The sequence below is a fragment of the Triturus cristatus genome, chromosome 2_2 (genome assembly GCF_964204655.1).
Source record: "Triturus cristatus chromosome 2_2, aTriCri1.1, whole genome shotgun sequence".
Lineage (NCBI taxonomy): Eukaryota > Metazoa > Chordata > Amphibia > Caudata > Salamandridae > Triturus > Triturus cristatus.
Window position 1 is genome coordinate 14,376,515 of NC_140582.1, and position 72,089 is coordinate 14,448,603.

Here is a 72,089-nt window from a genome sequence, read left to right on the forward strand (position 1 = left end):
ATCTTCCATGAGTAGAAGGACAGGCTGGCGTATGGAAGGTTTTAAAGCCATTAATGTGAATTTCGTTTTGAGACCATGTCTCTTGAAGACAAAAAATGTCCATATTCTTAATAAGATCAAGGAAGAGTTCGTTATGAAGTTTGGAATATAAACCCCATATGTTCCAAAATGTAATGTTGTAATACCCTTCCTCTTTCCAGGGTGTTATAGATGGCTGGGGGTCTGATCCTGGTACATCTAGGTTAGATGAATTAAAGATTATTAGTTCCTCTTCGATTGTAACAGGAACAAATATTTCCTCAGGCAATGAATTATTCTGTGCCTGACTGTAAATACTGTCATCTCGTGCTTCTAATTGTTTTTCTGGCTCAGATATACCCCGTTGGGAAAAACTAAGGGGGCCAATACCCAAATTTTCAAGTAGAGTCTCTGATTTGTTTATTAACTTCGGGGGTAGTCAGTCGGGATCCTCTAATGAGTTAAGTGCACTAAAACGATTATGGACTGGAACACTAAACTTATAATTGGACATGATCTGGAGATGTGCCAGTTTCGCTAAGTCCGTGGGAGGACGATAAAAGAAACCCAGGGGGAGAATATTAATCCCCGTTCCAAGAGTACTGCTACCCGCCCTCCCCAAGATTTTTTCGACTAGCCAAGGTGAGCGGAAGGTCAAAACCAGACAATCTCCGTTAAAGGGTTTCCTAGTTCCTCCTATCCATCCTATCCTACGTGCCATCTTGAACTCTTCAAACAAAATTCTAGTCTCACCCACTCTGTCCCCCAACCAATGTAGTGCTTTATTCCTTAGTGATTCGCAAGTCTCCTGATCATGTTGTCCTAATTGTGGTACATTTGCTAAAATCACTGTATAGGGAGTACAGGCTGGAGGAAGATCCAAGTGTGTGGGGGTGCTGACTTTAAGTATGTTGTTTTCGAGGCAGGAGGGATATGTTTATCAGCGATTGGATCACCAATGATGGTATGATTTTGTTGTGTCTTGGGTATCCTAGATTGATTGCTGTGTTCATCTGTAGTAGTGTTACCGGGTAAGTCAGTTTGAGGCAGGAGTCCTCGTGTTTTCCTGATATCGGTCACCTCACTTCTAATAGGCTTAGAACTAGGAGATAGAATAACCTTGATGTCGTTACCAGAAGGGAGCTCTGCCACAAGGGACTCGATCCGATCTAATCTAGCGCCAATGGACTCAACTGCTCCTCTCACAAAGGAGTCTAAGCTTTTTATGGATAAGAGAATACTCTCCAAATCAATCCCCATAGTATGTTTTTCTGAGGTGTTTACAGTTGTTAATGATAATAAAGGGGTTTGTGATATGCTGGATGGCTTGTCTTGGCCCTTATTCTTTGCTGTGTACTCTCTATCACTGAGTGCGCTTGGTTTACTCATAACCCTCGTACCCCTTCCTGATTTGCCAAACTGTTTCCTGACTATTTTTTTCTTATTCGTTTGTGGTGAAATTGTGTCGCCATGGTTGTTATGCACAATAATGTCACAGGCAGTTTGTTGGATACAGCCATTGGCTGGTGGACCGGTAACAAGCTCCACGTTAGGAATAGGGTCTTGGGTAGGAGTGACTTGCTCATCCGCCTCTCTAGCTTCTCCAGACGTCAGCGTCCCTGCTGCTAAAGTTTGTTCTACTGTAGAAATTTGTTTTTCGATTGCCCCCATGGCCCCAGTCAGATATGTTAGGAGAGTTTGCTTTTTGGGTTTTTTAGTGTCCAATCCCTCTGGAGGCTCACAGCTCAGTGCTTTCCTTTTCCCCATGATGAGAAGGACCTTATTAGTATGTCGAGACAATATACGATATCAGCTTGTTTGAGCTCTAGCTAGCAAATTACTATGATATGTGTCATTTGATTTCAACTCCGGAGCTGTTCCCACTATACCAGAAGATTACCTTCAGGATTACTGCGGTCCGTAGAAGAAAATCGGTTAAGGTGATGGGATGATGGAAGAGAAGGAGCAGGGCCACGAGGGAGGGCCCGGTCCGGGCTCACACGGGCTCAGACGGGCAAGGACGGGCCCGCCCTTGGCCCGGGCTTCGCCCGGGCGCCGCCCGCGCGCGTCCCGCGGTGCGGAGAGCGCTCCTCGATCTTATGCCCCTCGGTCTGGTCCTGATGATGTCAGTAGCGTGCACGGGGAATGAGCGGGGCTGCTGGGAGTTGTAGTGTAGACCAGTATGCCCACACACTCACCCCGGCCCGCCAATTCCGTCGTGCCTTCCCAAACGAGGTACACCAAGAGGGTCAGTTGCAGCGATTCCCTCACTCTGCTGGAAAACAGGGAAACAGGTAAGAGTGCTCCCGGTGTGCGCGTCCCGCGGTGCGGAGAGCGCTCCTCGATCTTATGCCCCTCGGTCTGGTCCTGATGATGTCAGTAGCGTGCGCGGGGAATGAGCGGGGCTTCTGGGAGTTGTAGTGTAGACCAGTATGCCCACACACTCACCCCGGCCCGCCAATTCCGTCGTGCCTTCCCAAACGAGGTACACCAAGAGGGTCAGTTGCAGCGATTCCCTCACTCTGCTGGAAAACAGGGAAACAGGTAAGAGTGCTCCCGGTGTGCGCGTCCCGCGGTGCGGAGAGCGCTCCTCGATCTTAAGGCCCTCGGTCTGGTCCTGATGATGTCAGTAGCGTGCGCGGGGAATGAGCGGGGCTGCTGGGAGTTGTAGTGTAGACCAGTATGCCCACACACTCACCCCGGCCCGCCAATTCCGTCGTGCCTTCCCAAACGAGGTACACCAAGAGGGTCAGTTGCAGCGATTCCCTCACTCTGCTGGAAAACAGGGAAACAGGTAAGAGTGCTCCCGGTGTGCGCGTCCCGCGGTGCGGAGAGCGCTCCTCGATCTTATGCCCCTCGGTCTGGTCCTGATGATGTCAGTAGCGTGCGCGGGGAATGAGCGGGGCTGCTGGGAGTTGTAGTGTAGACCAGTATGCCCACACACTCACCCCGGCCCGCCAATTCCGTCGTGCCTTCCCAAACGAGGTACACCAAGAGGGTCAGTTGCAGCGATTCCCTCACTCTGCTGGAAAACAGGGAAACAGGTAAGAGTGCTCCCGGTGTGCGCGTCCCGCGGTGCGGAGAGCGCTCCTCGATCTTATGCCCCTCAGTCTGGTCCTGATGATGTCAGTAGCGTGCGCGGGGAATGAGCGGGGCTGCTGGGAGTTGTAGTGTAGACCAGTATGCCCACACACTCACCCCGGCCCGCCAATTCCGTCGTGCCTTCCCAAACGAGGTACACCAAGAGGGTCAGTTGCAGCGATTCCCTCACTCTGCTGGAAAACAGGGAAACAGGTAAGAGTGCTCCTGGTGTGCGCGTCCCCTGAATCAGTTTACTTAAGTTCAGATACGCCGTGGGAGCTGCGGGCGCGGGTGGGCAACGCCCCAACGGATGCACTGCTACTGTCTGTTTCACCATGACTTTGCATGATGTCACCCCGCAGTTCACTCATCACGGCAAGAATAGGATTCGTTTTCTAGGCGGAGTGGCTCTGCCTTTTGTTTTTTGGGTCTTACAACTTTTCCTTGGTTTGACTTTATTGTTCACGTTGCACTATGGTGTTCCAGAGTCTTTTTTCTGTGTCCATTTGTTTTACCCCATTACTTCTGAGTATTTAACTATCGGCGCAGCGTCCTTCTGACGAGCCTGCTACGGATGATTCTCGTTGATACGCCGGCCTTTATTGTCGGACACGGTGAGTCGCTAGGTCTTCTGTACTTTAAATGGATTAATCTGCGTTGGATCTGTTTTATGCAGATCGAGCGCTGGGCACGACCTTGAGGATTATTTCTGCCTGATTAAGATGACCCCCATTCATTGTCTTGCCGTCTCAAGGTATCGACTATGCTTGGTTTGGGTTCTGGGTTCTCGTATACTAGCATGGCATGTTTTGGTGCACTCTAATCCTATTCATGATTCCGTCACTTCCATAACAGTAGCCGGCACACTTTGTTTGATGCATGTGGATTATCATTTGACCATCTGGGGTAGGTTGTGCTGATTCTCGCACCTCTTTCTTTCTTGACTTTCTTCTTTTCTTTTTCTTTCTTTTTTTAACACTGCTCCAGGTTTTTCTCACATGGCTCTTGGTTTCTGACTTGTTATAGAGCATCTCGTGAAGTTGGGTTCTTTTTACACATCTACCAAATGTCCAACTTATTTTGAGCCCACAATTTTGTATTTTGTATCTATATGTGTGTTTCATATACGACTGATTTTTGGCATTTGTGTTTGTAGATTCCAAATTCCCCTGACGAAGGGCAATTGTAATGGGAAACAGCCGTTTCACTGCAAGCGTTACAACGCATGCCATTACCCAGCATGCTGTTGCAACGCAAACGGTGTGTAGCAAGGGATAGAAGGTGTTGGATTTAACTCCAACACCTTCCTTACTGTTGCACACATTGGAGTTGGAATAGTACATTAAACTATTCCAACTTACAGCGCATCCCCGACAGCAAGTAGTGTAAAGATCTGCGTTTCAACAGCGTGCGCGGTAATGTCTACCATTGTAACACCCAAAATGCATTGGGATCAGCTATATTGTTGTACCACCACACGTTATCAATAATTGAGTACCTTGAAGAGTACCATTATTATTTCATCGCTTGAAAATTAAATCGACTAAGCAAGATTCAGCGTTGTAGTGATTATTTGGACTGTGGATACTATTACTGATCTATCACTCAAGCTCAGCGGTCGAATTATTGTCACACCTTGATGAACATTTTCACTTTGTGTTGTTCAAATTGTTCACACTTTTATAGTGATTTATAGTAGTGCACCCAGTGTCTAGGACAACCATTCCAGTTCTTTTTTACTTTTTGATAGTTGGCATTTTCTTGTCCCAAACATTTGATACCTGTACCCTAGGTGTACTTGACAGCTGGCTTTTGTGTATTCCTCCCAGACAGTACCACAAAGGGGGACTAGGTGTTGGCAGGATGGGCCATCCTAACAGGATGGTAGGGGTGGGGTGAAGCTGTGCCAAAAAGTGCTCTGAGAACTAAGAAGAGACCGGGATCTACCTGCTCACCGATTCGCCCAAGGTGCATCGCCGGTTGGCCTGACTTTGCAGTAGCTCTCACTGTGTTCTTCTGCACAGCAGCAAATCTTGTTCAACGGTTCCTCTCTGGAAGGATATCCAGCCTCCTAGAGCCCTTGTCAGATACAGCCCGCAGCTTCGTCCCGATGTAGATTTTCGACTCCTAAAAAAAGAAACTCCGAGCATAGAATTCTTTTTGTTCCCCAATATAATTTTATTGTTGACATCCGGTACAACACCGGGGTCTCAGGGAGCACCCTGTATACATATATATAATGGCAAGCATATGGAGCAACATTTTCAGCAATAATAACGGATTCAATACACAAGAGGGAAACTGCTAGAAAGATTAATAACCACATAAAAGAAAAACATAAGAAGAAAGAACAAAGAAAAGAAAAGAGAGAAGAAGAGGAAATGAGAAATAACAAAAGGACATCTGTGCCACATTGCCTACTCTTTAGGAATATAATGACCTCAAGTAAAGATAAAAGTTCTGCCATCTACATTGAAGGTAAATACAATTTCTACGTATATACCAATCGATGAGTATCATAGGAGAGGTTCTTCAGCATCGGATGGAGGGGAGGAGGCTCCAGATAAAGGCCTCTATAGTCAGCCCATCTTTTCCAGACTTTGTAATGTTTAGAGGGGCTGCCCCTCGCCTCGAAAAACGGAAGCTTCAATCCCATGCAAAAATCTAGACCATTCTTCCATACCCCAAGTGTCAGCGGGGATTCAGCTTTCCAGACTCGGGCAATATCCCGTTTGGCAAGTGTAAGGCCCAGGAATAAGAGTTGACGCTTATATCTGTTCCCACCTATGTCTTCCGTGATGTGTAGTAGAGTAAGTCTCGGTGAGGAGGCTATGGTCCATCCCAGGACCTCTGATAGGGATACAAACACCCCATTCCAGAATCTAGATAATACGGGGCATGACCACACGGTGTAAAGGAATGTATCCTCAAAGGATTTGAAGCTCAGGCAATGTGGGGATGTGATGTGTCCAGCACGCCATAGCCTGTGTCTGGTGTAATAGGCTCTATGCAGGTATTTGAACTGGATAAGGCGCAGATGAGCCGCAATTGCTGCACTGCGAGGGGACGCTAAAGCCTCAACCCAATCATCCTCGGCTAAGGGACCCAGATCTGCCTGCCATGTCTCCCTAGTTTTAGACAAAATGGTGGGGGTGGTATTAATAAGTGTGCAATATATTTATGTGATCTTGTGATCGCCTCGATGGGATTAAACTCAGGGATTTCCGTCAAGTGGGACAGGTACGGGGCAAATGCATGTCGGAATTGGAGATAGCGATAGAATTGTGTGCGGGCATAGCGTATTCTGTTTGTATATCTAAGAAGGACTTTAGGGTGCATCCACGTACTACTGCCCCCACCGTGTCAATCCCAATGGCCTCCCAGCCCCGGAACCCGGACAGGTGTGTTAGTTGTATTAATTGGCCATTATTCCAAAGTAGAGTCTCCCTAGTAATTTTCCCCCACCAGCTCATCTGGCGAAGCGCTGCCTTCCAAACCTTAAAAATCGTGGTTGTGGCGGGTGGTAGCTCACTAAGTAGTGTCACTGAATAGAGGACCATATGTAGGGCATTGTCCCCCAGCAGCCACCATTCAACTGCATATGCTGGGTCCCAACGGTCACCATACCACCATTCATTGAGGACGAGCAAGTGAGAGGCCATATAAAACGCCTGGATGTCCGGGGTGGCCACGCCACCGGTATAAGTAGACTGAAAGCAGGTCCTTAGGGCTACCCGTGATGCACCGCCCCACCAGAGAAAGCGAGCTAGAATCGCATTGAGTTGGCGGAACCATGTAGGTTTTATTGGATAGGGGTGATTTTGTAGCTGGTATAGGAGACGAGGGAGGGATATCATTTCAAAGCTGGGGGATCTACCGAACAAAGATAGAGGTAAGTGTGACCATACTTGTGTCTGATCCCCCACCTGTGCCAATGGAGGGGCAAGGTTCTTCTTCCATGCCAGGGTCTGAGACAAGGAGAGATGGACTCTCAGGTATTTAAAGCCATCGGAGGCCATCACCCCTTCTGTTCCATGGGCGTCATTAGTTCATTTACGGCCCGGTAAATAGAGGTGTCAATGGCCTTGTAGAAATTGTCATCCCACTGCAGGTAGGATAAAGAGTCCTCCTCCTCGTAATACTCCCGCTCCATCACTAAGACTCTAGGGTATCCAAATAGGCCCATGGGGTGAGGCGTCCCAATGGAAGCAGGCACACACAGCACATGCACATTTCTGGCTGAGAGGTCCCCCCAGGAATTAATGTGACCAAAGGAGCATAATTGTGACGAGGCCCAAGTCCTAGGACACCAAGCACCCACACACACTTCACTGGGTATATATATGCTGACTGGGAGAGGTGTCCTTGCTCAGACCAACAGGCCCAGCACTGCACTGACCCTGGGATGTCACCTCAGGGCGTAAGGGCACTGCTCTGGTGCACCGCACTGCTACCAACTCTAACCGGCGTTTTAAATATGCAAAAATCGGGGCGAAATACTGACCCAGTCACTCTGGGCATACCAGGCAGCAAGGGACGCGAGCACACGCAGGCAAAACGGAGCGTGACTGAATCCCCTCACTGGAAGCGTGCTACGCAGCCCGTGAGTCGCGGAATCCCCGCTGTGCCCTCTAGTGGGCGGAGGACCGCACCGTGGCCTCTGATTGGTAACTTCGTCGCGTAAGGAGTGCAGAGCGTTCCCGCGACTCGTCAGGGAATCTGGAAAGGAAGGCAAATAACCCCCAAGCGCAACTGCCACACAACGTAGCAACAATTCCCCACACAATGGAATCAAGTAAGTACATAGGCAAAAAGGTACTTAACTAGCTGCCTAGCAGCGAAGAAAGAGGGGTTGCAGGAAGTAACACGGACTGTTATGCAGACTGAGATGTGGACACTAACATAGGACTAATGGAATGACTTCTGATTTTTTTCCCTTGTTCATGGGAAATGTAGTTTTTCCTTAATAGCTGCTGTTTATGAATTCTATGTCAGGACCGGAGGCTCCGATTATGCTTCTCATTTTCTTTACTGAAAATCTCAGCAGCCAATCAGAAAGTAGAAAAAACACAATATGTACTACAATACCCATAAACCTTGTGGGTATCACGTAACAACCATAGAATAGTCCCCTATAAATGGAGCACAAGAAAATACTACATCCTCTTTCTTTGCTGCTCCGCAGCCAGTTAAGTACTTTCACCTTTCCTATTATGGATGTTTAAACTGGTTTGCTTACTTATTATTGCTTTGTAGATGCTGCGCACGCTGCTCGCATTGCCGTTTTCTCTGTATTTATTTCTTCGGCAGAGTCGCCTGTTTGACCCCGCGCTCTTCGCGCTTTCTGCCGGCAAGAGAGTCGGAGCTTTCCGCTTTGTTCATGGAGGCCGCTTTGTTGTCTGTTGCCTTGGGAGCGCGTTTCGCCTCCTGCTTACGGGCGCTTCATCGCCCGTTCAGCTTATAGTGGAGCGGGAGCAGGGGGGAGTGAGGACGCACGCGCTTAGAGAGTGCTGTCCCTTTTCTGGCTTGTTTTGGCCGTCCGCGCATGCGCGGCGGCTATTTTGTGCATACCGGCATTTCTCCTCAGCTGATACCGGTGTATTGAACGCAGGAGCAGCGTTTTCTTTTGCTCTATACCCACAAGCTTGCCAGTCTCCCCAGTGACGTCCAAGTCCACCAGAGGGCTTGGGCTGTATAATTTGCATAGGCTCTGCCTAGAGTGGCATTGTTGGGGCAAGCCCTCCCTCTACATTTAAATTTTTGAATATTTTACTTTTGGAATTACCACATTCCTGTGTTGTTTGGCTTGCCTGGGGTTTGGCCACTCCCCTTATTTGTCACTGTCATTATCCTTTCAGCTTGCTACATCTCAGACAGTGCATTATTACTCCGTTAATTTCCACCTGTGGGTAGATATTGTCACTTTAAGTGCCTACAATGTCTGAATTCTATTATGATGAGGCAGACTATTTTGAGGAGGAACCCTCTGGGTCTTTGCAGTATGAGCTTGTTGAAGCTCTTGATGTGGGAGTTCAGCACTCCGTTAACAAAGCTATGGTCAGGGCTATTCAACCCTTGAAGCGCCATTTATGTAATTATGCCTTACAGCAGGGATGGCTTCCAGCCTCAACGTCCCGGACTTCTTCTGGGGTTAAACGTAAAAACCCACATTCTGCAGATTTTGCGAAACTCGCAAAAACCATGGCTTCGGACCATTCTTATGGGTCTACGTCCAAGGATACTCCTTCTAGCTCTCCTCCCGGAAATGATGGTAATACCTCTGGTACTTCGTCGGAGTAGGAGCCTTCTCCTCCTCCTGCAAAGAAATCACATAAGGAGCGGTTTGTGGACGCCCCCTCACATCCCTCTTTATTGACCTTTGAGCCTTCTACAATTGTCCATCCTAATTCTTCTTCATGGCTCCCCTCAACTGAAGTTCCGACCTACGTCCATTCCCACTCACGTCAACCTTTTGACAAGGATGTTAGAGCGCGTTTGCGTTCTGAATGCCCACGCCCAAACCTAGCGAACAAGGTGGCGGATACTCCTGATGTGGATCCTTCCATGTTTACATATCTTAAAAAGTATACGAAGGATCCGAAGAAGGGTCTTGATCGTGCATGGAGATCCTGCCAGGATAAGTTGCTTGATTTGTCCGGCCCCCTAACAAAGATTTTGGATTTGGATTTGGGTTATATTGCTAAACCTTCAGGGCAGATTATCAATCCAGATGATTTAATTGGTTGGGCTCAATGTGCAAAATGTTTATTAGGCAATGCAAACTGTGCCATGTCCAGTGAGCGCCGCCGCTCTATCCTTTTAAAACTTGATCCAAAACTCGCTGAGTTGTCTTCTTCGGAGTCCGGCCCTTTGGCTCAGGATCTCCTCTTTGGTCAACCTTTTTTAAAAGAGTTAACTAAGTTTGTCGCAACCTTCAGTGGCCTTGATAAAGCACAAGGTTCCTTAAAGCGGGCTTTCCGCCCGGTTTTTGGACGGGCCGGACGATATAGGGGGCGGTCGTTCGGCCGAGGTTACCAAAGAGGCACCCAGCGAGGCTATGATTCTCACCGTGGAAAATATCAGGAGTCCACTTCCTCCGCCAATGTCTATCCCACACGTGGATCCCGTAATTCCAACAAGAAGGGGTGCTATGGAGGCAACCAAAGAGGTCAACGCGATGTCACTCCTTCAGGTGAGCTTAATCCCCTTTTCAGAGGTTCAGTTGGGGGGCCGTCTCCAGATTTTTCTCCACAAATGGCAAGAGATCTCGCAGGATGCGTGGATGCTGGATACGGTGCAGGGACACCGAATAGAGTTTCTTCATTCTCACTCTCAGAGTCTTGCCCCACGTCCGATGGTTTTTTCCCATCTGGATCAGGTTTTCCTTTCCAGCGAGATAGATTCGCTTCTCCAAAAAGGGGCCATAGAACGGACGGTTCATCATCCTCACGGCTTTGTAGCAACGTCTTCCTAGTTCAGAAGAAGGGGGGTGGATCCAGGCTTGTTTTAAATCTCAAGGAGTTCAATGGATGGGTCGTATATCGTCACTTCAAGATGGAGGGGATTCATCTTCTTCGCGATCTTCTTCAGGAAGGGGACTGGATGGTCCGCCTAGATCTGAAAGATGCTTATCTGTCAGTACCCATCTACGGACCTCATCGCCGTTTTCTCCAATTCCACTGGCAGGGAATATGGTACGAGTACAAAGTCCTTCCTTTCGGCCTCTCGTCAGCACCTTGGTGCTTCACGAAGCTTCTGAGGCCTGTGGTCGAGTTTCTTCGGGTCAGAGGCGTTCGCCTCATTATTTATCTGGACGACATTCTCATCATGGGTCAATGTCCTCGTCTTGTTTTACATCATCTTGCCTGGACCACGGATCTCTTTCAGAATCTAGGATTCTTGATCAACCCTCTAAAATCAATGTTGATTCCATCTCAGTCGGTGGAGTTTCTGGGCTTTCTTGTCAACTCCCTCTCTTGTCAACTTCTCTTACCCCAGCAGAAGATCAGATCGATCAAGAGAGAGTTGAGTTTGATTGCTTCTTCTATACAAGCGATCTTTCCGGGTCCTCTTCATTACCGAGCACTTCAACGCCTCAAAATCCGCCATCTCCAGAAAGGCCTCAGGTATTCCGATCAGATTCCTCTTTCAGAGGAGGCGAGGTGGGAGATGTTGTGGTGGCTGGAACACATGGAATCATGGAATGGTGGAGCCCTATTCGGCACCACTCCGGAGGTAGTGATCGAATCCGACGCCAGTCGGTGGGGTTGGGGAGCCCGATGCGGTCAAGTGTCGACTGGCAGCCGTTGGTCTCCAGAGGAGTTGAACCTTCACATCAATTGCCTGGAGCTCTTGGCAGGCTCCTTTGCGATTCGTTGCCTATCTCCCCCCCAGACAAATTGCTGCATCCTTCTCCGCATGTACAACGTGTCGGCGGTTCGGTATGTCAACAAGTTGGGGGGGACGCGGTCCCGTCTTCTAGCAGAAATTGCCAAGGACTTTTGGCACTTTTGCCTTCAGAACAGTCTCTTTGTAGTGACGGAGTATCTTCCAGGGTGCAGCAACCAAGTTGCGGATTGGAATTCCAGACATCTCCGGGATTTCAGCGATTGGCGGCTTCACCCCGAATGTTCCGATTGTTGAACAAGTTATGGGGCCCTTGTCGGATCAATCTGTTTGCCTCCCGACTCAACAAACAAATTCCGGAGTTCTTCAGCTGGCGTCCGGATCCGGAGGCTCTTGCCACGGATGCTTTTCTGCAAATATGGCCTCCAGTGATTTGTTATGCGTTCCCTCCGTTTGTAATGATTCCCAGGGTACTAGCCCGAACCAAATGTTATCGCTCGGAATTCATTCTGATCACTCCTCTTTGGAGGGCACAAGCGTGGTTCCCGGTAATTCTAGAAATGTTATGTGCGGTTCCGGTTCTTCTTCCCCTTCGATGGAATCTATTGTTAGACCCTCTCCAATCTCCACATCCGTTGATAACATCAGGTCAACTACGGCTGGTCACTTGGTGAATTTCGGGGATCGTTGGAAAGTCCCTGGCCTTTCGGGAGACGCTACCAGATTTATCAATGAGGCTTGGTCGCCCAACACACATAAACGTTATGCTACAGCATGGAAATGATGGTGTGATTGGTGCTCTTCACGGGATGTGGATCCCTCTGCAGCAGATGTCTCCTTGGTAGTCAACTTCTTAGCGTCCTTAGCCGCTTCAGGTCTTGCTTATCGTACTGTTATTAATTTTCGATCAGCCATCTCGGCAGGTCACGTGGCCCTTGAGGGCAATCCACTTGGTGACCATCCTTTAGTGCGTAAATTACTTAGGGGTATCCGGTTGGGAAAACCTCTGTGTCCTAATTATTCCGAGCTCTGGGATGTCTCCATTATCCTACGCTTCTTGGATTCCTGGCCGGTCAATCAGGGTTTGTCTCGCAAACAGCTTTCTGCCAAACTAGCGATGCTACTTTGTTTGGTATCATGTAAACGCGTATCTGATATTCGCGCCCTCGATCTAGTGGGTCGCAGATTTTCTCCTGAGGGTGTTACTTTTTTGGTGACCAGACGCACTAAAAGTAACACCACATCTGTCACATACTCTGCGTTTCCTGACAATCCAAAACTGTGTGTGGTACAATGTATCCGGGATTATGAGGTAAGTACTGCAGGTTTTCGTCAAGATATGGCAGGTCAATTGTTGATTGCTCTACAGAAACCTTTTCGTCCAGTGACCCCAGCTACACTGGCACGATTGGTGCGTTGGCTCATGAGCGAAGCTGGTATTGATGTTTCCAAATTTGGTGCTCATTCTGCTCGTGGTGCTATGGCATCCAAGGCTTTTTCTATGGGAGTCAGTTTATTCGACATTATGAAGGCAGCTGATTGGTCCTCTGAATCTACATTCAAACCTTTTTATTATAAACCTATTGTAAATGTTGCATCTGTTGTGGTGGCACAGCTTTGAACAAGCATAATCGGAGCCTCCGGTCCTGACATAGAATTAAAAATTTGCAAACATTCGTGACAAGAATTTTCAATTCTATTAAGGACACGGAGGCGAGGATTCTCCCACCCATAATCAGTACTGTACTGTCTGATTTGAAATGTTTATAATGAAATGTATATTTATGCTCATGTTTTTTCCCCTCCCTTTGCTTTATCTCTCCCTGGGAGTGTGGTATTACGGCTTTATATTTCTATTTCAGGTTCTGATCTCAAGTGAACTTTGCTGCCTTTTCACCTTTAAGGAAGGATCTTTCGTCGTCCTCCAGGACATGCTGTTCCTTTGAAGCTGACTTCAAGTTTTCTCGTTGCTGCCGTTGGCCTTTACATTCCTTTGGTTTGGACTCTTCCAGTTCTTCTCGGATTCCAGACTGTGACTATATTTTGACTTAACTTTTTTATACAAAGAAAGAGGATGTAGTATTCTCTTGTGCTCCATTTATAGAGGACTACTCTATGGTTGTTACGTGATACCCACGAGGTTTATGGGTATTGTAGTACATGTTGTGTTTTTTCTACTTTCTGATTGGCTGCTGAGATTTTCAGTAAAGAAAATGAGAAGCATAATCCTCGCCTCCGTGTCCTTAATAGAATTGAAAATTCTTGTCACGAATGTTTGCAAATTTTTAATTTTTTCAAATAAAGCGAAGAAGGAAAGCATGATCCTTGCCTCCGGTCCTAATATAGAATTGGAGCCGTGTTGCAGCGTGATTGATATCTTAGGAGGTATCAACAACATGGATAAGTGCCGGTCAACTTACCAAAAGTAAGAGACCAAGAGAAAAATCATCTTGTGTGTAATTTCAGGCTGCCATAGTAAACTGTAATCCTGTTCGCTGTCAGGAAACGATAACCACCAAATGCAAAGGACCGCATGAGTCAGCCTCCTTCTGTTGAGTCACAGATTGCAGCGTGAGGCTCCTGTAACTAATTGTAGAAGGGAGCGGGGCCTGCTGGGCCTCGTGTCAATTGACGTGGCAGACATTGCTACGGACAGGTGAAGAGCGCACGAGGATCGTGCCGCTCTGGGCTCGCACAAGGTCAGATACACACGGAGGTATCCCGCGGGCAATGTTTTCTGTTTCTATGCAAGGTTTCTAAATGGGGATCAAATTAGTAGTAGGTGGCAGTTACCACATATGTATGTGTTCTATGTCTACAAATAAATTAATAAGTGACAATAAGACGCAAAATATACAGTAGAATTATTATTAGGCGGCTGTAGCCACAAATGCGTATATTCTATGTCTACGAATAAATTAATAAGTGGCAAAAAGGGAAATATGCACCAATGTACAATACATAGACAATAAATAGACATATATACAACAGGGAGGAATGATACAGTTACATCTTCTAGTGTATAATCAGGGAGGAATGGAAAATTGTAACAATATATTGCAATAGCTCTCACAGGCTGGCATAACATTATATTACTTTATATTGATTCAGTTCAGAGGACTATCATGCAATCAGTTTAATAAAGTGGCTACAAAGCCACGCCATTCCTCAGCTGTATTCAGTCCATTGGTGATAGAGTTAGTATGTTCTATCCACCGACATTCCAGTCTTCGTAGGATCTGTTAAAGGTCTCCTCCTCTTTCGGGAATGGTAGCCATGTCGATTGTTTGCAATTTCAGATCGTCTGCTGTGTGGTCCTTGTAAAAAAAGTGTGTCACCAAGGGTACAGTCAGTATACCACATCTTATTCTGCTATGATGTTGGCAGATGCGTGTCTAGATTTGTTGTGAAGTATGTCCAATATAGGGTAATCGGCAAGGACACCATATGCAGTAAACTACAATTTGAAATATGGCATATACATGCCCTTCCCCTTTCATGCAGTGCAGCGAGGTGGTTTGCTGTGTAGTGTTGTGTGGATGTTTGTGAAATATAACCCCTAGAGCGCAATAAGGCACAATGGCATGCAAGACAGTACAGCAAGGCAGCTTGGTGTGTTGTGCTGTGTGAAAGGTAGAGTGCAGGAATGTGTGCTCATTATCAATATAAGGTGCATTACATCTCTTGGCTAGTGGTGGTGTGTAAACTGATGGCTAGAGCAAATGTGGGCACTCTTGCTGCATGGTGCAATTGTCCCTGCGGTGGTGCCAGGCAGCAATTTGCATTAGTGCAGGCAGAGAGTAGGAATGCACCATATCACGTTAAATGTGACCCATTCTTACCCTCATTCTTTCAGGCAGGGCAGCAAGCTGCGTTGCGGTGAGTGACAATACCTGAAAAAGGCCCTCTAGTGAAAATTGAGGTTGTGCATTCAATGTACACAATACAATCAATGTACAAGCATTGCCATTTCAAATCAACAATAGTACATCATGGGCATCTTCACTTGTAGAAATGTGTACCACATAGCTCTGTGAACAGTATTTCAGTCTCCAGATTAACCAGCCCAGACTGGACATGGAACATTAACTTATCATACAACAACTGCGGACTCTGAGGACCCCAAAGTTACATTTCAACTGTGAGTTGTAGGAGTCCAGCAGGGAATGGCTGATGAAGTTAGGTTGGGAAGGAGCCTATAGCGGGCACTCTTAAAAGAGTCCATAGGTGTTTTAGTCCCAGTAAGGGGTTGACAAACGAAATCACAGACACCTACTCATGGCTCCATGGGATTGATGACTCCCTAGCTGACATCACTGGTTTCATGATGCAGAAGGTAAACCAACACCATCCTTCTACATCTGATAACAGTGATGTTGTCAGGCAGCTGGGAGCCATCAATACATCCATCCAGTCCCTGGAGGCCTTAGGTCATCGTTTGGAGATGAAGATGGACTCCTTCATACCATCAACGAATGCCCTCAATAGCAACGTTGTTACTTTGTTGTCTAACCAGAAAACCCTTGCTTGGAGCTACCATGCTGCCTTACTGGCATTCCCAAATGGTACTGAGAGCATGGGAATTACATATTCTGCCTCTGTTTGTGTGTCTGAGCCTAGTAACATCACTCAGTTGCCTTCCATTCCAACACCATAACTTCCAGGGGAGGCAGAACACTGATCAGATGAGGAAGATGTACAGTTCCCCAGTTTCCGAAAAAGAACTTCCCAATAAGTCGGCCTGGGCAGATTTTCACGCCATGGAATTCCATTGACAAAAAACTGTTATCTCCTTGGCTGCTAAAAGTAATTGGGGGCCAAGAACCCCTATTGTTGCAACAAGTAAGGGGGATGAAGTCCCCTTGACTGCCAAGGGTCGTTGGCAGTGCTTAATTTGTAAAATATTAAGTGCAGGTGCTCACATTTTTTTAGGAGGCTGCACCCACTTTTGCGGCTCCGCCCACTTCCTCCAGAGGCTCCACCCACTTCCTTTCTTGCTTCCACCCACATCCACAAGCCTCAAAACATCAGAGCCACCTCCTCACATCTTGAGTTGCGCAAGAAGCTGAAGACCTAGCTCTTCACATAAGCACCTCCGGGACCTCACACCTACACAACTGCCCAAGTGCCTGAATACCCTCTCGGGTGATTAGTGTGATACACACATCAATATATCATAACATAATGTAACATATGGCCTAAGACAACAACTTAAAAGTGAACTCAAATTAGAGCATTTGTGTAATTCTTAAAGTGCAGCTTTAGAAAAGGTCATTATTGGACATGAGGCAGCTTTGCAAACTAAAGAGAATGTGCTTGTACTGTGCTGTTTGAAAGGAAGGGGTGTGAAGTACTCCAATTTTTAAGACCCCAGAGGTGCTAGGGGTAGCACCCTATGACTTCGAGTACTTCCTGATGTGGTATTATAAAATTCTGCATATCTTGATAATATAACAAAGAACTTGGCAACAGAAGCTGAAATATGAAAAGACATCTTTATTAAACTCAAATGAGTGAGACTACGTCGCACAGAAGCCTTAGCAACTGAATGAGGCAGTCTCCAGAACAGAAACCAGTCTCCTCTTTTATGGAGAATGTTACGCTCTGGGCAACACCGCCCTTCTCTTGCAGTTGGTCATTCACATGTATACATTGCAAACGAAAAGGCAGAGTCATGATGACCATCCCACATTCCAGTTAAGCCAGCCCGTAATTATTTACCCAGCAAGGCTCAGATCCCACATCAGATATCGATAGGCCCCAATAAACATGAGCATCTCCTGTTTTGGGAAACAAGCCATAAAGCAGGAACAGTCAGGTGTGAAAGAGATTAGCCGGAGGCTTGTGTAGGATGAAAAGACTTTATGGTGTGTCAAGCCCTGATGCTAATCACAGGTGGCCAGAGGACGGGGAACTCGTGAGACCAGTTTGACCTGGGGTGGCGGAGCCAAGCTGCCCAGGTCACAGAAAAGTCAAAGAAAGGCACATGTGCTCTAAAAGGCCCGTTTTCGCTTCATGCTATATAGCCTATGTGAGGGCAACCATAAGATGGCCATCGCTACAAAATGGAACCCACGGAGTCAATGTATAATAACGTATACATAGTGCATTCATAGCTAAAACGTTACACAAAGCACTTGTACATACCGCATTGACCATTCGCGGTTCGCTAATACCGGGATGGACAGGGGTAGGGCCCTGCCTCCTACGCGGTCCCAAATTTTAAAGTACGACAGACCCTCCTTTTGCCCTTACATAGGCAATAACTATACACTCATCAATCCGAGTCCAGGTCTACAGACATGAAGTCATGGAGATGTTGCTGTAGCATCATCCTATTACTTAGCGACTCTCACGGGACACGTCTCCTTACACATGTAGTAGCACAAAGGCCACATATGGCAGGACAAAATAAGGAATACCTCTATCTAGGTGGCATAAGATCACACCCCCAACAATTAGTGATGTTTACTACTAACTAGTGTCGATGCAGAAGCTGTACAAAAGAATTGCTTACGAATTCTGATCTTTTAACCTGCTCATGTTCAGGAAAAGGGTGAAAAAAGTGCAAAGAAACAGTGGTAGGGAAAGACATAGGTTGGGAAGAGGGTGCAGAAGTCAATTGAGTAGAGAAAATCAATCCCACCCATAAATGACAACGTCATGTTTAAAAAAACACTAGAAAACACGTTATTAAGAATATATAGACAACGAGAGAAAGTAGCGACCACTATTACAAATGAAATAATAATTGTCTACAACCCTGAGCAAAAAGCAAATCCTAAAATTATTTAGTAACATTTTAGGGCTCCTATACATTTTGTATGTTCAGGTGAAACAGTGGTGACCCTCATCAATGCTCTGAGGTGAAAAGGGGGTACTCTTCCACAGAAAATGGATTTTATTCTGCTTATACTAGACAATGCCAGCAAAACAAACAGTCTTCTAACACCTAGTCTATACAATCACACGGAAACCTCTTGTGAAACCATCTATGCCCAGAGTCCGTTCAAAAAGCCTCTCTGGCAGGCTTCTATTGTCCATCAAATCTTCTTCTGTTTTCTTTTGCCTGGGCCTCTTCATTCAAGCCTTTCATGAGAAAAGTACTGCTTAGTTGGAGTGCCCTCCTGGCAAACACCCACAGCTCACTCGAAAAAGTCTCAATGTCTCAAGGCAGTGCGCCAGTATTTTTCCTTTGCGGCAGGCACTACAGGTAGTGTGCTCTCCATTGATTAAGGGCACAGGTCATCTCGTGCAGATTCTGGACCATTCTCAGACTCCAACACTCGTCATTCAGTGTCAGAGGACGCTCAGGCAGCTCTTCCATGGGCACTGGAATGTAGTGCCTTCTGTCAATCTTGGATCCGCCGGTGCATTGCACTTCCATTGAAGCAAAGGAAAAGAGGGGGGGGGTGTGGTCAAAAACTCAGGCCAAGGGGCTCAAGGGACTGCACACTGTCAGAGGTTACCAGCACATGACAGGCGCTCTTTTGCACTGGAATTCTGGTTCTGTGGCAAAACCAGCTCCTCCTTCTTTTCTGATGTTGAACGCCTTCTGATGAAGCAAGTGTGATGCTTTAAACAGTTCGTTGTATAACAAGGGGACTGTAAACAGGTGGCCTGTGATTTTCAAAGGAGTGGCCACACGCCATGGGACAATTTTCGTCTAGAATACACTGTCTTTCTCAGGAAGCAATACAAATAAAAAAGGCAGTAGGCAAAACAGTGCCTCTAAGCTTTTCAATTGGGTTTCCGTGTGAGAGCCTCCATCATCTAAGGGTAGATAAACTACACGAGAATTCTATCTAAATGGATGTCTTCACATATGGTGGCATTGTCTAATAGGGCAAACACATTTTTTTTTCAATGATTATATATAAGTGTTTCTAAATTCCTTATCTAGGACATCTCAATAGAGAAATCACATGGTACAGATTATCATAGGCAGGTAGAAACCTTTCACATCAGGTGCACTAGGCAATACACAGGCTAATAGTCAGATATGAAAACAAAAGACAAGAACTAGAGGGTCCTGATATTTGCATGATTAGAAACTTCTGATCCCACCGAAAATTAAAGCAGCAGGAACAAAAATGGTAAAAACCACATTAAAAAATAGACATTGAAAATTCGTCATGTTCAAAAAAGGTAAACGTAAGTTATCTCCTATCGGGATGGAAAACTTGTCTTACTATAGTATAATATACTTGACAGTCAGGCTGGAAAACATTGAAGCAGGCCTAGGGACAATTCTTGAAAACCAGTCTGGTCATACAAGAGGGCATTATACATAATATGGAGGTTCCTGGTGCATCACTGCAGTCTGGAAGTGTGTACCTGAACAATACACCTACAATAATAAATGGGCTGACTGGTGAAAGGAATACGGAAAAGGGAATTGGAACTAGGACACAACTAAAATCCCCAATAACTAAGCATGATGCGACATAAGAAGCAACAAAAGCAATAAAAAAATAAAAATCTATAGGAAGGACAAGAATTTACTTGGGTGATAGTCACTACACCAAGAGTACGGGTGGTACACAAAAGGCCAAAGTTACATACATTTTAACTCTACCGCTGGCGACTACACCATATACGGTAATCTTAGCTAATGTTCCAGTTCCTTCTGCAGGGAAAAATGAAAACCTAGTTTTCTTTTAAGAAGCAAAGGCCATATGCTACTTAGGAGACAGGACACCATTAACTAATGTAATATAGAAATTAGGCCACCTTGAGTCACAGATCTATAATTTCATCCTTAGGTCCAATCAAGGATACATAAACGTAGGGCTGCCTGTTCCTTTAAAGGAAAAGGGGCAGTAACGTGACTAACTGCAGGTGACACACTTTGATCCTGTAGATCTCTTTTAGTTTTCTGTAATACCATTAAAGCCAATTTAGACATGCACTGGTAAAGTGCTGCCTCTCATGTTCACAGCATGAAATATCATTAGCTGTGGAATTTAGTAACCAGAACAAGTTCAACCAACTGTTGCGTAGCGATGGGCATCGTCATGACCATCCCCTCACAACACAGGTAAACTTGTAATAGTATAAAAAGCAGCAACAAAAAACAACGAAAACATGCAAAAAATAATAAAAACGCACAAAACGTCAAGCCATCAGATATACTTGCTGTATATCAAGCACAAAAAAGCATAGACAAAACAATAGCATATGTAAAATAAGCGGTGACACACAACACCATGTCATGTACTTTTATGCACTGTAAACCTGCAGCCCAAAACCCAATATTTGGGCCTGTTTAATTTGTCAGGTTTAAAATCCTTACCCTCCTTTTTGACAGTAGATCACCAGGCAATGGAAATCTGCTGTCAAATATAACGTTACTGTCTCTCTTCTAACATACAGGACCAGCAAGAACAATTCATGATAGGACCAAATACACAAAAATAAATTGCCATTACTTAACTGTACCCCTTGTCAGTCCTTGCAACATCCAGCCACTTTAGTTTTACCTTTCTAAAAAAATCGTTACACTGACACTCCATATTAATTTGGCACCTACAATTTCCACTGTGAAAAATAAGTCGTAATTTGTCAATTCGTTCACATTTAGGCATGTAGCCTTAAAAAAAATTTAGAATCTTTTTGTCTGTCTAAGACTTAATGCAACACTCCGTTTTCTGTTAAATAAGAGCTAATAGCAGGCATCATTCTTTTTTTTTCTTTTTTTTAGAGCGAGACGCAAATGTATCAGTTCTGCAAAGCATTTAACATGATGTTTGGGCTTCTAAAGAAACCCCTTTGCTATATTTTCCCTTTGGAATTAAGTTCTTTAGTTTTATTGATGTTCTCATGGAGAAACCAGAAACCCCACCTTCAGAGGCCCGTGTAGCAAGGTCATTCTGCATTCCACAGAGGCAAGGCCCTAATTTAAAAGGTCATAAATGTCAACGTGGCAGCCTACTCCATTGAACTAAAGATAGCATCTCAACAGCGTAACTTGAGCCAGCCTCTGCAGCTCTCCAACCCCCAGCTCCTGCCACTCTGAATTTGTCAAAGCCAGAAGGCCTTCCTAATTCCTCCTAACTTGCAATAATTCACTCTATTTTGAAAAATAATTTCTCCTTTTTAGGCGCTAAAAAAAAAAATTCTCTATTCCCAGATTATTAAACTACATTTACTGTGAATAATTCACGAAACTTAATAACACACATACCACTTTTTAGAATAAATCCTTGTTACAATCCTATGTAATGGTACACATTTCAACAACCTTAAATGAATGAACGTCTCAGTAGGCCCAGCTAAAGTTAGACTGAACTCCAGCAATTGGGACCGCTTTCTGCCCCAGTCCACTGGCACTGCGAATTGCATTTGCAATGAGTTTTGATATTTTCTTCATCATTTAGTCACTTGCCTTTATTCAAGCTCTGTTCGTCGCTTTCATATTAGCATATGAAACTCAGTGCCTCCCGTTAGGTAATTACAATATTTTCACCCCTACTGCTAGAACCTGCAATCTCATCTTTCCCCTCCTACTTACTCAAACCGATACCACATTCCTTTTTATTCCCTTCGTCAATACAACCTTCCTCACGCTACTCTTCATGTCTTTATTACTCCCCTTCATCCTCTCTCTTCCCTCCACGGCATTCTATTTTCCCAATTGTTCTTCTCCTTCCTACGTATTACCTAGTTCCTATAACCGTAATTCTACATTTCTCCACCCCTCTATCATTACTGACTTCATCACGTACCTGCTCACAAACATCCTCTTTTTCCTTCATCAAAAAAGAATTCTCCATTTCTCTTTCTCTATGTGGGTGCTAACTCCATTAAGGCCGTTTTTTATTAACATCAAATAGTTGCGGGTTGCGACACCATATTTTATTTAATTTCTCCAAGTTTTAAAAAGGTCCTGTTTTTCATAGCGTGTTCAGTAGTATCGTGACAGACACAGCTAAAGTTAGAACCTTCAACCCTGATATTAAAACAAGCCTTTGTACTGGCACATTGACTCATTGAATCATAAGAAGGCACAACCTGTAAATATATATCAAACCTAAACGTATGCATTTACTGAAGTCTGAGACACTTTAAAAAGTACTCTGAATGGAAGAAAATGCAGTTCAAACAGTGTTTTCTACCCAAATTCGACTTTCATTCTTTTGGCATTAAAAAATGAATATCCTACAATTTTTTTGCATAATATGCATTACCAGAATGTTTATTACATAACCCATGAGTCAGGCATTGGAAATAATAACTTATACTTTATAGAAATGGGCTTGTTTGCGCCTGCGCCAAGGGAAAATTGTACACGCGAATGCTTGTCATTTTAGTGATGCAACACAACTTAAATCAAATTTTAATGCTAGGAGGTCATAGTATGAGTATTAAGCTTTATAAATATCAAAAAATGATTTTGAAAAGCACTTATTTTTTTTAAAATAATTTTTCCATGAGTAATAATTTTCTTTTTAAAAAAATCCCAATTATTCGTTTTTGTGATAAATCCATGTATAAAAAACAAGCTGCATCCCTTGCCTATCATTTTGGACACATTAACTCACACGCCTAAGCGCATAAGCCCAACTTGAAACGCGTCACATTTTTTGCGCCACTTTCATTTAAAAGGACGGTTCTGCAAAATTCCACCCGTGTTCAACTGGGAAGGTGCTGGCTGAATGAACATTTCTATCAAATATACTGCAGCTGAAAAGTTTGCCTGTGAACATCTAATACAATGCATCTAAGGAAAATGCTGTAAATTTATTTACTTTTGCAAAAATAGATAATTTCGTTTTTGGGGCCTGATTTATATCTATTGAATGTGTTTCTAATTTTATCCTTTAAGCATTTAACGGCAGTTTTGTATATGTGCACAATTGCTCATTCTATAAATTAAAGAGCACCATATAGCTATTTTAGCACGTCCCATGGTTCGTTTCTGGATTTCTTTTTTAAGTTTCTACTTGATATTAATTAACCAACAATTTACTTAACAGACTGGAAACATCAGAAGACCCACAAATACATATTGAGCTCATTTCAGACATAAACAGAAAGGGGTTAAACAGACAATACAGCGCGCTTTAGCCATTTTTCATAAATAGCGCCGTCGCAATTTACTTACAGAAGTTGCACTAATGATAAAAAAAAAACCCAGACATTTAAACACACAGTTGACTTACAAATCAATACGCATGACAGAAAGAAAGAACAGCTCACAGACTATACTTGAAACAAACCATTTGCAAATACTAGTTGTAGGTCATATTTACAAGCAACGCTTTTCAATAGTGTTCCAAAAGGCTGCATAAACAGCCCCACAGACAGATGCATGTCCAAGAAGTAGTGAATGCGCTCAATTCACTAGCTTTGCCTAGCAGAACACCACACAAAATCGTTCTGCATATCTTCATTCATAAAACTGCGCAGAACGAAGGATCCTTGTTTTGTATTATGTCATATTTTAATTCCCTGGGGATACAAAATCACCAAGGAAGAAATATGTTTTTAAATTTAACCTATTTAGATATTTCCCACACTATGGTACCTTTCAAAACAAAAAGCAACACATTTTTCCATGTGAGCTTACAAACAGGCATGCCAAAAATACTGCGGAAAACGCAAGTATTATAATCAAAACCAAATGGAGAAATATCTCCTCATTACCTGCCTACACAAATTGCAATTCGCATATCCAAACCTATACAAACCAAAAGCTACATTTCCAAATGTGCTAAGATCAGGCATCTTATAGCTCACTAATCTAGCTTCAAACTTCAAGGGGTTATCTCTACCAATACACTCGCAAATATGCGAGACCCTCGGTTTTGGTAATTGCAATGACCAAATCAGAAACCAAGAAACCAACCCCTCGGCTTTGGTAATTGCGATAACCAAATTAAAGACCCAAAGAACCAAAGGACTGGGAGCGACCCACTTATACTTAATTCTTATTCTTAATAATCAAAAGGTTATCCAAATTCTAATTGTCAAGTTCTACATGACCAAACGTCTTCTATAATACTCACGCCAAAAGGGTTCTTTTTCTCACCTTTTGAGTGACATCATGTGGAGGATCAAAATCAGGAAGAGCAGAAATATACCGGGCTACATAATCAAAGAATCTCCAGAATCCCTGTGCACAGAGTACCTTCTTGGTAGAATCCCGTTCTGTCCTCCTCAGTAGATTTCAGTCTCCTGACAAGATCACTCCCACAGAAAGTCACTTCTCTGATGAGGCCGCGCTGGTGGGCGCCAACTGAAGTACTCCAATTTTTAAGACCCCAGAGGTGCTAGGGGTAGCACCCTATGACTTCGAGTACTTCCTGATGTGGTATTATAAAATTCTGCATATCTTGATAATATAACAAAGAACTTGGCAACAGAAGCTGAAATATGAAAAGACATCTTTATTAAACTCAAATGAGTGAGACTACGTCGCACAGAAGCCTTAGCAACTGAATGAGGCAGTCTCCAGAACAGAAACCAGTCTCCTCTTTTATGGAGAATGTTACGCTCTGGGCAACACCGCCCTTCTCTTGCAGTTGGTCATTCACATGTATACATTGCAAACGAAAAGGCAGAGTCATGATGACCATCCCACATTCCAGTTAAGCCAGCCCGTAATTATTTACCCAGCAAGGCTCAGATCCCACATCAGATATCGATAGGCCCCAATAAACATGAGCATCTCCTGTTTTGGGAAACAAGCCATAAAGCAGGAACAGTCAGGTGTGAAAGAGATTAGCCGGAGGCTTGTGTAGGATGAAAAGACTTTATGGTGTGTCAAGCCCTGATGCTAATCACAGGTGGCCAGAGGACGGGGAACTCGTGAGACCAGTTTGACCTGGGGTGGCGGAGCCAAGCTGCCCAGGTCACAGAAAAGTCAAAGAAAGGCACATGTGCTCTAAAAGGCCCGTTTTCGCTTCATGCTATATAGCCTATGTGAGGGCAACCATAAGATGGCCATCGCTACAAAATGGAACCCACGGAGTCAATGTATAATAACGTATACATAGTGCATTCATAGCTAAAACGTTACACAAAGCACTTGTACATACCGCATTGACCATTCGCGGTTCGCTAATACCGGGATGGACAGGGGTAGGGCCCTGCCTCCTACACGGTCCCAAATTTTAAAGTACAACAGGTGAAGGAAGGAATACATTAAAGAAGGCAGCAACAAATGCAGGCAGGAAGGGGAGTACAGGTGAGAGGAAGTATATGAGTAATGGATGAAAGAAGGAGGAAATAAATGAATGTGAAAGGAAGAAATAAAGGAATAGAGAGAAAGGAAGTGAATGATGTGTGATGGATGAATAGAAAGAAGAAGGGAACGGAGCAAGATAAGCATAAGGAAGGGTTGATGAGAAAGGAAGAAATTAAAGAAGAGGTGAAGGAAGGAGCAGGAAAAAAGAAAGTAAGGAAAGAATGGAGTAAAAAGGATTAAATGCACCAAGGGAGGAAGGATGGGGAAAGAATGAGGGTGTAACGAAGCAAGAACGGAATGAGGGTGTAAGGAAGCAAGAAGCAAGAGGGGAAAGGAGGAATGGCTGGAGGTGCTGAGGGAGAGAAAAAAGGAAGGAAAGAAAGGAGGTCAGGAGAATGGATATGAGTATGAAGTGTACTGGGTCAAGGAGGGACAGAGAGAATAATGAGAGTGTAAAAATGCAAAGAAATTAAAAAACAAAAGATTAAAATACATTTGTGTCCTTAACACACCATGAATGTTTGTAAAGCCCATATTCACCAAAGGGGGCCTTGAAAACGAATTTAAAATGTTATTATCCAGCTCAACAGCACAAATGTTATCGACCTCAGAAAGATGAAAGGCTGAGTTGCCGCACCAAGATTTAAATTTATGACCCTGAGAACAAACGCGGGTTCCTGGATTGGATATAAAGAAACGCGCAAGAAGGAAAAACATAAAAGGGAGAGTGGGGTAGGAGGAGAGGTCTGAAGGCAAAGATAAATACGGTAGACAAAGAATGTGAAGAGAAGTTGATGAATACAGGCCCCAGCTAGGCCCGCAGAGTACAAGGGTTCGCTCTCCTGTAACAAAAACTGGAAGGAAGTTGGCACGGAAACTGCAAAGTACAAAGACAGAGTTTATTAACCCTTAAGGGTGGTCCTACAACCTATACAACACTCTTCAGTATTGCATAGGGTAGCACAAAGAACTTGCGTACATGGTCCCCTTTTATTCACAAAAGAGGGGTTCATAAGTGGGTGGATACAACATGAAGCGAAATTCATTACCTTTTATGGGCATTTTCGATACAGAATCAATATGTGGGCGGAGTAACTAATTTCCTGAGCCCGCGAAAACATCTTCAAGCAAGGACTAACTGATTACAGATGTGGTCAAGTCTGGGCATGCGCCAGACGGACAAAGGAGCTATTTATAGACTGTTACTAGGCAGATTACAAGAACAACTAGCAAAGAGGTAGGACTCTTCTCGTGCTGAGCACGTGGAGACACGACAATACAAAATGGAGTCCGGACATTAGTCAACATAAGACAAGAAACATGTTTCAACTAGAGAGAATTCATGTCTTTAGTGAATGCTTAATCATATCGCTGTGTTAGTTTTCAACAGACGACCCTTTCAGCATTTACTGAAGACATTCGGCTTATTAGGATAATCATCATATATGTCAATTTTCATCATCTCTTCTACCTCTTTAGTTAAATGTTTCTGATAGGTGACATTGGCGATAGCTTTCTTATCAGGAATACAGAATGATACACATAGGGAACAAAGTAAAGGACCACATTGGACACAAATGCAACAAGAAAACAGAATTGCTACAATAATACAAAGACCAGTCAAAACCTTCCACCCCCATGTGGTGATCATTGCCCAAAACCCTCCAGACAACGTCCAAGTGCCATTTTCTGTATGGATTTCAGCTGCAATCTTATGTAACCTATTAATAGCATTATAAACTGATGGCGTATGGTCAGGAATAAACACACAGCAACTACTTCCGATAATTTTACACGCTCCACCTTGGTCAGCTAACATAACATCTAATACCATACGATTCTGTAATGCAACAATTCTAGTAATTTGCAATTCTTCCGTAAGATTCCCAAGAGCAGCAGCGGTCTGATTTGTCACAGCCTCTACAACTCTTGTTAATCTTCGAACTTTCCTACTATTTAGGGCAGCTCCAACAAAGAAAAACAATCCTAAATTAAAATCAATATACTGCTGTAAGCTGGTATCAGTTTGGTCAACGTCATCAATAGATAGAGTACGTTTATACCTATTTACAGTCACATTATTCAACAACTTCAAATCTTTATGATAAGATGCAGGTGCTAAGAATACGGGAGGTAATAAGAATGCTACATAGCATACTCCGGACCAACCGGCCGGTAAACGATAGTAACCCTTATTCCCACATACGAAGTATGTGTTATGGGAAGCTAAGAAAGTACTGTTATTTAACCCGTCAATGTTCAGGATAATGATACAGTCACTAACACCAACAGGAATATAACCCACACTCTGGACACACAGGTCCGCTTGAGCTTGTGCCACTTGAATCACAAAGCGCTCTTGTCCTGTAGTGTCTCTGGTGTTCGTGAAGATGTAGGGAATTGATTCATTGTCCGGTCGATACTCTTCCCATTCCCATATTGTCCCATTCGCTTGTGGATAACCATCCTTATCTTGATGACACTCCCTATTAAGTCTAAAAAGTAATTGTCCCACTGTAGGTTTCCGTGTGGCAAACAGCAAAGTGTACCATGCTCTACAGGAGCCATTATGAGAAAAAGGAAGAGGTATGAATGGCGTTCCTCCTTTCTTCTGATGAGCTGGCATCATACCACATATCCAACAGTTCGTAGCATTCGTGGCAACGTGGGTATGATGCAACATCTGGATGAAAGTGTTATTCAAATAAGACTGACGATGCTTCAGTTCTTGATACGGAAGTGTATAAAAGTAGTGCTCCTCAGGCACTGGAGTAGTCAAAACAAGCAACTCCCGGGCAGGAGTCACATCCTCAACAAACCATGTGGTTATACCAACAATAGCTACTGTAATGATAAAACCTGTTGTGCAAAGAATCTTCTTCTTCTCCATCTTAGAGTAAAAAAGTCAATATCTTCCTGAAACTAAAAGGTTGTCAGAACTCTTCCCCTTAGGCAGCGGTCGATTTCTTCACCAGCGGGCCAAGACGGGTGTCGCTACACTAATGCAAGGCTGATCCCCCCCCCTTGCCACATTGGCTCTCCGTTTCACTAACCTAAGGGCCGTTCTGACAACTTTGGATACAGCAGTCACTTCCTCGGTCTGAGGTGATATCTTCTTCCTCCAGGAATCGCTTGGTCCGGAAAGAGCTCCTCAGTGTCGTTCGGTTCCACAGCACGGCCTTTCTCCGCAGTCAGAATTTCTCGATGGTCGGTCAATACAGCAGGCTCCACCAATCCGGGCGGCACTTTGCGACAGTGCAAGGAATGGATCCAGTTCTTTCGATTGGAAACTCGCACAGCTGTCCTCGTTGCGAGCAAGACTTGCTCAGGACCAACCCATCTTGGCTCCAGACTGTTCGACCTTTCGAAAACCTTCAGCATCACCTGGTCCCCAGGTCGGAGATTATGACCTTCACCTGTGGACCGATCAGGGAGCGCTTCTCGAACCTGTTGATGAATAGAAACCAAATTATCCGTTAACTGTGCCAGATAATCATTCATCATTACACAAGGTACATCATGCAGTGACTTAGGTTTTGGTGGACCCCAAATATTCATTGGGCGTCCAAAGACGATCTCATAAGGTGTGAGACCGGTCCGAGAATGCGGTATCGATCTAATTGACAATAATGCCAGCGGTAAAGCATCTGGCCAAGTCAAAGAAGTCGAAGCTTGGATCTTAGCGATCTTAAGCTTCAGAGTACCGTTATATTTCTCTACCAATCCCGCAGACTGAGGGTGAAATACTGCATGGAACTTCTGGGTAATGCCTAGACCCTTCAGGATATACTTTATAACATCTGCTATAAAATGAGGTCCGTTATCACTCCATAGCAATCTGCAAACACCGTATCGAGGGAAGAACTCCTTCAATAGCATTTTGGCTGTAGTCATTGCAGTATTGTCTTTCGTAGGGTATGCCTCAACCCATTTGCTGAAGGCACAAACCACTACTAGAACATACTTCAGATTGTTACAGCGCTCAAGCTGAATGTAATCCATCTGTAAAACCTCAAAGGGCGCAGTAGGTGTTGCAAATCCTCCTGCTGGAGTTCGTGTACCCTTTCCTGGGTTATACCTCAGGCAAATCATGCAAGTCTGCACTACCCTCTTTGCCGTACTAGCGATCTCCGGATGCTCCCAAACTCGTGTGAGTAGTTTAACAATTGCGGAAGCTCCGACATGCGCTAGTCCATGTGCCATCTGAACCATAGGTTATACGAAGGCTGTGGGTAACTTCCATTTATCCATCTGCTTATTTCTCCAACATCCTTCGTCATCTAATTCTCCATCATTGGACCATTGCTCCCGTTCCTTATCGGAAGCGGTCCTCTGTATTTCCAGCACCTCTCTCCTAGCATCGTGCCATCTTTCTGCCTGTGACTTCACAACATACATTGCAGTAGCACCAGGCTGCATCGCAGTCTCTCGTGCCACCCGGTCTGCCAAAGCATTCCCTTCTCCAATTTTATCAACCACTTTCTTATGGGCACTACATTTAATTATAGCAATCTTCTTTGGATATGTTAATGCAGTCAAGAGGTTGTGGACTAACTCCCCGTACATTATCTGTGCTCCATGTGACGTTAGAAACCCTCTCTCCTTCCAGAGTAGGCCGAAATCGTGCTACTCCGAAGGCATAGCGGCTATCTGTATAAACATTCACACACAATCCTGCACTGAGCTCACATGCTCGTGTTAATGCTATCAGTTCCGCTGCTTGAGCTGATTTCTGTGGTATGCGTGTGTTGTATATATGTGCAATTTACAACAGCGTACTGTCTCCACTATTGTTTGCAGTGTGGTGATTGCATACGCTGCTGAAGTCGTACCATCTGGTAGCTTCAGGCATGATCCGTCCACCCACAGTTCTCCATCTACATCTGTAAAGGGCGTATCCTGGAGATCAATACGACCCTTTGTCTGTTCCTCAGTCACAAGAATACAGTCGTGTGCCTTCCGTGCTTCAGACTGAGTTTCCGGGAACGGCAACAATGTGGCCGGGTTTAACGTTACACACCTCTTTAACGTAATATGAGGAGCCAAAAGCGTCAACTCATATCCCGTTAAACGGGCACTGGTCAAATGCTGCGTCTTTGTCTGATTAAGCAGGGCATCAACAGCATGGGGGACTAATACCAACAGTTTGTGAGATAACACAATTCCCTCACTTTGACGTATTGACACAGCTGTCGCCGCAACCGAGCGAAAACAACCAGGCAATGCTCGGGCAACAGGATCAAGTACGGCTGAAAAATATGCACAAGGGCGCTGCTTGTCGCCGTGCATCTGCACTAAAACTGATAATGCACATCCATCTTTCTCATGCACATACAGTGAAAAGGGCTTCGTATAGTCAGGGGTCCCTAACACTGGTGCTGAACAAAGGGCCTGTCGCAATTTCTGAAATGCAATTTCACACTCGTTCGACCAGGGAAGAGGAATTGGTGTGTCCTTTGTCAAAAGGGCTAACAATGGTTTAGCTATGTGTGAAAACCCCAATATCCATTGCCTACAAAAAGAAACAAGACCCAAAAATGCACGCACGTCCTTCTGTGTGGAAGGCACTGGCGTGTCCAAAATTGCTTGAATACGATCTGACGTAAGTGCACGCCCCTCCTTAGACAAAAGGTGACCCAAATAAGTCACCTTTGGTCTACAGAATTTCAATTTCTTCTTCGACACCTTGTGATTGTGGGATGCCAAAAAGGAAAGCAAGGATAACGTACTCTTCTCACACAGCTCAGGAGTGTCAGCCGCCAACAAGATGTCATCGACATATTGTATAAGGGCGACACCCCTGGGCAGAACAAAGGAATCCAATTGCCTTTTCAATGCTTGACTGTAAATACTAGGGCTTTCTGTATAGCCCTGAGGGACTCTACAAAATCTATAAGGCCTATTATTCAGAGTAAAACCGAAAAGGTATCGGCTATCAGGGTGAATAGGGATCGAAAAGAAGGCATTTTTCAAATCAATAACTGAAAACGTGGTCGCCGTTGGCGGGACCAAAGTGAGTAACGTCGTGATGTCAGAAACCACTGGATACTGAGGTATCACAATCTTGTTCACTTCCCTTAAATCAATGATAAACCGATAAACCCTGGTATCCGTATCTTTCTTCAAAATGGGTAGGATAGGACTGTTACAAACATTATAGGGAACTTCTTCCACTACTCCCGCCTTAATCAAATCCTGCACAATCTGTATGAGTGCCTCCTCCCCCTCCTGGGAAATACGATACTGAGGGAGGCGTGGTAGCACCGCACCCTCCTGGACACTAATGTGGACAGGCGGAATCACCATCTGTCCCACATCAGTATCCGAAGTGGCCCACAAAGAACGAGGGACGGAAGCTAATGCAGTCTCCTCCGCAACCACACACATCCGGTCTGTCATCGGGTGATTATCATTTAATATCACACGTACTCCAGCGGGGGAGCAGCGGATCGTAGCTCTGAAGTGCTTGAGCATATCAAGACCCATAATGTTATCAGGCGTATTCGGGGCAAGCAGGAACGGACAGGGTGCAGAAAAGGGATCAACATGGAATGCAAGGGGTCGGGAAAGAGGGCTTCGAGAGAGTGTACCATCAAACCCTACCGATGTAACCATTAAGCCAGATGGGGGAGCCCTCGGAACCAATTGTTTGGATAGCGCACTGCGGGTCGCCCCTGTATCAACTAGGAACCGATCAGTAGAACCCAAAACCTTTGCTGAAACATAAGGACCCTTCTGATCAACCGGCACTTCAACTGATTCCAACCCCCATCCAACGCATTCCTATGCATGCCGCGAATCATGGTACCCAGAGCTGTCAATCCCTGACATTTGGTACTGGTGCTGTCGATCAAATACATTGGGTCTATCTCGCTGCTGCGCGTTAGGTTCAAAGCGAGCACGATCATTAGAGTTCCCTCTATAATTCGAAAAGCCCCCTCTTCCTCTCGGCGGTCCCTGACCACGTCCCGGACGAGATGCATACAACACCGGACAATCTCTGGCCCAATGACCCGACTGTTTACAATACGCACATTGATTTCTATTTACATCTGACCGACCCGAAGGGGGACCATAGAATCCTCCCCTACCTCTATCGACACCCCGACGAGGCGGACCATACACTTGCGCTAACATCACCTTTGTTTTCAAATCTTTCGATTTCTTCTCCTCCTGCCCCTTCGCTTCTTGTTCCCGACGCTCATAATACTGAGCCATAGTCAGGAGGGATGCCGGAGACGAAGTGGACCAGGAACTTTCACTCGCTTTTAAATGAACTGCTATTCCCGGTAATAAATTCGCCACATATTTATCCACAAAAAGATGTCTACCCGTATCATCCGTAAGTGACTGACCACTAAAATCGTGAAATGTCTCCTCAAAACGCGTAAAGAAATCTGAGACTGATTCATCAACCTTCTGTTTACACGATGCTAACATATTCCAGTCAATCTTTTTAGGGGGAATAATCGTTTTCAACTTAGTCAAGATAGCAACGGGAAGATCTAAAATAATCTGCGGTGGTTTTTTCGCGGGTTTTCTTTCCCTATCCTCATCCTCAATTTCAGACCACTTAGCCTTAAAAGCGGGAACATCATCCACCTTCCGCACAGATCTCCACATATCTGGTGGTAATATGAGCCCAAAGAACAAATCTATATCTGCTAAAGTCATAGTACAAGAATTCAAGGCCCCTTCGACCTCTTCATAAAACGCCGCTGGGTTTTTGCGGGGGTCAGGTAAAGCATTCTTCAATGCCATAACATCAGCCCTATGCCAGGGAGTATAGACCCAATTATACACAAAATATCCCTTAGCATCAGCGGATGTAATATCCGAACTAGTTCCCGCTCCTTTAGGAGGAACATACAAAGGTGCTGCCTCTCGCATCGGTTTAGCATGCACTAGTTCGCTCTTATCTGAGTGGGAGGTAGATGACTGGTCGTCGCCGACACATGGATTCGACTGCTCCTGTTCCCCTGCCTTTTGGCGCGCTCTCTCCTTAAGGTCACTCGCCGCGTCCCGTAATGCAAACAGCCGTCGAACCGCCTCAGGTGCCTTAGAGGGAGAAAAAACACCGTTACGCAATGCTTTAGCATCTAATACCACATCATCAGGCTCAAAAACTTCTGAATATTTCCGAAAGGCAGAAATCACTTCATCAGAAAAGTGTCCCAAAAATACAACTTCTCTCTATCCTGCCACTTTTCCCAAGAGTCCAACAATTCAGTGAGGGATAACTTGCCCTTAAGTGCACGGAGAGAAATTTTCCGAAGCTCACTCATACGCTCGACTGACAACATAGACCGCGTGTCTACCTTATCCGAAACCAATCCAGACTCCTGCGATCTCGGGGCGGACGCGCCAACATAAGGGGGCGGAGAACGATCTAATAAAGAAAAATCATCTTCAAGATTAGTAAGGACAGGATAAAGTGGCTGGCGGACAGCATATTGACCCGAAACTTGCAACCTACGCTCTTTCTCTTGCCTCTCCGCCAGTTCTCTTTCCTCCCGACGCTTCGCTTCCTGTGCTCGCACATGATCATTCTTCCGTTGCTCTTTATCAAACAGCGCTTTCTCACGTTTTGTCTCGCTCACGCACTTCCTTCACCCATAACCATACACATTCAAACATGTCTTGCCGAGCACGCCGTTTACACATACACTGTTCCACATACTCAATCTTACGCATATCAAACGATCCATACAAAGGCCAGCGCAACTCAGGATCCTTTTTGGTGTATTTCCTCCATACTGTGCTGTACATTATAGAAGAAAGCCCATGCTTCACATACATATCCCTATTAGGAGTCCCCTCTGGGGGGGCTGGAGCAGATCCCTCGAGGTTTAACCGGTTTCCAAAACAGCAGCACCACTTACGGAGTGCGCTAAAAGCAGGCATGCTCAAAAATAATGCAAAATATGCAGTATTATCAAAAATGGCACTTAAACGTTGCGCCGTTCAAATTTACACAGCTCCGGAGAAATATCTCCACATTACCTGCCTATATGTGTTGCAACGCATATATTCTCACAGTAATCAATACAAAGCATGACCGGTCATCACAAAACCAAACTCAAATAGCCAACCCAGGCTTCAAAACTCGGAGCAAGTACCGTACAACGGTTCTTACCAATCAAGAGTATCCAGATTCCAACTTCCAAGCTCCAAAATTCGCCCAAACGGCTGTCACGGCAAAACCGACAGAAGAGGTCTCAGTCGAGGACCGGCGCCACCCAGAAGGTCAGTTCGGAAGGAGAGGAAGAAAACCTTGGGATGCCAGGGCTAAAAGACGCCACTGGCAGTGATCACATCCCTGGCCAAATTCCTCACCTTCGTCACGACCAGTCCTTCGAGCATCCGAGTCGCCGATGAGCCCCACGTGACGGGCGCCAATTGATGAATACAGGCCCCAGCTAGGCCCGCAGAGTACAAGGGTTCGCTCTCCTGTAACAAAAACTGGAAGGAAGTTGGCACGGAAACTGCAAAGTACAAAGACAGAGTTTATTAACCCTTAAGGGTGGTCCTACAACCTATACAACACTCTTCAGTATTGCATAGGGTAGCACAAAGAACTTGCGTACATGGTCCCCTTTTATACACAAAAGAGGGGTTCATAAGTGGGTGGATACAACATGAAGCGAAATTCATTACCTTTTATGGGCATTTTCGATACAGAATCAATATGTGGGCGGAGTAACTAATTTCCTGAGCCCGCAAAACATGTTCAAGCAAGGACTAACTGATTACAGATGTGGTCAAGTCTGGGCATGCGCCAGACGGACAAAGGAGCTATTTAGACTGTTACTAGGCAGATTACAAGAACAACTAGCAAAGAGGTAGGACTCTTCTCATGCTGAGCACGTGGAGACACGACAATACAAAATGGAGTCCGGACATTAGTCAACATAAGACAAGAAACATGTTTCAACTAGAGAGAATTCATGTCTTTAGTGAATGCTTAATCATATCGCTGTGTTAGTTTTCAACAAAGTGAGAAAAGCAGAGATAGGGAGTCCAAGACTGTGGAACATGATGAGAACGAAAAGAGGAGAAAGGGAAGAAGAGCAGACAGCGGGGAGTGCGTGAAAAGAGAGTGGAAGGGAAAGATGAGAAGGTGAAAAAATGAAAAACAGTTAATGAGGGGAGGTGGCGATTCAGAAGAAACGTGGACGTAGGGCAGAAAGTGAAAGAGGAATGGGGGGAGGAGCCTAGCCTACAGCCGAGATGGCCGCCTAGCTCTTCGGCTCCGCCGACCCTTTCGCCCTTCGTCGATATCCTGGCAAGAATCCTGTACCTCCGCGCCCTACGTTTACCTGCGCCACGTTCCTGACCACGATACTTTGACTCCGGTCGAAAACGGAGCTGCCCCGGCGGAGTTGAGCCCCGGTTTCCATTCCGGCCTTCCAAGCGGTCGCAGCCGGGCCATTGTTTAGTGGGGACGGCCGGCGGCGACAACGATAGCAGCGGCCGCTGTGGAGAGGGAGGAGCCGGTGCACCGGACCTGGAGCGCGGCGCTGGGATTCTCACAGCAGCCTTTTCCATGCTCGGCTGCCCAGCGCGCCCCGCTCGCAACATTGTATCCGGCTCCCGTATACTGTATCCCGGCCCAGCTGGGAGAGGGCCGGGATCGCTTCTTTGTTGCAGCCTACAGCAGCGGACGCCATCTTCCGCATCGGAAGCCCTGGTCTCGCCGGTGGGTTTCCCTGCACCACAGATTCCCCTGTCCTTGAAGCCTTTCCACGACCGGCTGCCTCCACGTTTCCTGCACCACCGGGGCCCCGCAGAGAGCTCATCACTTTCCAGATACCGATGGCTGGTGAGGGGGGCTTGCTTCCAGGGGCGCTCGATGGTTGCTTGTCTAAGATGGCGGACGCAGCAGCACCCTCCATCCTTGATCCACCGCTGGGGCTTCGCGACATCCTGGCAGCACTGGAGGACCTGTGGTTGGCCTTCCGCGACTCTGCCACTGGTTTGGAGGACCGGTTTGATCGGACTTTTTCAGCTGGCCATGATGATTCTCCAGTGCGGCATGTTAAGCCACATCTTCAGTCGACTGTCGGTGGATCACCCGAGTTGAGGTATGTGGCAGTGACGGGGGGACGTGTCCCAGTGCCCGCTGCGGTACTCCTCGGCTCTGCCCTGGAGGAGTCTGACAATCCTGCTCCCTTGGTATGGCCGGAGCTTGTGCCTCAGCCGCCGTTTTGCCCATCTCCTTTGTCCTTTGGCGCCACGTTTCTGAGCGTCCTCCTGGACTTGCTTCTTGTACATCGGCCGGCCGCTACTCTGGGACTTATGCATCGTCCTGCTCCCTGTTGTACTAGCCACCGCATAGCAGTGGCGCATTCTGTGGTCCTTTACTATCGAGCTTCGCTCCAGTTTGACTTGTCTCCTACCCCTCGATTGCTGCAACGGACTCCATGGTGGCCCATCCCGTCCAGGTTGGCTGTACTGCAATTGGATTCTGTTGGACTGCAGGTTCGAAGGGGCCAAGGCTGAGGAAGGGGGTTTTTCTTGTTGCACATTGATACGTATATGGCTGGGACCGGGACTTGTGACTGTTGGAGGTACATGTAGCAGGGGTGTTAGGTCGGGGCCTGGGGTTGGGTGACCGCGGGTAACGATTTTGCTTGTATTGAATAGATCCTTGGCCCTCCTCCGATCAACCGTGACATTCTTTTTCTTTTTCTTCTCTTTCTCTTCTCCTACATTTCGGGTACTCTTTTGGGGCGACAGGCACACTGCTAGGGGGGGTAGGCCGTAGCCTCTGCATGCGTGTAGGGTGGGGGGTATATTTCCTTGTTGTTTTTTTTTTTTTTTTCTATGGGCCTCCTTTTTCTTTCTTTCTTTTCTCTCTTTCTCTTCTCCCTTTCTACTCTTTACCTTTCTCGTTTGCTCTTTCCTTTCTTATTTCTTGGGTCGAGGGGAGGATTGGGAACTTGTGGGTAGTGCTTGGGGATCGTCATGTGATATGCTTCTTTTCTATCCTGATTTCATTGAGTGCGATTGGTTACCTTACGGATAATGCTTGCTGACTCTTCTGATGATCGTTGCCCACTATAGTCCTAACTGCATTGCTCTGATTCGGATCCTTCCAGACCTGTTGCTATGGACTTATTTCAAAACTTTATAAAACTTAAACCTCATCATCCTGGCGCTCGGCGGCACAATTGTGTATAACGTAATCTGGTCTATTCGTGCTTGTACTGATATGCTGCTGAGTCGTATAATTGCTTGCTGATGTGCCCTTTATTGTCGAGGCCGGCCTGAGGGTTGTAGGCCCGTATTTGTCTGCACATACTGTTAAATAAAGGTTTTCCAAAAAAAAAAAAAAAAAAAAAAGAAAGTGAAAGAGGAATGGAGAGAAGGGAAGGAGGAAGGTGTGAAGGGGAGGAAGAAAAGCAGATATTGAGGAAGAGGAAGAAAACCGTACACTACAGCTTTATTAAATACAGAGTAATTAATTATGTAAAGTTGAGGGGTGACAGGGCTGTATCATTCTTGGCCTGTCTCATCAATGCATAGCTGTGCTGTCCAAGACACACAATAGCGATTTAGGGCACCATATCACTGAGTGGCAAGCTTGGGAGCACACTATTTGCGCATGCACTGTGAAAGCACGTGCCATTGTTAGTTTTAAGGACTCGTTCTTTCAGAGTGTATGTGAACATGGCCTGTAGTGTATCCTAAACATTCTACATTTTAACAAGTATGCACGAATCATTTGCACAACATGAATGACTCTACAGTCCTCAAGAGGCAACAGTGGTGGAAGAACGAAAGAGTGATAAATGACTCTTTCAATTAAGCTCCTAAATGAGCATTCTTTTTCAAAACAATTAACCCTATCCATCCTATAATAAGCCAATTGCATACAGTGTAGTGGGTCAGGGGTTGCATTTTACCATAAGTGGATTTAATAAAGGAGACGGACATTTTAATCAACCGGCATGTATGTTTGGATCAATCAGTTTAAGCTGCTGTGTTCATTCATCTAGTAATTGAATTTAGTGGAAATGAAATGAAAGGAGACACTTGCAGAGACAATGAGTTAGTATGTGAAATTCAAACACACAAATACTTTCCTGCTATTAACTAACCTGTTTCAGCCCACTGACAACCACATTTTAAATCACGAATCACATACACTTGTGATTCTGGATGATGGGTATCATTTGTAAAAGCTTTCTTTGGTTAGGTTTCTCGTTAGCCAGTCTTTTTAATTTGGTAAAGTCAAAAGCAACTTATAGATTAGAAATTGCCTTCTTTTCAGATATTTGCTATTTCTTTCATCTATTACTTCTAACAAATGTGGACTTTTTGTATTCTACAACTGAGCCAGTGCGAACTATCTGTCACAAAGAAAAGAAAACACTACAAAAATGCACAAAGTCCTCATTTTCAAGGCAAACTCAGTACCAACACTTCTCATCTCTGGAGCAATCCTTGTAATGGGAGAGTGCCACCCAATCTCATTAGCAAAGATGTACTCTTAGACAATGAGTACCTGCACTTCTGCGTTTCTATTTGAAGTACTGGTGGTACCGGTAGTAAAAGGGGAGCATGGTGAGATGGGAGATGTGCAACAAGGAACACTTTCATGGGGGGACAGCACTGCCATTGAATTTGAGATATACTCCCTAAGTGACTTCTGTCACTGGGGCGTAACCCTAAAGTCCACGGCTAAGGTTCACCGTTCTATGCATTATTTAGTTATATTTTTTCACAGAAGTTCCCCTATTTGGCCTTTCCCTTCCTCACCCCGAGCCCACCACAGGGTCTAAGTGTCCCCCGACAGAGGCCCACCCTGCCGTTGGTGAAGTGGGACACCCAAAGACAGAGTATCCTTATTTGAGGGCAAGGGCCCTCCCAGTGCCGAAAATGATTTGCTTCACTTACGACCTACCTGATCCTTGAGAGGTGTTGCGTCACGTTGTGCTGACTGGGTTCAGTATGCCCTTCTATGCCTGCTGCCCAGCTGTTCCCCATAATGCTGCCACGGCCTGTGCCATGCAATTAGAGTGCTGGCAGTTTCTAAGTGCAGAGCAGCACATTTACACAGTGGTTAGTGGTGGACCACGAGCACTTCAAATGCAGAATTACAGACAGCTCCTGGTCAGTGTGATAAAAATGGATGCTACTCACTCTTTTTTTTTAATTTCAGAAAGGCATGGCAGCAAAATAAATCTACGGAGGGTTTCATAGCATCCTGCTATCAAACCCAAACTACGTGATTCAAGCGCAGCCTCTGGCAAACCATTGGTCGGATTTTAAAAGGCACTAAATCTGAAGTGCAGGCCCTCAACACGAAAGACAGAAGTTTAATGTAATGTCCCTTAATGCCGAAATGTATTAATTTTTTGTGCAGCTCTTGTTGCTTTTAAGAAGCAAGTAAATTCAAACTATGTTGTATGTGTGAAGCAGAACACTCTGCCAAGTAGATTTGTGCATTGGCGAATCTTGATGTTGTTTTTTGTGAACAGAGCACCGGGTGGTGCCAGGGACTGACGCGTTTGTCATCACAGAGTGTAATTGGCATTTACGCTCTCATCGGGTGCACAGTACGCACTAGGGCTTTGCAAGGCTGCAAAGTTTTTATCTGGTAACCTTCAAAAAGGTTGTATAGTTTTTTCTGCTTTGCCACATTTGCTTAAAAATCATGACTTTTACCCAGTGGTCCAAGTGGGGGAAAAAAGTCGGGGAACTGTGGGCGGAGAATTTGAGGGCGGAAATAACAAATGGATTGGGTCAGTGGGTGGAGTCAGATGTGTGGCAAAAAGAGCAAAATATCCCAATTTTCAGTATTTGTTTCCCATTTCATTAACCGGTTACAGCTTATTACAATATTTAATTTAACCAATAGATACACATGTTTATTTAAGGTTTAATATGAGTTATTGACATTAAAATATATTCACAAAGTGGGATACGTTTCCAATAACAGAATGTCCCAAAAATCCTTAAAAGCGGAATCGCATGCCATTTGTCTCCCAGCCATGGAGTTTCTGTCATCAGCAGTTCTCCTCCCTTTTTCCACAAGAGTAGTTCAAACATGAATGGCAAAATATTCTAGTTTGCAAATGTTTTCCACATAACTATGGCTTTGCCATATTTGCCACATAATACATCATCTGCTTCATAATCTGACAATTTTAACTAATAAATTGTTTATAGCACAAACAGATCAAAAGTCACAAAAAATGTGACGTGTGCTGCTGTGGAGAGCCCTTTGCAAAGGTTAACTGGTCACCTTTCTCACTGCTGCAGTTGTGTGTTCCACTGGTACTATTAAGGAAAAATCTTTTGCAGAGACTGTTAGTAAAAATTTCAAAATAATAAAGTATCAGAAAATGTACAGCACCACTAATACCAGTGTAGGAGGTCAGAGCACTTTACATCACACATATTACACAGAGAAAATCATTCATACGTGTGTAAATCACTGTATAGGAAATGTTACATAAGACAAAGGACTAAAGTGTGTAGGAGTCACATGATAACCATACTAGTAGGCAGCATAGTTTTTAATAGTGATTTGTCTGGAGAAACCCAAACTCAGAATTTATAACGTAATACCATGGTTGGGGGTTCTCTTTAATAATCAGAATTAATTTCTACCCAAATGAACCCTTTTTTGCAACATTAGGATAATTGAAGACTGGGGGAAAAACATAACACTCTAATTTATACCTTGCAGTTTGCATGCAGCTCTTACATGACAGTTAATAGCTCACTGTTCCATGTTAGGATTTTAACTTATTAACTGCAAGTAACAATAGAGTCTTTCTGACAAAACCAGTAACCCACTGACCTATTCACATTATGTGCACTTTGTGATCTGCTTGGCACATGTTCTTAGCAGCAGGCACATTAAACCTCTGCCATTCCTTTTCATGAGTCAAACCTTCCACCAGACAAAACACCATCTCTCTGTACTAAGAACATTAATCACTGGAGTTATCATGACATTTTTATTGTTGCCAAAAATGTTGGAGGCCAGGAAGGAGGCAGCAAGTGCTTTTAAAACCATATTATACTTACAAACACAACGCCCCCACCCGAAATTAGCGACCGGTGCGATCGCACTGCCCTAGAGCCACCCTCCTCAAGGGTCCAGTGACCTCAGTGACAGAGTCACTGCCACTCTATGGTGTGCTGCTTCATAGGTCTGTCCCCAAGACTGGAGGTGAACTTCATGGATAGTGGTGGACAGGCCTTCAAGGTTAATCCACACTTGCCACCGCTAGGGTCCACCTGCTGGTGCTAAGACACCAGGGCTTCTAAGATCTTCCGGTGCCTTCTAAGGTCTAGCACGGGAATGTGCTCCCTCAGAGAGTGGTCTTGGAGCCTGATCATTAAGGCTGAACCTGGTTCCCCAGTTCCAAATTCAGCAGCTCTGACCATAGCGCCACATCCTCTCCCCCCCTGAACACCATACTGCCCCCCTTAGAGAAACCTGCACTGCACTGATCCGCTGTAAACACCTGCATGTGACTCAGTTCAAATTACACATTAGACAAGAGCAATATGCTGCCTAAAAAAAATTAACCTAATAAATCACAAGTATGGGGGCTTGTGTTTGCTGCGCACTCTTAACTGGTATGTAACCAACAATTTTTAACCGTGTATGTTTTTTTTTTTGTATTTATTTGCTGATAAGAGAAGCAATTTCAACCTTAATAGCAAGCTTTTGCATACATTTGTATTTGGTGACGTTACATCAAACTCAATGGTTAATTGAAAATTTCATTTTTCAAGTATTTCAACAAAATACATTAATTCAGTTGTACATTTGCAGAAATATACATTCATGGGTGCTCATGCCCAATGCATTTCGGAACATACAAGTTCCTTCCTCAGGGGAAAATTCTGAAATGAAAAAAATATATAAAGGATAGTTTTATTATGTGTCTGTCCATGTGGCGGCTCAATAAAATGAATATATGTTAACTCAGCTATTTTTCATTGTGTATTGAATAATCATACCTTAAGTGGCTTGTGTATGTCCGCATAACCGATGGTCCTAAAATGCCAGATTACAATAGTGATGGTTTTAATACCGTAATGATTTAGTAAACCATAAAAGTACCCCATTTATGAATGCTTACCTAATAAAGATTTGCCGGTAGTGTTATCTGAAATTCAGAGTCGAAAAAATCTAATATGAAAACCATGCGGTTACATAAGGCGTGTAAATATCTTTTATATAACGTAAACTGCCTTACCTAAATGGCACCCATTTTCTCAAATTTCTAAATGGAAACACAAAAAAACGAAAGGACAGCTTAAAACGGAGTTGGGCTGTGAGTGGTATTTTAAAAAACGCGTGCGATTAAATCTAAGTAGCCAAAAGCAAAGTGCCGGTAAAGAAGTACCTCATACCTGAAACTGGTACGGTCGCGCTCAACAGAGTTACTTCTGTGATGCTGGTCAAATGGTGCTATGCGTTCGCGTTTTAAATCGCGCGATGAGAGCGCGAAATGTAAACATAAAAGACGGGCTAACTAAGAGAAAGTAATCTTGCGAATATGTTCGTGCGGGCGCCATATTTGAACGTAAGAAAAAGAGTATCCATCAGCATGCAACTGTCTGAATAGTAATTGAAAAGTATAAAGCACGTACTAAAACAATAGATATTAAAGAGGCGACTGAATGATGTGCCTGCTAAATGATAAATTAATTTGTCAAGTGGAATACGATACATGTGTATTAAAGGTTAGCATTCCAACTGCAAGGAATGCTATTAATAAAACTACTTTTCGGTCAAAGATGTTCGCAAGTCAAACCGAACCTGAACATAATATTTCTAAGCTTGGTAAGATGACATTTTTATGCCAAAAATGTATGCGTGAATCATTCTGACCATTAGATGAAGGAATAATGTTGTATCATTACTATGACACTGCTAAGTGACAACGCATGAGATTCTAGTGATAATGTGATGAAATGCCTAAAGATGTATAAATGTATAAAGTCAAGCTAAAAACAGCTGATTGTATAGCATGTAATACTAAACGGAGGAAAAATATGAAAAACAAAAAATGAAAAACATAAAATGAAAATGATTATACAGTAAATGCTCCATGTTTGTGACGTTATACAAAACATGACATGTCCAACTTGTCATTCATGCCTATTGGAACCATGGTATTTAAAGTCTTGATCCAGTAAACCTCACGTTGGAGTAGTTTATTGTTGTTATCTACCCCTGGCGTGATTTTGACTGTCTCTATGATTTGAAACCGTAATTGGGAGATTGAATGTTTAGCCTCAATCCAGTGGGCCGCCAGCGACGAGTTCAAATTCTTAGTTCTTATTCGGCTTTTGTGTTCTGTCAGTCTAGACTTGATTTTGCGGTCTGTTTTGCCAATTTAAATTTTTCCGCAAGGGCATTGTATTTCATATATCACATTGCTGGTATTGCAGTCACTCGTGTGTTTTAATGGAATAGCTTTACCTGTGGTAGGATGAGTGATGTAGTTGCCAAGAATTACGTTATTGCAATGAGAACAGTTGTGACATCTGAGTGTGCCTTTAAATGTTGAGGTAGCGGCGTTGGTGCTGGTTTGAGACAATAATTCTCTCAGGTTTTTACCCCTTGTGTAAGCATGTAGAGGAGGTTCTTTAAATATATCCTTGAAGTCCACCTCATTGGCCAGTAGTTCCCATCTATTATTGATGATTCTTTTAATTGCTGGAGAACTGGTTGTATATTTAGATACAAACACTATGTTGTTGTTGTTTGGGGGGGCGTGGCTAACGGGCCACAATGGTGGACACAACCTTGTAGAGCTCTGCTACCTTTTCCCCGAGTTATCCTGTTCACGGGGATCCTGAGGTGCTGCCTTTGCACTAAATGCCGGCGGCAAGGTGGTGTGGAGCGACAGGGGTGCTGGCGAGGCTCCGGAGCGCTGTGGTGACGGCGAACGAGCTGCGGAGTGTTGGTGACGCCTGGCCCTGAGAACTGTGAACGGCGGTGGACTGGGAGGGCCGCGGGGCTCGCTCCCGGAGCTGCGGTGGCCGGAGATAATCGCAGGGCGGAGGTGAACTCTGGGCGAAGACGAGCAACTGGCAGGGGAGATCCCCCGGATGCAGACCCTGACATGCGGATGCGGGGGAGGAGGCTGCGAGCGCACTGAAGCTGCGGCGCTGGGGGCACTGAGCAGCGCCCTGTGACGGACTGCCGATGTGGGGGCGCCCTTGCGGAGGGAGACACGGAAACCGGCCCCGGTGAGCGGCGCATCTGTGCATCGTTATCTGTGGAGGGGATTGGCGACAGACAACTGCTGGGGGCTGGAGAAATTCGCGCTCGTGGACCACTGGGCGCTGGAGACCTTGGACTGGCGCTGGGGGCCGCTGTGAGATGCGGGACCCGGGCGGTGGCGGCCATTTTGCGACCTGCCTGCTAGGGTTGCTCAACGCAGGGCAGAACGGGGTGCAGGACACGGACAAAGCCATATGGCGCGCCGGACGCGGTGAAATCGCGGTGGGACAGGCCGCGGATAACCCTGCAGCCGTGGGAGAAGGAAAAGGTAGAAGAGGCTCCCCACGAATGCCCAGCGCCGCCAGCTGAATGACGCGAAGGAAGCATGGCTGAGTAGGGAGCGCGAGGGACTCTGTCATCGTGGGGCACACACGGCGGTGGGCCCGCTGTCATAGCGCTTCCAGCTGAAGGAGGGAGTCGGCGAGGAGTGCTGGGAGGCGGCTGCTGCTGTCCCGGTGCGGCACCGTGAGCGGTGAGTCTGCGGTGGGAGCTGCTGGCCGTGCTCTTGTGAGAGGCTGAAGGACTGATGCCTGTGGTGTAGAGAAGACGGTGGAGGGCGAGGCTATACTTGGAGATCTGCCTCGCGGGGGGGTGCCACTGCCTCCAGCTAAGGAGTTCCCACCTGACCGCTGCCTACCGCCTCGGGGTGCGTTTGCCCCTTGAGAGCCGAGGTGTGCTGCCCCCGCCTGGCTCCTGCTGGGCGACATACCATGGAGGACGAGCGGGGGGCTAGATCATGGTCCCTGAGCGAGAGAGCGTCCGCGCCTGTTGTACACTGCAGACGCAGAGGGCAGTGTCGGAGAGCACATGTGGGTGCCGGCCAGCCTCTAGAGCCTGTTGTGGACCCCACCGGCGGATCCTACCTGTGGCTGGACACGTGCGGAGCCTTTTGTGAAGACGGAACATGTGAGCCTTCACTGGGGGGCGCTGGCTAAGCGAACATCATCTACCGACCGACTGCCACTGCCCTGGGGCGGTTGGCGAGAGGACGCCGCGGGTGCACCGAGTCTACTGGCGATTGGTGCCAGATGCCCACGGCGCAGCAGCTGGTGATGGGCCGTATGCGCGCCAGGTTGCAGCAGGGCCCGCTGCAGGTACCGACTTCTGACCGCACCCGCCATCGAGAAGAGATGGAAGAGGGATCGTCATCTGCGGCGCTGGCAGCCATGATGGACTCTGTACTGGCTGCAGTGGAGAGAATAGGGACAACCCTGGACCACACTAGGACGTCTCTGGAGAAGCGCATAGATAAAGTCACTTCCGACTTCACGCTCCTCCACGCGGACCATCGCAAACTGCCAGACACGGTCGCCACCCAAGGGCAAACACTAAAAGAGCTACAGCCGGTCACTCGCAGTCATGCCGCTGCTCTACAAGATATGTTGGATCGGATCCACGCCCTAGAAGACAGGGCGGAGGACGCAGAAGGGCGCTCCCGTCGCAATAATGTTCGCGCCGTGGGCCTGCCGGAGGGAGAAGAGGGGCGAAACCCGGAGCAGTACGTGGAGGACTGGCTACGCATAGTCATGCCGCCAGGGAAACTGTCGACCCACTTTGCGGTGGAAAGAGCTCATCGTGTGCCTGCCCAAAAGCCACCACCGGGAGCCCGACCGCGCCCTTTCCTGTTCAAGCTGCTGAATTACAGAGATAGGGACGCCATTCTCAGAGAAGTTCGCAATATGAATGGTCTTTCAGTGAGCGGCGGCCAAGTTATGCTTTAACCGGACTACACCACGCTGATGCAACACCGCAGAGATAATTACATGGCAGTGAAACGCCAACTTCGTGAGCTGGCGTTGCCGTACTCGCTGTTGTTCCCTGCTAAGATGCGTGTGGTGGACAAAGGGAAGACTCACTATTTTGACTCCCCAGCGGAGGTCTGGAACTGGCTAGAGGAGACAAGACTATGGACAGGGCCGAGGCTGACCGACCCAGGGGACGGAGCCCGACCAAACAGGAGAGACGGGCGTCGCAAGCGGCGCAGAACAGTACGCGAGATGCCAACGCGGTCAGCGGCTCCAACGCCGGAGAAAATGCGGCTGGAGCGTCAAAATGTACTGCAGGCGGTCACGACACTTGCCAGTCCGAGTCAGGTAGACCCATTAGATATGGAGGAGCGACCCGAAGTGCTGGTGAGCAGGTCAACGTCACCGTCGACTACACACTCTGAAGATTTTAGTGGGCCGGTGGTCACCCCACAGACTGCGGATGGTATCCTGGACTCAGAGATGACCTGAGAAGTACCGCTCGTGCAAGTATCTTGCAGTTGGCTGATGTACATGGGTGGGGAAGGGGGAGAGACTAGGTGATGGACCTGGCCTAGTAGACCTGCCGATCTGGGAGGGGGAATTGTTGAGATCATTGCTGCTCGCCCATGTCGGGACTTCCCAGGGGAGAACAGTAGACAGGAGTGGTTCCCGGGGACTTTGCTTGTGCCTCACTAGCTGCACCGATCACCATTGGGTAACACTTCTTAGCGGCGCACCACACTTGAAAGGCACACGGGGATAGCGATAGCGAGCTTTCATCCACACGCATACTCCCCCAGGTCACACCCTGGCCTAGTTTTCACCTGCGTAAGGTTACGTAAGTTTGGACGGACACACTTGTGAGGTTCGCCCCAGCCGTTAAGCAATTGTTATCGTTATGTTGATATTGTTGCCTCGGACTACAGCTCCCTTACTTTACTGCAGCGCATGCCGGCTGCCACAAGCCCCGAGCCCGGTTTCCCCAATCACAACACAGCTGCGCCATGACACGCGTTAACATTCTTACGTGGAACATACGGGGCATGCACACTCCCACGCGGAGGTATTCCATTTTCGCCTACCTACAGCGACACTCTGTTGGAATCGCTCTGCTACAAGAGACGCATATGACACAGCCCGAGTTAGAGAAGCTGCGAAGGCGCTGGAGAGGCCAGGTGTACGGCACAGTGTACTCGGCACATGCCAGGGGCACCCTTATGTGGGTCAGAGCGGGTGTTCCGTTCGTCAGTGAAGACGTGTCTGTGGACCCTGAAGGTAGGTACGGGGAACACTGAACGGCCAATCTATGCTACTGGCCTCGATCTATGCTCTGGACGTCGACCAAATACCCTTCCTCACACGACTATCACTGGCGCTGACTCCTTACGCCGGGCTCCCCTGGCTGATTGGAGGGGATTTTAACTCTGTCCTAGATGTGCACCTGGACAGGTCGTTTCCTCTGCTCCGTGCGACGTCTGCTGCTTCCACGGCACGCGCATTGGTTGATTGGATTTCGCAGTGGGGGGTGCTTGATATCTGGCGGGCCCTGTGCCCCGTAGATCGTATTTATTCATATTACTCCACGACGCATGACCTACACGTGCGTCTAGACAGGATAGTGGGATCTCCAGCGCTGCTGCCACTAGTGGTGAACGCAGAATACTTGGGGCGCACGCACTCTGATCATAACCCCCTGTGGCTCCAATTTAGCTGGGTAGCGGGTCGTCCTCCCATACCCACGTGGCGACTTCAACCTACTGCGCTAGAGGATCCGGAATTCCGTTCCTCAGTGGAAAACGCTCTCCTCTCCTATTACGAGCTCAACGAGGGCACAGCGAGCGACGCAAGGGTGGAATGGGACGCGCTTAAAGTAGTGGTCCGAGGTCACTGCTTAGGAGCCGCGTGGAATATGTGGAGACAATTAGCGGGGTCGCTTACTCGTCTCGAATCCCGGCTGCTACAGTACAGACGGGAGGGGGAGGGTGGAGGTGAACGCGTACAACAACTGGCAGATCTGCGCGCCAATCACGCTGCACTCCTGGAGCGCCTGAGGTGTCTGAATTATGCAGCACACACGGCCCGCATGCACGCCTCGGCTGACAGGGCAGGCCGGCTGCTTACCTGGCTCTTAAAACAGGAGGCCACCCGAACCCCGATCGCAGCGATACGCACGCCGGAGGGAGAACTCAGATGCACCCAACGGGAAATTCATAGGGTCATGGTAGACCACTATACACAGTTATATCGCGCGCGAGGTCGCTGTTCGGGAGACGATCTAGAGCAGTTTATTGGACAGGCGCAGCTGCCTACGGCCACTGCAGAACATATGGAGGCCCTTAACTGTCCTCTTACGTTGGAGGAGATAGGGGAAGCCATATCCTCCATGGCAACTGGGAAAACTCCGGGCCCAGACGGGCTACCTACGGAGTTCTACAAAGCCTACCGGGAACATCTGGTGCCGCACCTCCTCAAGGTATATAGGGCGGCGGTTGAGGTGGGCGCGCTACCTCCCTCGATGCGTGAAGCCTATTTGGTGTCTCTACCCAAGCCGGATCGGGATCCCACGGACTTAGGCTCTTACCGCCCGCTAGCGCTCCTTAACACTGACTGTAAGATCCTAGCCAAGGTGTTGGCGGAGCGTTTGGCGCCGGTGGTTTCGCACTTAGTCCACAAAGACCAGAATGGGTTCGTGCCAAAACGCAGCACGTCCTTGAACCTGAGGAGATTTTTTAGGGTGGCGGCAGACAGTACACAGGAGTGGCCTAGGGCGGGCTGCCTAATATTAGATCTGGAAAAGGCATTTGATTGCCTGGAATGGCGATATCTCTCGGCGCTGCTGCTGAGATACGACCTGGGCTTGGGGTATCTGCAAATGGTGGGTCTCCTCTATAAAGATCCTACGGTGCGGGTGCGACTGGGACCGTATATCTCTGACGCCATACCGATCTGTAGGGGAACCCGACAGGGATGCCCACTATCGCCGCTCCTGTTCGCCCTGGCGATGGAGCCCCTGGCGGCGACTATACGGGAACGGATGGGGGCTGGCATACCACTGGGGGATGCGGTCCATCAGGTGTCACTCTATGCAGACGACCTGTTGGTGTACGTAAGAGACGTCAACAACATCCCACCTCAACTAGCCCATATTCTGCGTGACTTTACTGCCCTCTCGGGACTTCGGGTGAACGCAAGTAAATCTTGCCTTTACGCGTTCGGTGAGGGGGGACAGGACCCCGGCTACATCTTAAATGGCACCAGAGTACAGTGGAGGGGAGACACCTTCAGGTATCTGGGACTACGCAATTACCGCCAACCGGCGGACCTACTAGATGGCAATCTGGGTAAGACCTTCACGGCCATTAAATCCCAGATACGCTTCTGGAACGCGCTGCCGCTCACGGTCACAGGTAGAGTGGCGCTGTCCAAAATGGTGATCCTCCCGCGGCTTCTCTATTATTTTGCTAACCTACCCCTCTATGTCCCAGCGGCCTTCTTCACTAAGTTGTCACAACTTCTCAGGGACTTCATCTGGGGGAATAGCTGACACAGGATGTCGCTCAAGAAACTCTACCTCCCTACGGACCAAGGAGGTTTGGCCGTACCCTGTTTCGAGCATTATTACCTAGCGGCCCAGCTGCAGTGGATAGCTCGTTGGTTCGCGGATAGGGGTCGCGAGGACACTGCGTCCGTACTGCCGCCGTACTCACTTGAGCGGTTGTTGGTGCTCTTCCATCCAGCCTCCAGGAGTGCTGTCCCAACCCCGCTCCTCCTTGCTGTGGCGTATCGCTGCTTCCGCAGGAGCCTATTCCTTACTCGGCACGTGCTCCCATATGCGCCAGCGCTGCCGTTAGAAGGCACCCCCAGTGGGACGGGACCGCTCACCTCCCTCGTGCTCACACAATGGCGAGAGGCAGATATTCAGACCCTAGGAGATTTGTACCGGGACGGAGTGCTCCTTTCGTGTGACTTGCTTGTGGAAGAGGGGGGACTACCACCGGGACAATTCCTGACTTATCACTCCTTAGAACTTTGGTTGCTAGGTGGGGAGACATGGCCGCGGAGCCCAGCCAGCACCTCACTATACAGTATTTACACGTTCTGGGATGGGGCTGCCGTCTGATTCGATGGTTGCAGCGTCGTTGAGGATACACACGGCGATTACCCTAGAGCCGCTCAGGCACAAATGGGAAGTAGACCTGGGGAGGCAGCTGACGGATAAAGACTGGGAACGCATATTGAAAGGCCCGGTGCGTATACCTAGAAATATGCGCCTCCGACAGATACAACTGTTCGTCATACATAGGGCATATCTCACCCCCGCGGTTCTTAACAGCTATTTCCATCGCACGGACACAAGGTGCCCTAGGTGCGCTGAATCGGGGGCTGATCTCATACACATGCTGTGGGGCTGTTGTAAACTACACTCCTATTGGCGTACAATTCATGACTCCCTGCGCAATATAACAGGACGGGACATATCTTTTGACTGGGTGGTCTACCTGCTGCATCACTTTCGCAGGACACAGACAACTGAGGTGACGTCTCGGTTTCTGGATTTGGGGCTTGTGGTCGCAAAGCGCCTCATAACCAGGAGGTGGAAGGTGCAAGATCCGCCTCATCTGCAGGCGTGGAGGCACTCACTTGCTGCATAGGCCGGAGCAGAGGGGACTGCCATCAGACAGGAGGAGACATTAGGGTTGAGGAAGACGCCCATAGCCGCGCAGTGGGAGGAGCTACTTCAGGCGCTCAGACATGTTGAGGAGGGAGATGGGAGGGATGAGCAGACAGGGGGGGGGTGACTCCAGGACGGGCAACAGGAGATCCGTCGGAGTGACCTCGTAGGGTTCCACGCATGACTTACACCTAGATTGGGTGATGTGGGAATTCGCATCTACACACAGGATTATGTGCCGTAGCTTACTCACTGAACATTACCAGGGGAGAGGGGGAGTATACGGGGGGCAGAGACGGTGATATGAACAATGGAGCTGGTCTAATTTTGAGGTGGTTGAGGTTTTCTATGTTTGTTTCATTATTGTTTCTTGAAAGTAGATATGGATTCGGCTGAGGGACTCAATGGGACATCCTGACATGCTCATGTAGGGGAATAATGGGCCGCACACACCAATGCTTACGATCTGTACTTTATTAGGGGTTCCAAGCAACTGGGTGGAGTCTCCATGCTGCGTCCCAACTGTGTCCCTATCATGTGCACCATATAATGCTGTTGCAACGAAGGAACTCATATGCAAGTAAATCGAATTCCTGTAATTGTGTTTGAAAAATCAATAAAAACAGATGATAAAAAAAAAAACTATGTTGTTGGTGTTTGCTGATTTGTGTTTAACAAACAAATCACTGCGTTGTTGATTGGTGACTCTCTGTATACACTCTTGAAGAATAGTATTAGGATATCCTCTTTGGATGTATCTTTGTCTATACTCTTCTGTTTTTTCCAAACAAACTTGAGGATCGGAGCATATTCGCTGGATCCATATGAACTGGGAATACGGTAAGTTTTTTTAAAAGACTTCTGGGATGAAAACTTGTGTAGTCTAAAGCGTTATTGCGATCCGTGGGTTTGGAATAAATGCAGGTTTCAAGACGAGCATCAACAGGATTTTTAGTGATGATGACATCCAGATATTCAATCTTGTTATTGTCAATCTTGTGAGTGAACTGTATTCTTGGATCAAATGAATTCATTGTTAAAATCATGTGATTCAGTGTTTCACTCGAATCCATCCAAATGAGAAAAATGTTGTCTATGAAGCGACAGTATAATCCAATTTTAGACCACCAGTGTGGATTGCTCATGATGTATTGATGTTCAAAAGAAGCCATAAAAATGTTCGCATAGGCTGGTGCCCCAGAAAAACCCATTGATGTACCTGAGAGTTGTGTATAATATGTTTCATTCCAATTGAAATAGCTGTGGTGTAGGCAGTAGTGTAGAAGTTGTAACAGGAAGACCTTGCCTGTTTCAATTTCTTCTAATTGAAGTAAGGCCCACTCTACTGCATCTATACCTGCTGCATGGGGTATGGAGGTATACAGGGCTACCACATCAATTGTGCACAGTAACCAAGATGTTTGTATATCAGTACGAATGTCTGCTAGTTTGGAAAGAAAGTCGGTGGTATCTTTGATATACGATGTCCAATTCTGCACGAATTTCTGCAAAAAGTAATCAAGGTAGTTACCTATGGGATCAAAAATGGATCCGCAGCCGGAAACAATTGGTCTGAATGGTGGGTCTTCAAGATTTTTGTGTATTTTTGGTATCATATATAGTCGAGGTCTTCGAGGGTTGACTGTTGTCAAATATTGTCTGATGGAACCATCGATCCATTTCATGTCTACTGCATGTTGTAAAATCTTATCCAGTAATTCTTGGAGTTCCAACGTTGGATCTTTAGGTAAAGGTAGGTATATTTCAGAGTTCATGACATGTGCGTTGACTTTCTGTTGGTAAAAAGTAGTGTCCAAAAAAATTAACAACATCCTAGAAAAAGCAAACACTCATAGGGAATGCAAGATTAAGTAAAGCATGTAAAATGTAAGCAGGAAAAACATGGATAGCTTTTTCTTTTTACACTCATTATTCAAAAATTAGTGAGTGCTTTTGAATGAAAAGTTAAGGCCATGACTACAGGGCACGGAAGGGACACACTTCAATGCCCAGTCCTTATATTTAAAAAGTCCACATCCATGAACACAGGACCGCTGTACACATGTTGTTTTCCAATCCACCCGTCAATTAGGTATTGCTGCACCTCCAGGAATGGTGCACTTTCCCACCCAGGGAAAACAATGCTGTTTAAAGAGAGACGAGAAAACAAAAGTAGCGCTTCACTAGCAAACTCTGTAAAGTGGCGCTAATGTGTTTAGGTGTGAATAAATCAATCTGGCCACCGTGCAACCACTCACTCTGTCTTGCTTTAATTAGTTAGTTAGTTATTTTTCATATTTGGAATGTTTTATTTCTCTACACCCCGAGGCTGCACTTAGAATTTGAAAAATGTCAGAAAAAGACAATGTTTATACAGCAAAAAAAAATCTTTTTGGGATCCATTTCACAGGGGAGCAAATAAACCAAAGGAGGAAAGAGAGGGTAATACCCGTATTTTGAAGTCTCGGTTTTCATTAACTGAGGAGGAGCGAGACGGGAAGAGGGGGAACAAAGGGGGGGGGGGCAGCTACCAGCGGCAGGAGAACTGGACACTGTCCTTGTCTTCTGTTGGCACGAAGGAAAAGACAGAGGGCCTTATTTATGAAGGCCTTGCGCCACCGGTGCGTCACTTTTAAAATGGGAAAAAGTGAAGCACCGGTGGCGCAAGGCCTTCGTAAATAAAGCCCAGAGTTCTTTTCCTTCTCTGCCCGTTCCGCCCGTCCCCAAAAGCCGAGGATTAATTATCGGTCTTAGCGATTAATGCCGTCGGTGAGGATTTTACCACCATTTATGCCACACATATCCTAATGTAACATTGACAACAAGATGGTTCTGCGGAAGACGTGCTTCGCAAAGAACATGGCGTGCGCCACCGCTCATAGACAAACTCTACAAAAAGGGAAATCTTCAGAGATAAAACCTGGAAATGTTTTGAAGGTGTCCACGGAAAAGCTTTGCAAACAAACAGTACACTTGCAGAAAGAATATTCTGCAAACAGTTCCCAGGTTTCGAATTAAGTGAACATCACCTCACGTGCACTGAAAACTATCCAGCAAATTGGGAAACTCTTCGATCCGAGGAAGGCAAACCGGGAACCTTATCAGATGTCACGAAGGGCGACAATCAGGAACTTTTCCAAACTTTATTGATGACAAAACTGCAAAGCCTTACCCTACTACAAACGTCACTGCTCCTCACGTGTTGATCCGACGGGCACCGAGATAGTGCCAGGTCCCTTGAGGTACCAGCTGCCACATGAGTCTCTCAGTGTCACTCACGGCTCAGCCTGGCATGTCCGGTTCCAGCCCACCTTGCTCCGTGAAAAGCCCGCCCTCAGGCATTCTCCAGCGAAAATGAAACAATGTTCCTTATGGAAGGCAGGCGCGATCTGCTGACGTGACATCACTAACGTGATGATCACGCTCTTTCAATATGCCTGGACCAGGGTGGGCCTTCCTATGATTACATACCAGGAAGCAACAGAAGAGCGTGATTTTTAATAATTACCGGACCATCTGCCGGAGTGAGAGGAGAAAAATCCTATAGACCCGGCCCGGTGAAATAAGTGCCGGTGCAGAGCACCGGAAAGCACCGGCACAAATTAAGCACTGGTCGTTGGGGGCCAAGAACCCCTATTGTTGCGACAAGTAAGTCCCCCACATCTAGATTGCTGGGACGTCACCAGAGGCCCCGCACCCTTTATCAACCACTCTGCACATGGGGGATGAAGTCCCCTTCGCTGCCGATGTTCGTTGGGAACCGAGAACCCCTATTGTTGTGATAAGTAAGCCCCCACACAGCTGGATTGCTGAGACGTTGTAGGAGGCCCACCCCATTCTCAACTACTCTGCACAGGGGCCTCCTTCTCCAATACTGGTTGGGGGATGAAGTTCCCTTGGCTTCTGAGGGTCGTTGGGGGACTTAGAACTCCTATTGTTGCAACAAGTAAGTCCCCAACAGCCAGATTGCTGAGATGTCGGCTGAAGTCCCGCCCTCTTTTTCCACCGCCCTGCACAGGGGCTTCCTTGCCCATTACTGCTTGGAGCGGAGGATGAAGTCCCCTTGGCTGCTGACGGTGGTGGGGGCCAAGATCCCCTATTATTGTGACTCATCCCCTCACAGCCAGATTGCTGAGACATAGTTGGAGGCCCATCCTCCTTTCGCAACAACTGTCTCGTCGCGCTCCCCACGCATTTGTGAAAGGATGATTGTGCCAAAAATTCAGCTCTGCTGCGGAGTGTGGAGTTTCTCGGTTTCCCTGCGAAACGCGGAGGTGCTGAATTCTGCAAACTCCACGAGCGGAGCAGTAAGCATTTGTGAATGCCCTTTAGCCAGTTTTTCTATCTGTCTTGTGTAGGAAATCATGCCACCTTCTTTGGATCCTAGTACAGTACTGTGCAGTATTTTATCTTGCCCACCTGTGCTCAACAAAAATCTGCTACATTTGCTAATGCCAATTTGTTCCTCCATACTTTTCTCAACTAACACAAGTAATGTGAAGTCACATTTGTATCTAAATGTATTTAGACGCCAAAAAGATTGTAATTTGTCCCCAGGGCCAGCTTCAGCACTGGTGGCGCCCAGTGCCACAATGTTTTTTGGCGCCCCCCCCCCCCCCATGACCACCTGCGCAACGAATTCCTGCACTACCACCACCCCTTAACACTCTCATAACCACTCAGATGCATTCAATTAGTATTATAGTGCCACTCATAAAAGTTAAGGGTGTCAGAGCTCTTTACATTGCACACACATAACTCAATCATGTGTGTATAAATCAATGTATAGGAAACGTTACATAAGACATAGTGGTAGGCTTGCCCTGGAGAAGCACAAACTCACAATGTAAAACATAAGACCATGGTGGGGGATTATCTTTAATAATTGGAATTGATTCCTACCCAAATCAGCACTTTGTACAACATTAGGATATTGAATGTCTGGGGGAAAAAGCAATACGCTCTAATCTATACTTGAAGTCTGAATTTCAGTTCCTTGATGACAGTTAATAGCTCACTGTTTTTATTAGTATTTTAACTTAGAAACTACAAGTAACAGAAGGAAGTCTCTGACGAAAGCAGTAACCCCCTGACCTATTTACGTTCTGTTCACTTTGTGATTTGCATGATACACATTCTTTGCAGCAGGCATAGTAACACTCTGCACTGCCTTATGATGAATCAAAACATCCCCCAGTCAAAACTTCCACTAGACAAAACTTCGTTCTCCCTCCAGGAAGAAAAACAATCACCGGAGTAGGCTTGACATTTTTAATGTTGGCTGAAAATTGCTGGAGGTCAGGAACGCTGCAGCGGGTGCTTTTAAAAACAATATAAACTAGCAAACGGGCACCTCCATGCAAAGTCAGCACCCGGTGCGGTGGCACCGGTCGCACCGCCCTAGATCTGGCCCTGTTTATCGCTAAGCGTTGATTGTAAAAATGTATACTACTCACATGTTGTAATGTGAGGACCTGAACCTGTGTAATAATTAAAAAAAAATTAATACAATTAGGAGATTTATATAGTCAATCCTCAAAAGGCTTCAGACATAATATAAAACAAAATCACAAAACTACTTTGCTTAAGCTGATGAAAAGGTACTTAAAGTTAATTGCATATGCTGTCTTTGTATGTGCAACTATAACAATTATATATACTGCAATGGTATACTGAGAAATGTGTAGTTTCCCTATGGAACATCACAGTGAATCAACAAGCCACATCTTTACAGCTAGATAATTGCAAAGGACACAAATTCTTAGCACCTAGAAATTAGATGTGTGAGGTATGTGACCCCAAAACACAGTTCCACTGAGCCACGTAAATGTTGCTGCGTAAATATGACAACATCATTACCTAATTTGAACGCCTCACTGCTCATTCAAAGGTTTATCAACAATTCATGACTCTGGATAGTGGTACCAATGCTAGCCAGATACGCAAGTCCATTCCTCATGGATTTGCATTGTACTTGTGCCGCACAAGGATACAAAAGGGCAACCCAATACCTTGAATGGCAGTTACCAAAACATGCAAGGGTATCTTGCCTGGCCCTGTGTATTATGGTAAATGTGGAGGGGGAACAACCTTTACAACGCAGTCATTACATCGCACTACATTTACAACGCAACATCCTTTACAACGCATGTCACTACAACGCATCCATTACATTGCATGTCACTACAATGTCTGACACTACAACGCATGTCACTACAACGCAGGCATTACATCGCATGTCATTACAACGCATAGCATTACAACGCATAGTACACCAACACTATCCAACACTTACCCTACTGGAGTTAGAATAGTAATTTTTACCCCTACACTATCCAACACTTACCTTAAATGCGATGTAATGGAATGCGTTGTAAATGTAGTTTAAAACATTTGTTGTAGTGGTATGCGATGTAAATTTATGCGTTGTAAAGGATGTTACAATGTAAAAACTGCGTTGTAAAGGCATGCGTTGTAAATGTATGCAGTGTAACATCATACATTCATGTGGAGTAATGCAGCACAGGCCAAAATAGCAGACTTATGTTACTCTGCCCCAGAGAGGTGTCACATGTTGAGTGTGAGTGCATCCACACATCAACACATTCAATTATTTGCACACACAATTTGGCATAAGTGGCAGACCAGGGAACCTGTAACAATGCTAATCCTCCCCAGAGGAGGGAAAAATAGGAGCTATTTGGAAAAAACTTATTTGTGTGTGCTAGTCTTTATTTTTTTTTTTTAATTGCCTTGATTAGATTTTCAAATTATCAAACAACAAGCAAAATACATTTGCATATCATCCAAGATGGGAAAGAAAAAAGAGACATGAGTACATCACCAAGACATGTTATGGAGACAGCATTGCCATATCAATTAGTCATCCCAGGTATGAGCGAGTATCAAGGTCCTAAAACGTTTTGTCCAGAAACATATCTGGCCGTGCCTCATAGGATACAAAATAAACTGGGGTATATAATGGGGGGGTATCACTCAGTGGTATCTTGTTCAGTGGACTGGAGGTAGGCGCAAGAGGGTAGCCAAATTGTGGGAGAGTAGGATCTGCTTCACATGGTTACCCCCACCTTTTGTTGATGTTTCACTGTTTTTCGACTTTAGTCTGGCTGGGACTCTGCTATTCAGGGCCCCAGCCTAATTGCTTCCTCTCTAAATTGATTCCTCTCTAAATTGATTCCATGTACTTTAGGTACACTCCAGATTGGATTCTGGGGTACCCTTGTGAGTCCCTAGTATATGGCATACTATGTACCTAGGGCATAGGTACCCCAGAGGCCTACCAGGGGCTGAAACATGTATTGTGCCACCCCCGGAAAGCCTTCCAAAATGACACCACAGGTCTGCTACTGCAGCCTGGGTAAGGTGGTGCATGCACCCCTTACTGAGGTATAGGTTCACTATACCTCACTTATCACTGCACATAGAAACCTATCAGTCACCCCTATGGCAGGCCTTATCAATCCTGAAGGCAAGGTGCTTGGTTATATGTGAGAGGGTGCCCAGGCATGAGCTGAGCCCCTCTGCAGCCTTCAGAATCTCTTCTCTGGGGTTGTCAGTGGTGCAGCCTGACCATAGACTCTTAAGTACATTATAACCAAACGGTAAATGCTAACTTTGGACTGGCTGCACGGAAACATGTCGTGTTTGGTGTCTAATACCTTGGAATCATACTCCCACACCAGTAACTGGTGTGGGAGTATGATCCCACTCGTCTAGAGGGAGAGACATGACAGCACCCATATTCCCGGTAACAACTTAAAAGAGCCCTGGCATCACGAAATAGATGCTGCAGCCACAGACACGGGTCTGGCCTCCTGCTGTTGACCGAAACTCCGGCAGGGGAGGTCTGGACAATAGGTTTCCTGTCAAAGGGCGGTGTAACCATCTCCCAGACAGGCTGATGTGTATTGGGAATGGGTGGGAGCACTCTCAGAGTGCTTTGAAGTCCTGCACTGGGGGCACTTTGGTGTCCCTGTGCATAGTCCAGCTCAAACCGGTTCAGGGGCTTCCAGCCCCTGCTCTTGCGCCAAACTGAACAAAGGAAATGGGTGTAGCCACCCCTCTTTCCAAACCCTCCCATAGGTGGGTCCCTAGAGTTAGTCCAACCCCTTCCTTAGGTATAAGTAAGGAACTCCTGGCAATAGGACTTTAGATATCCATGGAAGAAACTCTGAAGCTTAATCCTGGAACTTCAACGCTCTACTCAAGACTAGAGGACTGAAGAAATCTCCCTTGGGGTCAAGGAGTGACTCCCCTGCTTGGCAGGCACCAACCAAGCATTTTGCCGGTCTGAATTTCCAAAGCTCCCGCCGGACTTCGAAGTATTTGCAGCCCAGGAAGAGGATTTCCAGGCATCTCAGAGGCCGACCCAAGTCCCCAGCAAAGCTGAGACCCGCAGCCCTCGTGAGTAGCGTGGAACCGGAACTCCTGGTCACCGTGCACATTTGCAAGTGCATTGACTTCCCATCGTCACTCGAAGTCGTGCTTTGGGTTACTTGTAGCCCACACCCCGAGCACCATCTGCACAAAAGCTTGTGGGCCTACACTCCACGAGTGTTCCGTGAGCCCGCTTCTTGCATTTAAGCTCAAGGCTCCTTTGCGATCCCTGGTCCGTCGACTGGTGGGTCCCTGTGAAGGCAACTTTGATTTTCCTTGGGCTTCCCTGGTTGCACCAGATGTGCCTTGACTCCCCACCGCGTGGTGAGTCCTCCAGACCTTGCTGGTCTGCACCGATGCATCTTTCCCCTTTCTGCGTGGGTTGCTGTTGCCTAGGCTTGTTGTGTCCAACCCGGGCACCAATGATGCAGCACTCAACATCCTTTGTGGGACAGCTCAAATCCTGTTCCTGGTTGTCCTCGACACCTCCTGGTCCTCGTGGCTGAAGAGTCAAGCTTCACCTGAAACACCTGACATCGGTGGGCATTCGTCTATCGTGCCCCTGGTCACTGGCAAGTGACCCAGACTCTGTCCCCTCTGCTTTCATGTTCTTCTCGACTTCGATCCAGGCTTGGATCTCTTCGGACACTTCGCATTTTCCTTCCCAGCAGCAGCACTTCTTTGCCAGCTCCCATTGAAAACGACGACGCGACCCGACACCATTAGACACCTATGCACCCGGCTTCCCTGGTTGAGGTAACACGAGTACTCCAGTGCTCCCGTGGGTGTTGACCCTAGAACTTCATAAGTCCCGAAGGGTTTTGTCCTGACTCATTTCTAAGTGTCCCTAATCTTTAAAAATCTAACCGCGACTTTCCCCATAGAAGCTAACGGGAGCTCGTGGCTGTGTTCTCACACTGCACACGGCCCCTTGGGTCCCCTGTGTCACTACCATGGGTGGTTCCTCGGGGTCCCAGCAATTCTACAGGCTCTAGGCCTTGTGCCTAGTTAAGTTGTGGTTCTTATACCACTATTTTAGTAGATGGTTTGGCTCGCCCCTAGGGCCTGACGTTATTTGTGCTATTTTACTGTACTATTTGAAGTGTAACTTATGTGTTTTGACCTCTAGCCTCATAAAGAGACTAGGAGGGTGTGTTTGAAATAAATACATATATTTTATATATATACCTAGTGTGGTTGTCTTTCATTTAGCTATTCAAGAGATTATAGACTGATAAAACAAGCTGCTTTACATTCCTTCGAGACTTAGCCTGAAGGCTGCTCTCCATAGCTATCACTAGGATAGCTTTCAATAGAGGTTGTCTTTAACCTATCATCACTAAGGGGTTGTTTGGACTGGTACAGGGTGCCCACTATAATTAGTGGACAGCATATACCAGGCCAACTTCTCACATTGGTGGCAGCGGTGGGATTCCAGCTTGCTATTGTTTTACCAGATAATCTCAATTGAGTGACTAACTGAAAACCACTAAAGGTACCCCAGGTACATATAATACAAGCTTTAGAATACAGTAAGTTCTACTGAACTTATAGTTGTGTGTTAAGGGCTTAGCACACTCTTTCTACAACTCAAGAGAGTTTAGTAGGCCACACTAGAGTAGGTAGTGCAATACACCACACCTCACTAGTGATGTCTTCAAGGCTAGGAACCAGTGGGTCCCTGCCAGAAGCCAATGGACTTCTTCCCTCCAAGTATGGTAACCTCCCATTCATGGAATTGAGAGCATTATGCACTACTAGGAAACTGAAGACAGGCAAAAGCCCAACCAGCCAGCATCTCATAGAGGTATTCAGGCTGGATGATCTCAGAAGACCTATATGGTCTGAAGGGGTAGGCAGAGTGGGTGGGGCAGCACATGAGGAAGGGCCTAGGGGTGAAATTCCCCATGACCTGACCTCTAATGCTGACCAGGAAGATGACAATGATTATGACCTGGAGAATCCAGCTCCCCTGGAAGATGAGGGGGAGGGCCACAATGGCCCCCTCGTTGTCCCTTCAGGAAGAGTTGGTGGTGATCCTAGAAGGTCTAAATCTCCCTCAGTGGAGTCTAACCATTCTGGTTCATCTATAGCACGGGTACTCATAGTACGGCCCGCGGGCCGCCAGCGGCCCGGCAAGCCTTCCTTGGCGGCCCGCGGACCTTGCAGTCATCATAACTGTGTTTTTTTATATCGCCGGTTGCAGAAGCGCGGAGCTATGGGGGCCGGGTGATTCTTTTAAAGCCCATTCACTTGTGAATGAGGCTCTGTTGTATTTCCCCTCTTCTTAGCTCTGATTGAGTGGAGATGCAGGGGCGCTAAGAAGAGGCGTCCCTGCGCCCCTTAACAAGTGAATGGTCTTTAAAAGACCTGTGAAGTACTTGGGTGCGCCGCTGTGTGTGTTCCCGTGAAGCTGTCTCAGTGCGGGGTGAGGTGACAGAGGGTGACGAGGACAGCAGGGTGAGGTGACGGAGAGGGGGGAGACAGAGAGAGAGGGAGACAGACAGGGAGACTGAGACAGGGAGACAGAGGGAGAGGGAGGGGGAGGGAGACAGAGGGAGAGGGAGGGAGGGAGACAAACAGTGTGAGTGAGACAGAGGGAGACAGAGAGGGAGACAGAGAGAGAGAGAGGGAGGGAGACAGAGAGAGGGATGGAGACAGAGAGAAAGGGAGACAAACAGTCATTTAGACAGAGAGAGAGAGAGCTAAAGAGAGGGAGGGAGACGGAGGGAGAGAGAGGGAAGGAGAGAGAGGGAGAGACAGGGAGACAGAGGGAGGGGGAGGGAGACAGAGAGAAAACAGAGGGAGAGGGAGGGAGGGAGACTGAGAGAGAGGGAGACAAACAGTGTGAGTGAGACAGAGGGAGACAGAGAGAGAGAGGGAGTCAGAGAGGGAGACAGAGAGAGAGAGGGAGGGAGACAGAGAGGGACAGAGACAGAGAGAAAGGGAGACAAACACAGTGAGTGAGACAGAGGGAGACAGAGGGAGAGAGAGATAGAGCGAGGGAGAGGGAGACAGAGGGAGGGAGACAGAGACAGACAAGAGGGAGACAGAGAAGAGGGAGACAGAGGGAGGGAGACAGAGGGAGGGAGACAGAGGGAGGGAGACAGAGGGAGGGAGAGGGAGGGAGGGAGAGGGAGGGAGACGGAGAGAGAGGGAGAGGGAGGGAGGGAGACAGAGAGAGAGGGAGACACAGAGTGAGTGAGACAGAGGGAAACAGAGACAGAGAGAGGGAGGGAGACAGAGAGGGAGGGAGACAGAGAGAAAGGGAGACAGAGAGAAAGGGAGACAAACAGAGTGAGGGAGACCGAGAGAGAGAGAGAGAGATAGATAGAGAGAGAGATAGAGAGAGAGAGGGAGATGGAGAGAGAGAGAGGGAGAGTGATAGAGAGAGGGAGAGAGACAGAGAGAGGGAGGGAGGGAGGGAGACAGAGAGAGGGACGGAGACAGAGAGAAAGGGAGACAAACAGTGATTGAGACAGAGAGAGAGAGTGCTAAAGAGAGGAGGGAGACGGAGAGAAGGAGAGACAGGGAGACAGAGGGAGAGGGAGGGGGAGGGAGACAGAGGGAGAGGGAGGGAGGGAGACAGAGAGAGAGGGAGACAAACAGTGTGAGTGAGACAGAGGGAGACAGAGAGAGAGAGGGAGACAGAGAAGGAGACAGAGAGAGAGAGGGAGGGAGACAGAGAGAGGGACGGAGACAGAGAGAAAGGGAGACAAACAGTGATTGAGACAGAGAGAGAGAGAGCTAAAGAGAGGGAGGGAGAGAGAGAGAAGGAGGGAGACAGATAGAGAGAGAGAGGGAGATGGAGAGAGAGAGGGAGAGGGAGAGTGATAGAGAGAGGGAGAGAGACAGAGAGGGAGGGAGGGAGACAGAGAGAGGGAGGGAGGGAGACAGAGGGAGGAAAGGAGACAGAGCGAGAGATAGATAGATAGATAGATAGATAGATAGATAGATAGATAGATAGATAGATAGATAGATAGATAGATAGATAGATAGATAGATAGATAGATAGATAGATAGATAGATAGATAGATAGATAGATAGATAGATAGATAGATAGATAGATAGATAGATAGATAGATAGATAGATAGATAGATAGATAGATAGATAGATAGATAGATAGATAGATAGATAGATAGATAGATAGATAGATAGATAGATAGATAGATAGATAGATAGATAGATAGATAGATAGATAGATAGATAGATAGATAGAGATGTGTGAATGCCGGGTCTGGTGGGTCAGTGGACGAAGGCGTCCGCTGCAGGGGCCTGTGTTTTTTTTGTGCTCTAGCCATGCTTCCTCCCCCTTTGCCACCGCCCCCACCGGTGTGGCCCTCAGCCACATACCACACTGTAAATGTGTCCCCCGATAGAAGGTTTGTGAGTACCCATGATCTATAGGGACCTCTATTTCTTCTCATAGGAGGGAAACCTTTCAGGAGAGGAGGGAGAGACTGCTGAAGTATGAGGAAGCACAGCTCAAAATCTGAAAGCAGCAGGTAGCCCTAGATAAGGAGGCCCTAGAGCTCTACAGAGCTAGAAAAAAGATGGGACTAGAGTCCCATGGTGGCAGCAAATATCCTAGAGATCGAGAGAGGTCTTATCACCATAGAAACCTGAATAAGATTGTCCCTCCCTACCAGAGTGGGGATGACATCCACAAGTGGATAACTGCACTGAAAAGGGCCTGTAAAGTTCAAAGGGTGTCACTACTGAGCCGTTCTGCCTTTCCTTGGTTTCTCTCATGGCAGTTAACTTATTCATAAAAATGGCTTTGATTTCATTTTTTCTGTACTTTAAGGTGTTGGCTGGTTGTTTAATTTCAAAATCGGCATATTATTCTTGCATTAGTCTATCAACCTGAACCAACCAAGGAATTTTCTTAAAATTCTCAAGCCTGAGACAATCAGTGATGACTGCTCTGGAAAATTTTGCACCTACTTCAGTCCAGATGTTATACCAACCAGTAATCACACTCAAGTCTATTGTATCTTCCATAAACTTTACATCTGGTTTCCTATGGGTGAATAAAGTTGATGTTGTGAGTGCTACAGCAAGTAGCCTAGGCAAAAAAAGCTGAGTTTGTAGGGTAATGTTTCCCCTTACCCCCCACAGTGTTGACCAGTAAGTAGCTACTGGAAGGCATTTGCTCTTATAGAGTTGGAGCATTTCATGGATGGGCTTATTACCTACTTTCCTTGTAAAGCTAAACAGGGCCTCAATAGATCTTACAAATTTCAATTAAGCTAACTGTAAATGTGGTTTCCCTGAGCCTGTACTTGAAAAGAAGATGCCCAAATAGGAGAATGTATTAGCTTTGAGTAGTTTGTGGCACATTACAAAATGTATTTTCTTTTTAGACCTACCACCACCAGATACCATAGTGTAAGTCTTTGATAGATTTAGATCTTTCCTTTCCATAAATGCCACAAAGCCATTGATCAATTTTTGTAAACCGTTTGCAGTTCTGGACATTAGTACCGCATCTTCAGCATGGAGGAGCACTGGAGTGGTCCAAGATCCAATTTTGGGATCATCTGCATCCAAGACTTGGAGCTCCTTTTCAATTTCATTAATATATAAAGAAAAGAGAGTGGGGGCCGTCACACATCCCTGTCTGATCCCTATTTTAATGCTAAACCTCTTGGTGCATTCTCCCCGCTTCCCAAATCTGACACGTGAGGTCATTGATAAATACATTTGGGATAGGTGGACCACTATATCTATTGGTGCACCCATGTCGGTCCATAAGATTGAGTGGTCTACCAAGTCAATAGCCCTTTAGAGGTCAGCAAAGCAGAGATAAATTAATCCCTGCTTTGCGACCCTTGACCTTGTTAGGTAGATTGCTCCCCCTCCGCACAGCACCGCCTGTGCGTCCTGTCCCTGCCCCAGCAGCCGCTGCTGAGGTAAGTTCTGTGTCCCCTTGAACTATGCCCCGTTTTCTCTCTGTGCCCCCTGATCTGTACCCCGTTTTCTCTCTGTGCCCCCTGATCTGTGCCCTGTTTTCTCTCTGTGCCCCCTCATCTGTGCCCCGATTTCTCTCTGTGCCCCCTTGATCTGTGCCCCGTGTTCTCTCTGTGCCCCCTGATCTGTACCCCGTTTTCTCTCTGTGCCCCCTGATCTGTGCCCCGTTTTCTCTCTGTACCCCCTCAATCTGTACCCCGTTTTCTCTCTGTGCCCCCTGATCTGTGCCCTGTTTTCTCTCTTTGCCCCCTGATCTGTGCCCCGTTTTCTCTCTGTGCCCCCTTGATCTGTGCCCCGTTTTTTTCTGTGTGCCTCCTGATCTGTGCCCTGTTTTTTTCTGTGCCCTGTGATTCTGTGCCCTTGCCCCCATGCCGTCCACCGCTCCCGTTCCCGTTCCCGCCGCTGCATCAGCTGCGGCCCGCCCCCTGACTGCCCATTCGCTGCCCCTTCCTCCCGACTCCCGCCTCCCAGCTGCTCCTCCCTCCCTCCTCCCCATATATGGCGGCCGCTGTGTGGCTGCGCGCAGCTGGCGTGCTGAAAGCGTGCCTAATGCAAGCCCGTCGGCGCCTGGACCGCGCCCAGGACCACTGGCCCCCACGAACGCCACGATGCCCGTCTCCGCTACGACTCCAGCACCCTCCAAGCACTCAATGCCGGACGATCACGCACCTGCTGCCTGGCCGCCCTGAAGCGCACCCAAGGACCCTTCTCCTGCCGGAACTGCAGCTTCACCAGCATGCGGCCCGCCAACCCACCGACCAAAGAACCCAACCACCTCAGATGCATCCATCTCAACACCCGCTCCGCACGCAAACACGCCGTGGAACTCTGGGACCTACTGGACTCCAACACCCCAGGCGTCGCCTTCCTGACTGAGACCTGGCTGAACTCCTCCTCGGCACCCGACATGGCCATAGCCATCCCGGAAGGCTATAAGATCACCCGCAGGGACCGCACCAATGGAGTAGGAAGAGGAATCGCCATTGTCCACAGGAACTCTCTCAAAGTCTCAACCAACACCGACGACACCCTCAGCACCGCCGAACACCTGCACTTCCAGATCCACACCGATCCCAACACCACCCTCAGAGGAACCCTTATCTACAGACCCCCCGGACCACAAGCACAGTTCAGCGACTCCATCACCGACCTCGTCAGCACACATGCCCTCGCCTCCACGGACTACATCCTCCTCGGGGACCTGAACTTCCACCTCGAGAACAACAACGACACCAACTCCTCCACCCTGATCAACAACCTCGCCAACCTCTGACTCAGACAACTCGTCACTACACCCACCCTCCCTGCCGGCCACACGCTTGACCCCACCTTCTCCGCAAGCTCCCACGTCTCCTTCAACCACATCACCGAGCTTCACTGGACCGATCACTGCTGCATCCACTTCACCTTCCGGAAACCCACCACGCACCACCGCACCCAACAGATACCGCGACGCTGCTGGAGCAAAGTCACCGAAGACCAGCTTTCCACCTCCCTCGCCCGGAACCCACCCTCAGATCCGACCGACACCGACAGCACCGCCTGCAACCTCAAACAGTGGATCAAGGACAGCACCAACACCCTCGCCCCCCTCAAGAACCCCTCCAACACCCACACTAACAAGAAAGCCAGCTGGTTCACCGAAGACCTCCAGGCCTCCAAGCGAACCTTCCGAAAACTCAAAAAAACCTGGATCCGTGAACGAACACCGGAAACCTACACCGCCCACAAGAACGCCACCCGCAGACACCACCACCTCATTAGATCTGCCAAAAGGACCTCCTTCAAAGACCGCCTAGACATCAACGCACACAACAGCAAAGAGCTCTTCAACATCGTGAAGGAACTCTCCAACCCCAGCTCCAACACCAACGACATCCCACCTTCACAAGACCTGTGCGACTCGCTGGCCACCTTCTTCCATCGCAAGATTGCAGACATCCACGACAGCTTCAAACCCGTCACCACCCCGGCAACCACTGAGACCCCCGCTCTCACGACCACCACCCGCACCAACCGACTGATCTCCTGGACCAACATCAACGACGACGACACCATCAAGATCATGAACACCGTCGACCCCGGATCCCTGGACGACCCCTGCCCACACCACATCTTCAACAAAGCCAGCAGCACCATCGCACCCCATCTCCGGAAAACCATCAACATCAACATCTCCTTCGAGACAGCGACATTCCCGGAGAGCTGGAAGCACGCAGAGATCAACGCCTTACTCAAGAAACCCAAGGCGGAACCCAAGAACTCCCGACCCATCTCCCTGCTCCCGTTCCCGGCGAAGATCATCGAAAAGGCCGTCAACAAACAACTGACCAGCTTCCTCGAGGAGAACAGCATTCTGGACCCGTCCCAGTCTGGGTTCCGCAGCAACCACAGCACCAAAACTGCCCTCATCGCCGCCACCGATAACATCAGGTCCCTGCTTGACAACGGAGAAACCGCGGCCCTCATCCTCCTGGACCTGTCAGCCGCCTTCGACGCGGTCTGCCACCGCACACTATGAACACGCCTCTACGACGCCGGAATCCAAGAGAAAGCCCTGGACTGGACCTCCTCCTTCCTCTCCGGCAGAACACAGAGCGTCCGCCTCCCACCCTTCTGCTCCGAAGCCACCGAGATCATCTGCGGCGTACCCCAAGGCTAATCCCTCAGCCCAACGTTGTTCAACATCTACATGGCACCACTTGCCCACATCGCACGACAGCACGACCTCAACATATTCTCCTACGCCGACGACACCCAGCTGATCCTCTCCCTCACCAAGGACCCCCACACCGCCAAAACCAACCTCCACGAAGGAATGAAGGCGGTTGCTGGCTGGATGAGAATCAGCCGACTGAAGCTGAACTCGGACAAGACGGAGGTCCTAATCCTCGGATCCACCCCTCGGCCTGGGACGACTCCTGGTGGCTGACTGCACTAGGAACACCCCCAACTCCCACCGACCACGCACGCAACCTAGGGGTCATCCTCGACTCTACCCTCTCCATGACGAAGCAGGTCAACGCCGTCTCCTCCTCCTGCTTCAACAGCCTCCGCATGCTTTGCAGGATCTTCAAGTGGCTCCCCACCGAAACAAGAAGGACGATCACCCAGGCCCTCGTCAGCAGTAGACTGGACTACAGAAACGCACTCTACGCAGGAGCCCCGGCCAAACTCCTGAAACGGCTTCAATGCATCCAGAACACCTCCGCACGCCTGATCCTCGACATCCCTCGCCGCAGCCACATCACACCCCATCTGAGAGACCTACACTGGCTCACTGTCAACAAGAGGATAACCTTCAAACTCCTCACCCACGCACACAAGGCCCTCCACAACACCGGACCAACATACTTCAACAGCCGACTCAGCCTCTACACCCCCACCCGCCAGCTACGCTCCGCAGACCTCGCCCTCGCCACCGTCCCCCGCATCTGAAGAGTGACCGCCGGCGGCAGATCATTCTCCCACCTCGCCGCCAAGACTTTGAACACCCTCCCCATCCACCTACGGCAGACCAAAGACCTTCTGACCTTCAGAAGACTTCTCAAGACCTGGCTCTTCGAACAGTAGCAGCCCCCCCCAGCGCCTTGAGACCCTCACGGGTATGTAGTGCGCTTTACAAATGCCTTGATTGATTGATTGATTGATTGCTCATGTGTATTTACTAATAATGAGGTGCAAGTTTAACATTGCTCGACGGTCCCAATATCTTTCCTGAAACCATATTGTACATCGGTTAAAATACAGTTCTCGGTCATCCACTCATCAAGTCTGTTGAAAATTTCCCTCCCTAAAATCTTAGCAGAAGAGTCCAGGAGAATATCGGGCGAAAGCACCTTGGGTCCCCCAGTCTCCCTTTTTAAAAATTGGAAAAATAATGGAATCAGTCCAAGTTTCTGGAATAAACCCCCTTCCCATGGCATTAAAAACATTTGTTAGGATCGGTACCCATAATTCAATTAAATCTTTGAACACATCGTCTGGGACTCAATCAGGGCCCGGTTCTTTTAAGGCAATGGATTTTCTGATGGCTACTCTGACCTCGTTCACAGAGATGGTGTGTAAGGGAGTTTATATTATGCTAGTTGTATTACTCTGTGATACTACCGGATAATTCAGACAGAAAAAAATTCCTTCAAAATGTTCTACCCAAGTGAGCGGGCGACAAAGACTTCAACTTTTGGTTCAGCTCCATCTGATAAGAAAGGGGAGTTTATAATGTTCTGGTAGAGCTTGCTATCTTTGGGATTAGCTTCTTGTTCTAAGTCTGCCCATGTTTGTTCCCTCAATTCTTTTTTGCTTCGGGCTATGGCATGTTTGTATTCCGCCCTTAAAGACCTGACTTCCATTTTTAGTTTATTTGCTTGGGTACAAAAGTGATCAAACCACCCAGTACTGTGCTGTTGCTTGCTGGGTTTTACCTTCTTCAAATTTCCAGCTATGGTTGTGGTGATCCTACTAAAGGCTCAAATCAATTTATCTGGTTCAGGTTCTATTTCAGATCAGACATTCAAATCATTTAAATTACTTTTAACCAACTTCTCCAGAAGCTAATACCAATCTTTTTTGCAATTTCAACTGTGGTAGACATCTGAAGCACCTCCCGATGCTGAGTTCGCAAGTCCATTGTAAGAATTAGTGGTAAGTGGCCACTATAGTTAACTGTGCCAATAGGTAATGTACTAAAAAGACTCTCGTTGTTGCAGGACATAAGAATGTGGTCAATATTCAAAAAGCCTCTGGTCCCACAAAAAGTTGGTAGCAGAATGCTCCCATTCTGATTCATTATCTCCATATTGTATTTAAATATCATCATCTTTAAAGTATCATGTCAAATCCAACACTTACCTGCCCTGTCCCTTTCATGCAGGGTGCTATAGTAAGGAGACTACCTGTGTTGTGCTGTGTGTAAAATCAAATACTGGGGGGCGTGGCCAAGGGCGTCAAGATGGCGGTCGCACTTTCGGAGTGCTCCGGACCCCTCCGTCATCCGCCCTGAATCCTCCTGCCATCGGGAGCCCAGTGACCCTGTAATCCTTCACCCGCTCACCTGGAGGTGTGGAGGCCCCCGCTGTTGTGCTGGTTGCTGATCCTTGGGGATTCTCCGAACCTCCTCGCGGCCTCTCGTAAGATGGCGGCTTCCGCCGCGGCCGTTGGCTCCCTTCCCGATCAGTCACCCTGCCTGCATTGATGTGGAGCGCTTCGTAGTCGGCCTCCTGGGATCGGCCGGCGGGATTGTGGATTTGCCCCCTCCTTTCCCGGCATTGCTGTGGCTGCGGCTGACGCTGCGGGTGCTCGGAAGACGCCTGTCTGCCTGCCTGGGCTCCCCCCTGCATTTTGGGAGCCCGGACCTGCCTGCAACCGCCCTTGAGCTCCAGCAGTTTGGCCTGGGGAGGAGCTGTGGTGTCTTCGTTGTCCCCGGTGAGGCTGTGATCTTGCCTCCCCGCTGGAGGGGCCGCCGCCTTGCTCCTGTGGGCCTCCCCCGGGCTGCCATGAACCTGGGAGCTGACTCGCCGTCCTCCTATGCCCGGCCGGCGTGACTGCAGACCGGCCCCTTTCCTGGCGTTGGGGCGGCTGACGCTGCGGCGGTCTAGGAGACGCCTGTTTGCCTTCTCGGGCTCCCCCTGCATTTCCCTCCTGAGCTGCCGTGAATCCGGTGGACGGACTGGCTGTCGGACGGGTCCGGTATGGATTGCTGTTGCCTGTGACCCCTCTGGCGGCCTGTGGCACTGCATTGTGGCCTCGGAGGTGTTGGGGCGCTGCTTGGACCTCCTGGGGGCCTGGACCACGCTGCACTGGTGTCTGCGAGCCACCAAGGGACTTTCCTCCCCCCCCCCGTGACAACTGAGGTGAGGAGGTGTTCACGCTGCTGAGGGGGTGCGGGCCTCTGGGAGGGGGATCGGCAGTCGATTGGGCGGCAGGGGGGGACGGTGTGTGCAGCCCCAGGCCTGCTCCGTGCCCGTCTGGGTTTCGTCCCCCCCCTCCCCTCACCCTTGGAGTCCCGGAGGGTCGTGGATCCTCGACTGGTGCCTCGGGCAGTGGTGCTTGGGCTTCTCGGCGGTGGCCCATGGGTGGTCCTGCGGCTCCGCCTTCTTTCTCTGCCTGGGGAGGACTGGCGCTGACCTGGCTGCCTGGACCCGCTCACCTGACCAGGTGCTCCCGTCTGGTGCGGTGCTCCTGGGCAGCGGCCGCTGCCTGGGGTTTCTGGTTCGGACGCACGGATCGGGCGGCGGGGGGCCCTGGCCGCGGGCCCCCTCCATTGGCTCCTGTCATCTGAAGCCGTGACGTCCTGCTTCTGCCTTCATGGTGGACCTTGGCCCCCTGCGCTGCGGGCATCCATCTTTGGTGATTTGGCGAGCCTGACACTCTTCAGTGGTCCACTGAGGCCCCCG